This window comes from Acipenser ruthenus, unplaced genomic scaffold, assembly GCF_902713425.1.
Source record: "Acipenser ruthenus unplaced genomic scaffold, fAciRut3.2 maternal haplotype, whole genome shotgun sequence".
In the NCBI taxonomy this organism is placed as follows: Eukaryota; Metazoa; Chordata; class Actinopteri; order Acipenseriformes; family Acipenseridae; genus Acipenser; species Acipenser ruthenus.
Genome location: NW_026707770.1, coordinates 6,448 through 78,536, shown reverse-complemented (window position 1 = coordinate 78,536; position 72,089 = coordinate 6,448).

The following is a 72,089-nucleotide window of genomic DNA, read 5'->3' as shown; positions in this document are numbered from 1 at the left end:
TGGCTCTATTGTGGCTCTAAGTGTGGGCCGGTAATGCATTGATGTCTATGGAGCTCCAGAGCCAAAATGGCCGCTAATGGGCACCAGTTTCCTACCTTTCTCTAATCTCATCTGTGTTTTAATGTTATTATGAAACTGGCTCTACTGTGGCTCTAAGTCAGGGCCAGTAATGCATTGATGTCTATGGAGCTCCAGAGCCAATTTGGCCACCATTGGGCAGCAGTTTCTTACCTATCTCTAATTTGAGTGTTTTAATGTTGCTATGAAACTGGCTCCATTGTGGCTCTAAGTGTGGGCCTTTAATGCATTGATGTCTATGGAGCTCCAGAGCCAAAATGGCCGCCACTGGGCACCAGTTTCCTACCTTTCTCTGATCTCATCTATATGTTTTAATGTTATTATGAAACTGGCTCTATTGTGGCTCTAAGTCAGGGCCAGTAATGCATTGATGTCTATGGGGCTCCAGAGCCAATATGGCCGCCAATGGGCAGCAGTTTCTTACCTTTCTCTAATTTGAGTGTTTTAATGTTGCTATGAAACTGGCTCCATTGTGGCTCAAGTGTGGGCCTTTAATGCATTGATGTCTATGGAGCTCCAGAGCCAAAATGGCCGCCACTGGGCACCAGTTTCCTACCCTTCTCTAATCTCATCTATGTGTTTTAATGTTATTATGAAACTGGCTCTATTGTGGCTCTAAGTCAGGGCCAGTAATCTATTGATGTCTATGGGGATCCAGAGCCAATATGGCCTCCAATGGGCAGCAGTTTCTTACCTTTCTCTAATTTGAGTGTTTTAATGTTGCTATGAAACTGGCTCCATTGTGGCTCTAAGTGTGGGCTGGTAATGCATTGATGTCTATGGAGCTCAAGAGCCAAAATGGCCGCTAATGGGCACCAGTTTCCTACCTTTCTCTAATCTCATCTGTGTTTTAATGTTATTATGAAACTGGCTCTACTGTGGCTCTAAGTCAGGGCCAGTAATGCATTGATGTCTATGGGGCTCCAGAGCCAATCTGGCCACCATTGGGCAGCAGTTTCTTACCTTTCTCTAATTTGAGTGTTTTAATGTTGCTATGAAACTGGCTCCATTGTGGCTCTAAGTGTGGGCCTTTAATGCATTGATGTCTATGGAGCTCCAGAGCCAAAATGGCCACCACTGGGCACCAGTTTCCTACCTTTCTCTAATCTCATCTATGTGTTTTAATGTTATTATGAAACTGGCTCTATTGTGGCTCTAAGTGTGGGCCGGTAATGCATTGATGTCTATGGAGCTCCAGAGCCAAAATGGCCGCTAATGGGCACCAGTTTCCTACCTTTCTCTAATCTCATCTATGTGTTTTAATGTTATTATGAAACTGGCTCTACTGTGGCTCTAAGTCAGGGCCAGTAATGCATTGATGTCTATGGAGCTCCAGAGCCAATTTGGCCACCAATGGGCAGCAGTTTCTTACCTTTCTCTAAATTGAGTGTTTTAATGTTGCTGTGAAACTGGCTCCATTGTGGCTCTAAGTGTGGGCCGGTAATACATTGATGTCTATGGAGCTCCAGAGCCAAAATGGCCGCCACTGGGCACCAGTTTCCTACCCTTCTCTAATCTCATCTATGTGTTTTAATGTTATTATGAAACTGGCTCTATTGTGGCTCTAAGTGTCGGCTGGTAATGCATTGATGTCTATGGAGCTCCAGAGCTCTCATCTATGTGTTTTAATGTTATTATGAAACTGGCTCTATTGTGGCTCTAAGTGTGGGCCGGTAATGCATTGATGTCTATGGGGCTCCAGAGCCAATATGGCCGCCAATGGGCAGCAGTTTCTTACCTTTCTCTAATTTGAGTGTTTTAATGTTGCTATGAAACTGGCTCCATTGTGGCTCTATGTGTGGGCCGGTAATGCATTGATGTCTATGGAGCTCCAGAGCCAAAATGGCCACCACTGGGCACCAGTTTCCTACCTTTCTCTAATCTCATCTATGTGTTTTAATGTTATTATGAAAATGGCTCTATTGTGGCTCTAAGTCAGGGCCAGTAATGCATTGATGTCTATGGGGCTCCAGAGCCAATATGGCCGCCAATGGGCAGCAGTTTCTTACCCTTCTCTAATTTGAGTGTTTTAATGTTGCTATGAAACTGGCTCCATTGTGGCTCTAAGTGTGGGCTGGTAATGCATTGATGTCTATGGAGCTCCAGACCAAAATGGCCGCCAATGGGCACCAGTTTCCTACCTTTCTCTAATCTCATCTATGTGTTTTAATGTTGCTATGAAACTGGCTCTACTGTGGCTCTAAGTCAGGGCCAGTAATGCATTGATGTCTATGGGGCTCCAGAGCCAATATGGTCGCCAATGGGTAACAGTTTCCTACCTTTCTCTAATCCCATCTGTGTTTTAATGTTATTATGAAACTGGCTCCCTTGTGGCTCTAAGTGTGGTCCGGTAATGCATTGATGTCTATGGGGCTCCAGAGCCAATATGGCCGCCAATGGGCAGCAGTTTCTTACCTTTCTCTAATTTGAGTGTTTTAATGTTGCTCTGAAACTGGCTCCATTGTGGCTCTAAGTGTGGGCCAGTAATGCATTGATGTCTATGGAGCTCCAGAGCAAAAATGACCGCCACTGGGCACCAGTTTCCTACCTTAATCTAATCTCATCTATGTGTTTTAATGTTATTATGAATCTGGCTCTATTGTGGCTCTAAGTGTGGGCCGGTAATGCATTGATGTCTATGGAGCTCCAGAGCCAAAATGGCCGCCACTGGGCACCAGTTTCCTACCTTTCTCTAATCTCATCTATGTGTTTTAATGTTATTATGAAACTGGCTCTACTGTGGCTCTAAGTCAGGGCCAGTAATGCATTGATGTCTATGGAGCTCCAGAGCCAATTTGGCTACCAATGGGCAGCAGTTTCTTACCTTTCTCTAATTTGAGTGTTTTAATGTTGCTATGAAACTGGCTCCATTGTGGCTCTAAGTGTGGGCCGGTAATGCATTGATGTCTATGGAGCTCCAGAGCCAAAATCGCCGCCACTGGGCACCAGTTTCCTACCCTTCTCTAATCTCATCTATGTGTTTTAATGTTATTATGAAACTGGCTCTATTGTGGCTCTAAGTGTCGGCCGGTAATGCATTGATGTCTATGGAGCTCCAGAGCTCTCATCTATGTGTTTTAATGTTATTATGAAACTGGCTCTATTGTGGCTCTAAGTCAGGGCCAGTAATGCATTGATGTCTAAGGGGCTCCAGAGCCAATATGGCCGCCAATGGGCAGCAGTTTCTTACCTTTCTCTAATTTGAGTGTTTTAATGTTGCTATGAAACTGGCTCCATTGTGGCTCTAAGTGTGGGCCGGTAATGCATTGATGTCTATGGAGCTCCAGAGCCAAAATGGCCGCCAATGGGTAACAGTTTCCTACCTTTCTCTAATCTCATCTATGTGTTTTAATGTTATTATGAAACTGGCTCCCTTGTGGCTCTAAGTGTGGGCCGGTAATGCATTGATGTCTATGGGGCTCCAGAGCCAATATGGCCGCCAATGGGCAGCAGTTTCTTACCTTTCTGTAATTTGAGTGTTTCAATGTTATTATGAAACTGGCTCTATTGTGGCTCTAAGTGTCGGCCGGTAATGCATTGATGTCTATGGAGCTCCAGAGCTCTCATCTATGTGTTTTAATGTTATTATGAAACTGGCTCTATTGTGGCTCTAAGTCAGGGCCAGTAATGCATTGATGTCTATGGGGCTCCAGAGCCAATATGGCCGCCAATGGGCAGCAGTTTCTTACCTTTCTCTAATTTGAGTGTTTTAATGTTGATATGAAACTGGCTCCATTGTGGCTCTAAGTGTGGGCCGGTAATGTATTGATGTCTATGGAGCTCCAGAGCCAAGATGGCCGCCAATGGGTAACAGTTTCCTACCTTTCTCTAATCTCATCTATGTGTTTTAATGTTGCTATGAAACTGGCTCCATTGTGGCTCTAAGTGTGGGCCGGTAATGTATTGATGTCTATGGAGCTCCAGAGCCAAGATGGCCGCCAATGGGTAACAGTTTCCTACCTTTCTCTAATCTCATCTATGTGTTTTAATGTTATTATGAAACTGGCTCTAAGTCAGGGCCAGTAATGCATTGATGTCTATGGGGATCTAGAGCCAAAATGGCCGCCAATGGGCACCAGTTTCCTACCTTTCTCTAATCTCATCTATGTGTTTTAATGTTATTATGAAACTGGCTCTACTGTGGCTCTAAGTCTGGGCTGGTAATGCATTGATGTCATTGGAGCTCCAGAGCCAAAATGGCCGCTAATGGGCACCAGTTTCCTACCTTTCTCTAATCTCATCTATGTGTTTTAATGTTATTATGAAACTGGCTCTACTGTGGCTCTAAGTCAGGGCCAGTAATGCATTGATGTCTATGGAGCTCCAGAGCAAATTTGGCTACCAATGGGCAGCAGTTTCTTACCTTTCTCTAATTTGAGTGTTTTAATGTTGCTATGAAACTGGCTCCATTGTGGCTCTAAGTGTGGGCCGGTAATGCATTGATGTCTATGGAGCTCCAGAGCCAAAATCGCCGCCACTGGGCACCAGTTTCCTACCCTTCTCTAATCTCATCTATGTGTTTTAATGTTATTATGAAACTGGCTCTATTGTGGCTCTAAGTGTCGGCAGGTAATGCATTGATGTCTATGGAGCTCCAGAGCTCTCATCTATGTGTTTTAATGTTATTATGAAACTGGCTCTATTGTGGCTCTAACTCAGGGCCAGTAATGCATTGATGTCTATGGGGCTCCAGAGCTAATATGGCCGCCAATGGGCAGCAGTTTCTTACCTTTCTCTAATTTGAGTGTTTTAATGTTGCTATGAAACTGGCTCCATTGTGGCTCTAAGTGTGGGCCGGTAATGTATTGATGTCTATGGAGCTCCAGAGCCAAGATGGCCGCCAATGGGTAACAGTTTCTTACCTTTCTGTAATTTGAGTGTTTTAATGTTATTATGAAACTGGCTCTATTGTGGCTCTAAGTGTCGGCCGGTAATGCATTGATGTCTATGGAGCTCCAGAGCCAAAATCGCCGCCACTGGGCACCAGTTTCCTACCCTTCTCTAATCTCATCTATGTGTTTTAATGTTATTATGAAACTGGCTCTATTGTGGCTCTAAGTGTCGGCCGGTAATGCATTGATGTCTATGGAGCTCCAGAGCTCTCATCTATGTGTTTTAATGTTATTATGAAACTGGCTCTATTGTGGCTCTAAGTCAGGGCCAGTAATGCATTGATGTCTATGGAGCTCCAGAGCCAAGATGGCCGCCAATGGGTAACAATTTCTTACCTTTCTGTAATTTGAGTGTTTTAATGTTATTATGAAACTGGCTCCATTGTGGCTCTAAGTGTGGGCCGGTAATGTATTGATGTCTATGGAGCTCAAGAGCCAAGATGGCCGCCAATGGGTAACAGTTTCCTACCTTTCTCTAATCTCATCTATGTGTTTTAATGTTATTATGAAACTGGCTCCCTTGTGGCTCTAAGTGTGGGCCGGTAATGCATTGATGTCTATGGAGCTGCAGAGCCAAAATGGCCGCCACTGGGCACCAGTTTCCTACCTTTCTCTAATCTCACCTATGTGTTTTAATGTTATTATGAAACTGGCTCCCTTGTGGCTCTAAGTGTGGGCCAGGAATGCATTGATGTCTATGGGGCTCCAGAGCCAATATGGCCGCCAATGGGCAGCAGTTTCTTACCTTTCTCTAATTTGAGTGTTTTAATGTTGCTATGAAACTGGCTCCATTGTGGCTCTAAGTGTGGGCCGGTAATGCATTGATGTCAATGGAGCTCCAGTGCCAAAATGGCCACCACTGGGCAGCAGTTTCCTACCTTTCTCTAATTTGAGTGTTTTAATGTTGCTATGAAACTGGCTCCATTGTGGCTCTAAGTGTGGGCTGGTAATTCATTGATGTCTATGGGGCTCCAGAGCCAATATGGCCGCCAATGGGCAGCAGTTTCTTACCTTTCTCTAATTTGAGTGTTTTAATGTTGCTATGAAACTGGCTCCATTGTGGCTCTAAGTGTGGGCCAATAATGCATTGATGTCTATGGAGCTCCAGAGCAAAAATGGCCGCCACTGGGCACCAGTTTCCTACCTTTCTCTAATCTCATCTATGTGTTTTAATGTTATTATGAATCGGGCTCTATTGTGGCTCTAAGTGTGGGCCGGTAATGCATTGATGTCTATGGAGCTCCAGAGCCAAAATGGCCGCTAATGGGCACCAGTTTCCTACCTTTCTCTAATCTCATCTATGTGTTTTAATGTTATTATGAAACTGGCTCTATTGTGGCTCTAAGTGTCGGCCGGTAATGCATTGATGTCTATGGAGCTCGAGAGCTCTCATCTATGTGTTTTAATGTTATTATGAAACTGGCTCTATTGTGGCTCTAAGTCAGGGCCAGTAATGCATTGATGTCTATGGGGCTCCAGAGCCAATATGGCCGCCAATGGGCAGCAGTTTCTTACCTTTCTCTAATTTGAGTGTTTTAATGTTGCTATGAAACTGGCTCCATTGTGGCTCTATGTGTGGGCCGGTAATGCATTGATGTCTATGGAGCTCCAGAGCCAGAATGGCCACCACTGGGCACCAGTTTCCTACCTTTCTCTAATCTCATCTATGTGTTTTAATGTTATTATGAAACTGGCTCTATTGTGGCTCTAAGTCAGGGCCAGTAATGCATTGATGTCTATGGGGCTCCAGAGCCAATATGGCCGCCAATGGGCAGCAGTTTCTTACCTTTCTCTAATTTGAGTGTTTTTATGTTGCTATGAAACTGGCTCCATTGTGGCTCTAAGTGTGGGCTGGTAATGCATTGATGTCTATGGAGCTCCAGAGCCAAAATGGCCGCCAATGGGCACCAGTTTCCTACCTTTCTCTAATCTCATCTATGTGTTTTAATGTTATTATGAAACTGGCTCTACTGTGGCTCTAAGTCAGGGCCAGTAATGCATTGATGTCTATGGGGCTCGAGAGCCAATTTTGCCGCCAATGGGCAGCAGTTTCCTACCTTTCTCTAATCTCATCTATGTGTTTTAATGTTATTATGAAACTGGCTCCCTTGTGGCTCTAAGTGTGGGCCAGGAATGCATTGATGTCTATGGGGCTCCAGAGCCAATATGGCCGCCAATGGGCAGCAGTTTCTTACCTTTCTCTAATTTGAGTGTTTTAATGTTGCTATGAAACTGGCTCCATTGTGGCTCTAAGTGTGGGCCGGTAATGCATTGATGTCAATGGAGCTCCAGTGCCAAAATGGCCACCACTGGGCAGCAGTTTCCTACCTTTCTCTAATTTGAGTGTTTTAATGTTGCTATGAAACTGGCTCCATTGTGGCTCTAAGTGTGGGCTGGTAATTCATTGATGTCTATGGGGCTCCAGAGCCAATATGGCCGCCAATGGGCAGCAGTTTCTTACCTTTCTCTAATTTGAGTGTTTTAATGTTGCTATGAAACTGGCTCCATTGTGGCTCTAAGTGTGGGCCAATAATGCATTGATGTCTATGGAGCTCCAGAGCAAAAATGGCCGCCACTGGGCACCAGTTTCCTACCTTTCTCTAATCTCATCTATGTGTTTTAATGTTATTATGAATCGGGCTCTATTGTGGCTCTAAGTGTGGGCCGGTAATGCATTGATGTCTATGGAGCTCCAGAGCCAAAATGGCCGCTAATGGGCACCAGTTTCCTACCTTTCTCTAATCTCATCTATGTGTTTTAATGTTATTATGAAACTGGCTCTATTGTGGCTCTAAGTGTCGGCCGGTAATGCATTGATGTCTATGGAGCTCGAGAGCTCTCATCTATGTGTTTTAATGTTATTATGAAACTGGCTCTATTGTGGCTCTAAGTCAGGGCCAGTAATGCATTGATGTCTATGGGGCTCCAGAGCCAATATGGCCGCCAATGGGCAGCAGTTTCTTACCTTTCTCTAATTTGAGTGTTTTAATGTTGCTATGAAACTGGCTCCATTGTGGCTCTATGTGTGGGCCGGTAATGCATTGATGTCTATGGAGCTCCAGAGCCAGAATGGCCACCACTGGGCACCAGTTTCCTACCTTTCTCTAATCTCATCTATGTGTTTTAATGTTATTATGAAACTGGCTCTATTGTGGCTCTAAGTCAGGGCCAGTAATGCATTGATGTCTATGGGGCTCCAGAGCCAATATGGCCGCCAATGGGCAGCAGTTTCTTACCTTTCTCTAATTTGAGTGTTTTTATGTTGCTATGAAACTGGCTCCATTGTGGCTCTAAGTGTGGGCTGGTAATGCATTGATGTCTATGGAGCTCCAGAGCCAAAATGGCCGCCAATGGGCACCAGTTTCCTACCTTTCTCTAATCTCATCTATGTGTTTTAATGTTATTATGAAACTGGCTCTACTGTGGCTCTAAGTCAGGGCCAGTAATGCATTGATGTCTATGGGGCTCGAGAGCCAATTTTGCCGCCAATGGGCAGCAGTTTCCTACCTTTCTCTAATCTCATCTATGTGTTTTAATGTTATTATGAAACTGGCTCTATTGTGGCTCTAAGTCAGGGCCAGTAATGCATTGATGTCTATGGGGCTCCAGAGCCAATATTGCCGCCAATGGGCAGCAGTTTCTTACCTTTCTCTAATTTGAGTGTTTTAATGTTGCTATGAAACTGGCTACATTGTGGCTCTATGTGTGGGCCAGTAATGCATTGATGTATATGGAGCTCCAGAGCCAGAATGGCCACCACTGGGCACCAGTTTCCTGCCTTTCTCTAATCTCATCTATGTGTTTTAATGTTATTATGAAACTAGCTCTATTGTGGCTCTAAGTCAGGGCCAGTAATGCATTGATGTCTATGGGGCTCCAGAGCCAATATGGCCACCAATGGGCAGCAGTTTCTTACCTTTCTCTAATTTGAGTGTTTTTATGTTGCTATGAAACTGGCTCCATTGTGGCTCTAAGTGTGGGCTGGTAATGCATTGATGTCTATGGAGCTCCAGAGCCAAAATGGCCGCCAATGGGCACCAGTTTCCTACCTTTCTCTAATCTCATCTATGTGTTTTAATGTTATTATGAAACTGGCTCTACTGTGGCTCTAAGTCAGGGCCAGTAATGCATTGATGTCTATGGGGCTCCAGAGCCAATTTGGCCGCCAATGGGCAGCAGTTTCCTACCTTTCTCTAATCTCATCTATGTGTTTTAATGTTATTATGAAACTGGCTCTATTGTGGCTCTAAGTCAGGGCCAATAATGCATTGATGTCTATGGGGCTCCAGAGCCAATATGGCCGCCAATGGGCAGCAGTTTCTTACCTTTCTCTAATTTGAGTGTTTTAATGTTGCTATGAAACTGGCTCCATTGTGGCTCTAAGTGTGGGCCGGTAATGCATTGATGTCTATGGAGCTCCAGAGCCAAAATGGCCGCCACTGGGCACCAGTTTCCTACCTTTCTCTAATCTCATCTATATGTTTTAATGTTATTATGAAACTGGCTCTATTGTGGCTCTAAGTCAGGGCCAGTAATGCATTGATGTCTATGGGGCTCCAGAGCCAGTATGGCCGCCAATGGGCAGCAGTTTCTTACCTTTCTCTAATTTGAGTGTTTTAATGTTGCTATGAAACTGGCTCCATTGTGGCTCTAAGTGTGGGCTGGTAATGCATTGATGTCTATGGAGCTCCAGAGCCAAAATGGCCGCTAATGGGCACCAGTTACCTACCTTTCTCTAATCTCATCTATGTGTTTTAATGTTATTATGAAACTGGCTCTATTGTGGCTCTAAGTGTCGGCCGGTAATGCATTGATGTCTATGGAGCTCCAGAGCTCTCATCTATGTGTTTTAATGTTATTATGAAACTGGCTCTATTGTGGCTCTAAGTCAGGGCCAGTAATGCATTGATGTCTATGGGGCTCCAGAGCCAATATGGCCGCCAATGGGCAGCAGTTTCTTACCTTTCTCTAATTTGAGTGTTTTAATGTTGCTATGAAACTGGCTCCATTGTGGCTCTAAGTGTGGGCTGGTAATGCATTGATGTCTATGGAGCTCCAGAGCCAAAATCGCCGCCACTGGGCACCAGTTTCCTACCCTTCTCTAATCTCATCTATGTGTTTTAATGTTATTATGAAACTGGCTCTATTGTGGCTCTAAGTGTCGGCCGGTAATGCATTGATGTCTATGGAGCTCCAGAGCTCTCATCTATGTGTTTTAATGTTATTATGAAACTGGCTCTATTGTGGCTCTAAGTCAGGGCCAGTAATGCATTGATGTCTATGGGGCTCCAGAGCCAAGATGGCCGCCAATGGGTAACAGTTTCTTACCTTTCTTTAATTTGAGTGTTTTAATGTTATTATGAAACTGGCTCTATTGTGGCTCTAAGTGTCGGCCGGTAATGCATTGATGTCTATGGAGCTCCAGAGCCAAAATCGCCGCCACTGGGCACCAGTTTCCTACCCTTCTCTAATCTCATCTATGTGTTTTAATGTTATTATGAAACTGGCTCTATTGTGGCTCTAAGTGTCGGCCGGTAATGCGTTGATGTCTATGGAGCTCCAGAGCTCTCATCTATGGGTTTTAATGTTATTATGAAACTGGCTCTATTGTGGCTCTAAGTCAGGGCCAGTAATGCATTGATGTCTATGGAGCTCCAGAGCCAAGATGGCCGCCAATGGGTAACAGTTTCTTACCTTTCTGTAATTTGAGTGTTTTAATGTTATTATGAAACTGGCTCCCTTGTGGCTCTAAGTGTGGGCCGGTAATTCATTGATGTCTATGGAGCTCCAGAGCCAAAATAGCCGCCACTGGGCACCGGTTTCCTACCTTTCTCTAATCTCATCTATGTGTTTTAATGTTATTATGAAACTGGCTCTACTGTGGCTCTAAGTCAGGGCCAGTAATGCATTGATGTCTATGGAGCTCCAGAGCCAATTTGGCTACCAATGGGCAGCAGTTTCTTACCTTTCTCTAATTTGAGTGTTTTAATGTTGCTATGAAACTGGCTCCATTGTGGCTCTAAGTGTGGGCCAGTAATGCATTGATGTCTATGGGGCTCCAGAGCCAATATGGCCGCCAATGGGCAGCAGTTTCTTACCTTTCTCTAATTTGAGTGTTTTAATGTTGCTATGAAACTGGCTCCATTGTGGCTCTAAGTGTGGGCCAGTAATGCATTGATGTCTATGGGGCTCCAGAGCCAATATGGCCGCCAATGGGCAGCAGTTTCTTACCTTTCTCTAATTTGAGTGTTTTAATGTTGCTATGAAACTGGCTCAATTGTGGCTCTAAGTGTGGGCCAGTAATGCATTGATGTCTATGGGGCTCCAGAGCCAATATGGCCGCCAATGGGCAGCAGTTTCTTACCTTTCTCTAATTTGAGTGTTTTTATGTTGCTATGAAACTGGCTCCATTGTGGCTCTAAGTGTGGGCCGGTAATGCATTGATGTCTATGGAGCTCCAGAGCCAAAATGGCCGCCAATGGGCACCAGTTTCCTACCTTTCTCTAATCTCATCTATGTGTTTTAATGTTATTATTAAACTGGCTCTACTGTGGCTCTAAGTCAGGGCCAGTAATGCATTGATGTCTATGGGGCTCCAGAGCCAATTTGGCCGCCAATGGGCAGCAGTTTCCTACCTTTCTCTAATCTCATCTATGTGTTTTAATGTTATTATGAAACTGGCTCTATTGTGGCTCTAAGTCACGGCCAGTAATGCATTGATGTCTATGGAGCTCCAGAGCCAAAATGGCCGCTAATGGGCACCAGTTTCCTACCTTTCTCTAATCTCATCTATGTGTTTTAATGTTATTATGAAACTGGCTCTACTGTGGCTCTAAGTCACGGCCAGTAATGCATTGATGTCTATGGAGCTCCAGAGCCAAAATGGCCGCTAATGGGCACCAGTTTCCTACCTTTCTCTAATCTCATCTATGTGTTTTAATGTTATTATGAAACTGGCTCTATTGTGGCTCTAAGTGTCGGCCGGTAATGCATTGATGTCTATGGAGCTCCAGAGCTCTCATCTATGTGTTTTAATGTTATTATGAAACTGGCTCTATTGTGGCTCTAAGTCAGGGCCAGTAATGCATTGATGTCTATGGGGCTCCAGAGCCAATATGGCCACCAATGGGCAGCAGTTTCTTACCCTTCTCTAATTTGAGTGTTTTAATGTTGCTATGAAACTGGCTCCATTGTGGCTCTAAGTGTGGGCCGGTAATGCATTGATGTCTATGGAGCTCCAGAGCCAAGATGGCCGCCAATGGGTAACAGTTTCCTACCTTTCTCTAATCTCAACTATGTGTTTTAATGTTATTATGAAACTGGCTCCCTTGTGGCTCTAAGTGTGGGCCGGTAATGCATTGATGTCTATGGAGCTCCAGAGCCAGAATGGCCACCACTGGGCACCAGTTTCCTACCTTTCTCTAATCTCATCCATGTGTTTTAATGTTATTATGAAACTGGCTCTATTGTGGCTCTAAGTCAGGGCCAGTAATGCATTGATGTCTATGGGGCTCCAGAGCCAATATGGCCGCCAATGGGCAGCAGTTTCTTACCTTTCTCTAATTTGAGTGTTTTTATGTTGCTATGAAACTGGCTCCATTGTGGCTCTAAGTGTGGGCTGGTAATGCATTGATGTCTATGGAGCTCCAGAGCCAAAATGGCCGCCAATGGGCACCAGTTTCCTACCTTTCTCTAATCTCATCTATGTGTTTTAATGTTATTATGAAACTGGCTCTACTGTTGCTCTAAGTCAGGGCCAGTAATGCATTGATGTCTATGGGGCTCCAGAGCCAATATGGCCGCCAATGGGCAGCAGTTTCCTACCTTTCTCTAATCTCATCTATGTGTTTTAATGTTATTATGAAACTGGCTCTATTGTGGCTCTAAGTCAGGGCCAGTAATGCATTGATGTCTATGGGGATCCAGAGCCAGTATGGCCGCCAATGGGCAGCAGTTTCTTACCTTTCTCTAATTTGAGTGTTTTAATGTTGCTATGAAACTGGCTCCATTGTGGCTCTAAGTCTGGGCTGGTAATGCATTGATGTCTATGGAGCTCCAGAGCCAAAATGGCCGCTAATGGGCACCAGTTTCCTTCCTTTCTCTAATATCATCTATGTGTTTTAATGTTATTATGAAACGAGTTCTACTGTGGCTCTAAGTCAGGGCCAGTAATGCATTGATGTCTATGGAGCTCCAGAGCCAATTTGGCTACCAATGGGCAGCAGTTTCTTACCTTTCTCTAATTTGAGTGTTTTAATGTTGCTATGAAACTGGCTCCATTGTGGCTCTAAGTGTGGGCCGGTAATGCATTGATCTCTATGGAGCTCCAGAGCCAAAATCGCCGCCACTGGGCACCAGTTTCCTACCCTTCTCTAATCTCATCTATGTGTTTTAATGTTATTATGAAACTGGCTCTATTGTGGCTCTAAGTGTCGGCCGGTAATGCATTGATGTCTATGGAGCTCCAGAGCTCTCATCTATGTGTTTTAATGTTTTTATGAAACTGGCTCTATTGTGACTCTAAGTCAGAGCCAGTAATGCATTGATGTCTATGGGGCTCCAGAGCTAATATGGCCGCCAATGGGCAGCAGTTTCTTACCTTTCTCTAATTTGAGTGTTTTAATGTTGCTATGAAACTGGCTCCATTGTGGCTCTAAGTGTGGGCCGGTAATGTATTGATGTCTATGGAGCTCCAGAGCCAAGATGGCCGCCAATGGGTAACAGTTTCCTACCTTTCTCTAATCTCATCTATGTGTTTTAATGTTATTATGAAACTGGCTCCCTTGTGGCTCTAAGTGTCGGCCGGTAATGCATTGATGTCTATGGAGCTCCAGAGCTCTCATCTATGTGTTTTAATGTTATTATGAAACTGGCTCTATTGTGGCTCTAAGTCAGGGCCAGTAATGCATTGATGTCTATGGGGATCCAGAGCCAATGTGGCCGCCAATGGGCAGCAGTTTCTTACCCTTCTCTAATTTGAGTGTTTTAATGTTGCTATGAAACTGGCTCCATTGTGGCTCTAAGTGTGGGCTGGTAATGCATTCATGTCTATGGAGCTCCAGAGCCAAGATGGCCGCCACTGGGCACCAGTTTCCTACCTTAATCTAATCTCATCTATGTGTTTTAATGTTATTATGAAACGGGCTCTATTGTGGCTCTAAGTGTGGGCCGGTAATGCATTGATGTCTATGGAGCTCCAGAGCCAATATGGCCGCCACTGGGCACCAGTTTCATACCTTTCTCTAATCTCATCTATATGTTTTAATGTTATTATGAAACTGGCTCTATTGTGGCTCTAAGTCAGGGCCAGTAATGCATTGATGTCTATGGGGATCCAGAGCCAGTATGGCCGCCAATGGGCAGCAGTTTCTTACCTTTCTGTAATTTGAGTGTTTTAATGTTATTATGAAACTGGCTCTATTGTGGCTCTAAGTGTCGGCCGGTAATGCATTGATGTCTATGGAGCTCAAGAGCCAGAATGGCCACCACTGGGCACCAGTTTCCTACCTTTCTCTAATCTCATCTATGTGTTTTAATGTTATTATGAAACTGGCTCTATTGTGGCTCTAAGTCAGGGCCAGTAATGCATTGATGTCTATGGGGCTCCAGAGCCAATATGGCCGCCAATGGGCAGCAGTTTCTTACCCTTCTCTAATTTGAGTGTTTTTATGTTGCTATGAAACTGGCTCCATTGTGGCTCTAAGTGTGGGCTGGTAATGCATTTATGTCTATGGAGCTCAAGAGCCAAAATGGCCGCCAATGGGCACCAGTTTCCTACCTTTCTTAATCTCATCTATGTGTTTTAATGTTATTATGAAACTGGCTCTACTGTGGCTCTAAGTCAGGGCCAGTAATGCATTTATGTCTATAGGGCTCCAGTGCCAACATGGCTAAAAATGGGCAGCAGTTTCTTACCTTTCTCTAATTTGAGTGTTTTAATGTTGCTATGAAACTGGCTCCATTGTGGCTCTAAGTGTGGGCCGGTAATGCATTGATGTCTATGGAGCTCCAGAGCCAAGATGGCCGCCAATGGGTAACAGTTTCCTACCTTTCTCTAATCTCATCTATGTGTTTTAATGTTATCATGAAACTGGCTCCATTGTGGGTCTAAGTGTGGGCCGGTAATGCATTGATGTCTATGGAGCTCCAGAGCCAAAATGGCCGCCACTGGGCACCAGTTTCCTACCTTTCTCTAATCTCATCTATGTGTTTTAATGTTATTATGAAACTGGCTCTACTGTGGCTCTAAGTCAGGGCCAGTAATGCATTGATGTCTATGGAGCTCCAGAGCCAATTTGGCTACCAATGGGCAGCAGTTTCTTACCTTTCTCTAATTTGAGTGTTTTAATGTTGCTATGAAACTGGCTCCATTGTGGCTCTAAGTGTGGGCCGGTAATGCATTGATGTCTATGGAGCTCCAGAGCCAAAATCGCCGCCACTGGGCACCAGTTTCCTACCCTTCTCTAATCTCATCTATGTGTTTTAATGTTATTATGAAACTGGCTCTATTGTGGCTCTAAGTGTCGGCCGGTAATGCATTGATGTCTATGGAGCTCCAGAGCTCTCATCTATATGTTTTAATGTTATTATGAAACTGGCTCTATTGTGGCTCTAAGTCAGGGCCAGTAATGCATTGATGTCTATGGGGCTCCAGAGCCAATATGGCCGCCAATGAGCAACAGTTTCCTACCTTTCTCCAATCTCATCTATGTGTTTTAATGTTATTATGAAACTGGCTCTATTGTGGCTCTAAGTGTGGGCCGGTAATGCATTGATGTCTATGGAGCTCCAGAGCTCTCATCTATGTGTTTTAATGTTATTATGAAACTGGCTCTACTGTGGCTCTAAGTCAGGGCCAGTAATGCATTGATGTCTATGGAGCTGCAGAGCCAATTTGGCCACCATTGGGCAGCAGTTTCTTACCTTTCTCTAATTTGAGTGTTTTAATGTTGCTATGAAACTGGCTCCATTGTGGCTCTAAGTGTGGGCCTTTAATGCATTGATGTCTATGGAGCTCCAGAGCCAAAATGGCCGCCAATGGGCACCAGTTTCCTACCTTTCTCTAATCTCATCTATATGTTTTAATGTTATTATGAAACTGGCTCTATTGTGGCTCTAAGTCAGGGCCAGTAATGCATTGATGTCTATGGGGCTCCAGAGCCAATATGGCCGCCAATGGGCAGCAGTTTCTTACCTTTCTCTAATTTGAGTGTTTTAATGTTGCTATGAAACTGGCTCCATTGTGGCTCAAGTGTGGGCCTTTAATGCATTGATGTCTATGGAGCTCCAGAGCCAAAATGGCCGCCAATGAGCAACAGTTTCCTACCTTTCTCCAATCTCATCTATGTGTTTTAATGTTATTATGAAACTGGCTCTATTGTGGCTCTAAGTGTGGGCCGGTAATGCATTGATGTCTATGGAGCTCCAGAGCCAAAATGGCCGCTAATGGGCACCAGTTTCCTACCTTTCTCTAATCTCATCTATGTGTTTTAATGTTATTATGAAACTGGCTCTACTGTGGCTCTAAGTCAGGGCCAGTAATGCATTGATGTCTATGGAGCTCCAGAGCCAATTTGGCCACCAATGGGCAGCAGTTTCTTACCTTTCTCTAAATTGAGTGTTTTAATGTTGCTGTGAAACTGGCTCCATTGTGGCTCTAAGTGTGGGCCGGTAATACATTGATGTCTATGGAGCTCCAGAGCCAAAATGGCCGCCACTGGGCACCAGTTTCCTACCTTTCTCTAATCTCATCTATATGTTTTAATGTTATTATGAAACTGGCTCTATTGTGGCTCTAAGTGTCGGCCGGTAATGCATTGATGTCTATGGAGCTCAAGAGCCAGAATGGCCACCACTGGGCACCAGTTTCCTACCTTTCTCTAATCTCATCTATGTGTTTTAATGTTATTATGAAACTGGCTCTATTGTGGCTCTAAGTCAGGGCCAGTAATGCATTGATGTCTATGGGGCTCCAGAGCCAATATGGCCGCCAATGGGCAGCAGTTTCTTACCCTTCTCTAATTTGAGTGTTTTTATGTTGCTATGAAACTGGCTCCATTGTGGCTCTAAGTGTGGGCTGGTAATGCATTTATGTCTATGGAGCTCAAGAGCCAAAATGGCCGCCAATGGGCACCAGTTTCCTACCTTTCTTAATCTCATCTATGTGTTTTAATGTTATTATGAAACTGGCTCTACTGTGGCTCTAAGTCAGGGCCAGTAATGCATTTATGTCTATAGGGCTCCAGTGCCAACATGGCTAAAAATGGGCAGCAGTTTCTTACCTTTCTCTAATTTGAGTGTTTTAATGTTGCTATGAAACTGGCTCCAATGTGGCTCTAAGTGTGGGCCGGTAATGCATTGATGTCTATGGAGCTCCAGAGCCAAGATGGCCGCCAATGGGTAACAGTTTCCTACCTTTCTCTAATCTCATCTATGTGTTTTAATGTTATCATGAAACTGGCTCCATTGTGGGTCTAAGTGTGGGCCGGTAATGCATTGATGTCTATGGAGCTCCAGAGCCAAAATGGCCGCCAATGGGCACCAGTTTCCTACCTTAATCTAATCTCATCTATGTGTTTTAATGTTATTATGAATCTGGCTCTATTGTGGCTCTAAGTGTGGGCCGGTAATGCATTGATGTCTATGGAGCTCCAGAGCCAAAATGGCCGCCACTGGGCACCAGTTTCCTACCTTTCTCTAATCTCATCTATGTGTTTTAATGTTATTATGAAACTGGCTCTATTGTGGCTCTAAGTGTCGGCCGGTAATGCATTGATGTCTATGGAGCTCCAGAGCTCTCATCTATGTGTTTTAATGTTATTATGAAACTGGCTCTATTGTGGCTCTAAGTCAGGGCCAGTAATGCATTGATGTCTATGGGGCTCCAGAGCCAATATGGCCGCCAATGAGCAACAGTTTCCTACCTTTCTCCAATCTCATCTATGTGTTTTAATGTTATTATGAAACTGGCTCTATTGTGGCTCTAAGTGTGGGCCGGTAATGCATTGATGTCTATGGAGCTCCAGAGCTCTCATCTATGTGTTTTAATGTTATTATGAAACTGGCTCTACTGTGGCTCTAAGTCAGGGCCAGTAATGCATTGATGTCTATGGAGCTGCAGAGCCAATTTGGCCACCATTGGGCAGCAGTTTCTTACCTTTCTCTAATTTGAGTGTTTTAATGTTGCTATGAAACTGGCTCCATTGTGGCTCTAAGTGTGGGCCTTTAATGCATTGATGTCTATGGAGCTCCAGAGCCAAAATGGCCGCCAATGGGCACCAGTTTCCTACCTTTCTCTAATCTCATCTATATGTTTTAATGTTATTATGAAACTGGCTCTATTGTGGCTCTAAGTCAGGGCCAGTAATGCATTGATGTCTATGGGGCTCCAGAGCCAATATGGCCGCCAATGGGCAGCAGTTTCTTACCTTTCTCTAATTTGAGTGTTTTAATGTTGCTATGAAACTGGCTCCATTGTGGCTCAAGTGTGGGCCTTTAATGCATTGATGTCTATGGAGCTCCAGAGCCAAAATGGCCGCCAATGAGCAACAGTTTCCTACCTTTCTCCAATCTCATCTATGTGTTTTAATGTTATTATGAAACTGGCTCTATTGTGGCTCTAAGTGTGGGCCGGTAATGCATTGATGTCTATGGAGCTCCAGAGCCAAAATGGCCGCTAATGGGCACCAGTTTCCTACCTTTCTCTAATCTCATCTATGTGTTTTAAAGTTATTATGAAACTGGCTCTACTGTGGCTCTAAGTCAGGGCCAGTAATGCATTGATGTCTATGGAGCTCCAGAGCCAATTTGGCCACCAATGGGCAGCAGTTTCTTACCTTTCTCTAAATTGAGTGTTTTAATGTTGCTGTGAAACTGGCTCCATTGTGGCTCTAAGTGTGGGCCGGTAATACATTGATGTCTATGGAGCTCCAGAGCCAAAATGGCCGCCACTGGGCACCAGTTTCCTACCTTTCTCTAATCTCATCTATATGTTTTAATGTTATTATGAAACTGGCTCTATTGTGGCTCTAAGTGTCGGCCGGTAATGCATTGATGTCTATGGAGCTCCAGAGCTCTCATCTATGTGATTTAATGTTATTATGAAACTGGCTCTATTGTGGCTCTAAGTCAGGGCCAGTAATGCATTGATGTCTATGGAGCTCCAGAGCCAATTTGGCCACCATTGGGCAGCAGTTTCTTACCTTTCTCTAATTTGAGTGTTTTAATGTTGCTATGAAACTGGCTCCATTGTGGCTCTAAGTGTGGGCCGGTAATGCATTGATGTCTATGGAGCTCCAGAGCCAAAATGGCCGCCACTGGGCACCAGTTTCCTACCCTTCTCCAATCTCATCTATGTGTTTTAATGTTATTATGAAACTGGCTCCATTGTGGCTCTAAGTGTGGGCCAGTAATGCATTGATGTCTATGGAGCTCCAGAGCCAAAATGGCCACCAATGGGCAGCAGTTTCTTACCTTTCTCTAATTTGAGTGTTTTAATGTTGCTATGAAACTGGCTCCATTGTGGCTCTAAGTGTGGGCTGATAATGCATTGATGTCTATGGAGCTCCAGAGCCAAAATGGCCGCCACTGGGCACCAGTTTCCAACCCTTCTCTAATCTCATCTATGTGTTTTAATGTTATTATGAAACTGGCTCTATTGTGGCTCTAAGTGTCGGCCGGTAATGCATTGATGTCTATGGAGCTCCAGAGCTCTCATCTATGTGTTTTAATGTTATTATGAAACTGGCTCTATTGTGGCTCTAAGTCAGGGCCAGTAATCCATTGATGTCTATGGGGCTCCAGAGCCAATATGGCCGCCAATGGGCAGCAGTTTCTTACCTTTCTCTAATTTGAGTGTTTTAATGTTGCTATGAAACTGGCTCCATTGTGGCTCTAAGTCTGGGCCGGTAATGCATTGATGTCTATGGAACTCCAGAGCCAAAATGGCTGCCACTGGGCACCAGTTTCCTACCTTAATCTAATCCCATCTGTGTTTTAATGTTATTATGAAACTGGCTCTATTGTGGGTCTAAGTGTCGGCCGGTAATGCATTGATGTCTATGGAGCTCCAGAGCTCTCATTTTTGTGTTTTAATGTTATTATGAAACTGGCTCTATTGTGGCTCTAAGTCAGGGCCAGTAATGCATTGATGTCTATGGAGCTCCAGAGCCAATTTGGCCACCAATGGGCAGCAGTTTCTTACCTTTCTCTAAATTGAGTGTTTTAATGTTGCTATGAAACTGGCTCCATTGTGGCTCTATGTGTGGGCCGGTAATGCATTGATGTCTATGGAGCTCCAGAGCCAAAATGGCCACCACTGGGCAGCAGTTTCCTACCCTTCTCTAATCTCATCTATGTGTTTTAATGATATTATGAAACTGGCTCTACTGTGGCTCTAAGTCAGGGCCAGTAATGCATTGATGTCTATGGGGCTCCAGAGCCAATATGGCCGCCAATGGGCTGCAGTTTCTTACCTTTCTCTAATTTGAGTGTTTTAATGTTGCTATGAAACTGGCTCCATTGTGGCTCTAAGTGTGGGCCTTTAATGCATTGATGTCTATGGAGCTCCAGAGCCAAAATGGCCGCCAATGGGCAACAGTTTCCTACCTTTCTCTAATCCCATCTGTGTTTTAATGTTATTATGAAACTGGCTCTATTGTGGCTCTAAGTGTGGGCCGGTAATGCATTGATGTCTATGGAGCTCCAGAGCCAAAATGGCCGCCACTGGGCACCATTTTTCTACCTTTCTCTAATCTCATCTATATGTTTTAATGTTATTATGAAACTGGCTCTATTGTGGCTCTAAGTCAGGGCCAGTAATGCATTGATGTCTATGGGTCTCCAGAGCCAATATGGCCGCCAATGGGCAGCAGTTTCTTACCTTTCTCTAATTTGAGTGTTTTAATGTTGCTATGAAACTGGCTCCATTGTGGCTCTAAGTGTGGGCCGGTAATGCATTGATGTCTATGGAGCTCCAGAGCCAAAATGGCCGCCACTGGGCACCAGTTTCCTACCTTTCTCTAATCTCATTTATATGTTTTAATGTTATTATGAAACTGGCTCTATTGTGGCTCTAAGTCAGGGCCAGTAATGCATTGATGTCTATGGAGCTCCAGAGCCAATTTGGCCACCAATGGGCAGCAGTTTCTTACCTTTCTCTAAATTGAGTGTTTTAATGTTGCTGTGAAACTGGCTCCATTGTGGCTCTAAGTGTGGGCCGGTAATGCATTGATGTCTATGGAGCTCCAGAGCCAAAATGGCCGCCACTGGGCACCAGTTTCCTACCCTTCTCTAATCTCATCTATGTGTTTTAATGTTATTATGAAACTGGCTCTATTGTGGCTCTAAGTGTCGGCCGGTAATGCATTAATGTCTATGGAGCTCCAGAGCTCTCATCTATGTGTTTTAATGTTATTATGAAACTGGCTCTATTGTGGCTCTAAGTGTGGGCCGGTAATGCATTGATGTCTATGGAGCTCCAGAGCCAAAATGGCCGCTAATGGGCACCAGTTTCCTACCTTTCTCTAATCTCATCTGTGTTTTAATGTTATTATGAAACTGGCTCTACTGTGGCTCTAAGTCAGGGCCAGTAATGCATTGATGTCTATGGAGCTCCAGAGCCAATTTGGCCACCATTGGGCAGCAGTTTCTTACCTTTCTCTAATTTGAGTGTTTTAATGTTGCTATGAAACTGGCTCCATTGTGGCTCTAAGTGTGGGCCTTTAATGCATTGATGTCTATGGAGCTCCAGAGCCAAAATGGCCGCTACTGGGCACCAGTTTCCTACCTTTCTCTGATCTCATCTATATGTTTTAATGTTATTATGAAACTGGCTCTACTGTGGCTCTAAGTCAGGGCCAGTAATGCATTGATGTCTATGGGGCTCCAGAGCCAATATGGCCGCCAATGGGCAGCAGTTTCTTACCTTTCTCTAATTTGAGTGTTTTAATGTTGCTATGAAACTGGCTCCATTGTGGCTCAAGTGTGGGCCTTTAATGCATTGATGTCTATGGAGCTCCAGAGCCAAAATGGCCGCCAATGAGCAACAGTTTCCTACCTTTCTCCAATCTCATCTATGTGTTTTAATGTTATTATGAAACTGGCTCTATTGTGGCTCTAAGTGTGGGCAGGTAATACATTGATGTCTATGGAGCTCCAGAGCCACAATGGCCGCCACTGGGCACCAGTTTCCTCCCTTTCTCTAATCTCATCTATATGTGTTAATGTTATTATGAAACTGGCTCTATTGTGGCTCTAAGTCAGGGCCAGTAATCTATTGATGTCTATGGGGATCCAGAGCCAATATGGCCTCCAATGGGCAGCAGTTTCTTACCTTTCTCTAATTTGAGTGTTTTAATGTTGCTATGAAACTGGCTCCATTGTGGCTCTAAGTGTGGGCTGGTAATGCATTGATGTCTATGGAGCTCAAGAGCCAAAATGGCCGCTAATGGGCACCAGTTTCCTACCTTTCTCTAATCTCATCTGTGTTTTAATGTTATTATGAAACTGGCTCTACTGTGGCTCTAAGTCAGGGCCAGTAATGCATTGATGTCTATGGAGCTCCAGAGCCAATCTGGCCACCATTGGGCAGCAGTTTCTTACCTTTCTCTAATTTGAGTGTTTTAATGTTGCTATGAAACTGGCTCCATTGTGGCTCTAAGTGTGGGCCTTTAATGCATTGATGTCTATAAAGCTCCAGAGCCAAAATGGCCACCACTGGGCACCAGTTTCCTACCTTTCTCTAATCTCATCTATGTGTATTAATGTTATTATGAAACTGGCTCTATTGTGGCTCTAAGTCAGGGCCAGTAATGCATTGATGTCTATGGAGCTCCAGAGCCAATTTGGCCACCATTGGGCAGCAGTTTCTTACCTTTCTCTAATTTGAGTGTTTTAATGTTGCTATGAAACTGGCTCCATTGTGGCTCTAAGTGTGGGCCGGTAATGCATTGATATCTATGGAGCTCCAGAGCCAAAATGGCCGCCACTGGGCACCAGTTTCCTACCCTTCTCTAATCTCATCTATGTGTTTTAATGTTATTATGAAACTGGCTCTATTGTGGCTCTAAGTCAGGGCCAGTAATGCATTGATGTCTATGGAGCTCCAGAGCCAAAATGGCCGCTAATGGGCACCAGTTTCCTAACTTTCTCTAATCTCATCTATGTGTTTTAATGTTATTATGAAACTGGCTCTATTGTGGCTCTAAGTGTGGGCCAGTAATGCATTGATGTCTATGGAGCTCCAGAGCCAAAATGGCCGCCAATGAGCAACAGTTTCCTACCTTTCTCCAATCTCATCTATGTGTTTTAATGTTATTATGAAACTGGCTCCATTGTGGCTCTAAGTGTGGGCCAGTAATGCATTGATGTCTATGGAGCTCCAGAGCCAAAATGGCCACCAATGGGCAGCAGTTTCTTACCTTTCTCTAATTTGAGTGTTTTAATGTTGCTATGAAACTGGCTCCATTGTGGCTCTAAGTGTGGGCTGATAATGCATTGATGTCTATGGAGCTCCAGAGCCAAAATGGCCGCCACTGGGCACCAGTTTCCAACCCTTCTCTAATCTCATCTATGTGTTTTAATGTTATTATGAAACTGGCTCTATTGTGGCTCTAAGTGTCGGCCGGTAATGCATTGATGTCTATGGAGCTCCAGAGCTCTCATCTATGTGTTTTAATGTTATTATGAAACTGGCTCTATTGTGGCTCTAAGTCAGGGCCAGTAATCCATTGATGTCTATGGGGCTCCAGAGCCAATATGGCCGCCAATGGGCAGCAGTTTCTTACCTTTCTCTAATTTGAGTGTTTTAATGTTGCTATGAAACTGGCTCCATTGTGGCTCTAAGTGTGGGCTGGTAATGCATTGATGTCTATGGAACTCCAGAGCCAAAATGGCTGCCACTGGGCACCAGTTTCCTACCTTAATCTAATCCCATCTGTGTTTTAATGTTATTATGAAACTGGCTCTATTGTGGGTCTAAGTGTCGGCCGGTAATGCATTGATGTCTATGGAGCTCCAGAGCTCTCATTTTTGTGTTTTAATGTTATTATGAAACTGGCTCTATTGTGGCTCTAAGTCAGGGCCAGTAATGCATTGATGTCTATGGAGCTCCAGAGCCAATTTGGCCACCAATGGGCAGCAATTTCTTACCTTTCTCTAAATTGAGTGTTTTAATGTTGCTATGAAACTGGCTCCATTGTGGCTCTATGTGTGGGCCGGTAATGCATTGATGTCTATGGAGCTCCAGAGCCAAAATGGCCACCACTGGGCAGCAGTTTCCTACCCTTCTCTAATCTCATCTATGTGTTTTAATGATATTATGAAACTGGCTCTACTGTGGCTCTAAGTCAGGGCCAGTAATGCATTGATGTCTATGGGGCTCCAGAGCCAATATGGCCGCCAATGGGCTGCAGTTTCTTACCTTTCTCTAATTTGAGTGTTTTAATGTTGCTATGAAACTGGCTCCATTGTGGCTCTAAGTGTGGGCCTTTAATGCATTGATGTCTATGGAGCTCCAGAGCCAAAATGGCCGCCAATGGGCAACAGTTTCCTACCTTTCTCTAATCCCATCTGTGTTTTAATGTTATTATGAAACTGGCTCTATTGTGGCTCTAAGTGTGGGCCGGTAATGCATTGATGTCTATGGAGCTCCAGAGCCAAAATGGCCGCCACTGGGCACCAGTTTCCTACCTTTCTCTGATCTCATCTATATGTTTTAATGTTATTATGAAACTGGCTCTATTGTGGCTCTAAGTCAGGGCCAGTAATGCATTGATGTCTATGGGTCTCCAGAGCCAATATGGCCGCCAATGGGCAGCAGTTTCTTACCTTTCTCTAATTTGAGTGTTTTAATGTTGCTATGAAACTGGCTCCATTGTGGCTCTAAGTGTGGGCCGGTAATGCATTGATGTCTATGGAGCTCCAGAGCCAAAATGGCCGCCACTGGGCACCAGTTTCCTACCTTTCTCTAATCTCATTTATATGTTTTAATGTTATTATGAAACTGGCTCTATTGTGGCTCTAAGTCAGGGCCAGTAATGCATTGATGTCTATGGAGCTCCAGAGCCAATTTGGCCACCAATGGGCAGCAGTTTCTTACCTTTCTCTAAATTGAGTGTTTTAATGTTGCTGTGAAACTGGCTCCATTGTGGCTCTAAGTGTGGGCCGGTAATGCATTGATGTCTATGGAGCTCCAGAGCCAAAATGGCCGCCACTGGGCACCAGTTTCCTACCCTTCTCTAATCTCATCTATGTGTTTTAATGTTATTATGAAACTGGCTCTATTGTGGCTCTAACTGTCGGCCGGTAATGCATTGATGTCTATGGAGCTCCAGAGCTCTCATCTATGTGTTTTAATGTTATTATGAAACTGGCTCTATTGTGGCTCTAAGTGTGGGCAGGTAATACATTGATGTCTATGGAGCTCCAGAGCCAAAATGGCCGCCACTGGGCACCAGTTTCCTACCTTTCTCTAATCTCATCTATATGTGTTAATGTTATTATGAAACTGGCTCTATTGTGGCTCTAAGTCAGGGCCAGTAATCTATTGATGTCTATGGGGATCCAGAGCCAATATGGCCTCCAATGGGCAGCAGTTTCTTACCTTTCTCTAATTTGAGTGTTTTAATGTTGCTATGAAACTGGCTCCATTGTGGCTCTAAGTGTGGGCTGGTAATGCATTGATGTCTATGGAGCTCAAGAGCCAAAATGGCCGCTAATGGGCACCAGTTTCCTACCTTTCTCTAATCTCATCTGTGTTTTAATGTTATTATGAAACTGGCTCTACTGTGGCTCTAAGTCAGGGCCAGTAATGCATTGATGTCTATGGAGCTCCAGAGCCAATCTGGCCACCATTGGGCAGCAGTTTCTTACCTTTCTCTAATTTGAGTGTTTTAATGTTGCTATGAAACTGGCTCCATTGTGGCTCTAAGTGTGGGCCTTTAATGCATTGATGTCTATGGAGCTCCAGAGCCAAAATGGCCACCACTGGGCACCAGTTTCCTACCTTTCTCTAATCTCATCTATGTGTTTTAATGTTATTATGAAACTGGCTCTATTGTGGCTCTAAGTGTGGGCCGGTAATGCATTGATGTCTATGGAGCTCCAGAGCCAAAATGGCCGCTAATGGGCACCAGTTTCCTACCTTTCTCTAATCTCATCTATGTGTTTTAATGTTATTATGAAACTGGCTCTACTGTGGCTCTAAGTCAGGGCCAGTAATGCATTGATGTCTATGGAGCTCCAGAGCCAATTTGGCCACCAATGGGCAGCAGTTTCATACCTTTCTCTAAATTGAGTGTTTTAATGTTGCTGTGAAACTGGCTCCATTGTGGCTCTAAGTGTGGGCCGGTAATACATTGATGTCTATGGAGCTCCAGAGCCAAAATGGCCGCCACTGGGCACCAGTTTCCTACCCTTCTCTAATCTCATCTATGTGTTTTAATGTTATTATGAAACTGGCTCTATTGTGGCTCTAAGTGTCGGCTGGTAATGCATTGATGTCTATGGAGCTCCAGAGCTCTCATCTATGTGTTTTAATGTTATTATGAAACTGGCTCTATTGTGGCTCTAAGTGTGGGCCGGTAATGCATTGATGTCTATGGGGCTCCAGAGCCAATATGGCCACCAATGGGCAGCAGTTTCTTACCTTTCTCTAATTTGAGTGTTTTAATGTTGCTATGAAACTGGCTCCATTGTGGCTCTATGTGTGGGCTGGTAATGCATTGATGTCTATGGAGCTCCAGAGCCAAAATGGCCACCACTGGGCACCAGTTTCCTACCTTTCTCTAATCTCATCTATGTGTTTTAAAGTTATTATGAAACTGGCTCTATTGTGGCTCTAAGTCAGGGCCAGTAATGCATTGATGTCTATGGGGCTCCAGAGCCAATATGGCCGCCAATGGGCAGCAGTTTCTTACCCTTCTCTAATTTGAGTGTTTTAATGTTGCTATGAAACTGGCTCCATTGTGGCTCTAAGTGTGGGCTGGTAATGCATTGATGTCTATGGAGCTCCAGAGCCAAAATGGCCGCCAATGGGCACCAGTTTCCTACCTTTCTCTAATCTCATCTATGTGTTTTAATGTTATTATGAAACTGGCTCTATTGTGGCTCTAAGTGTGGGCCGGTAATGCATTGATGTCTATGGAGCTCCAGAGCCAAAATGGCCGCCACTGGGCACCATTTTTCTACCTTTCTCTAATCTCATCTATATGATTTAATGTTATTATGAAACTGGCTCTATTGTGGCTCTAAGTCAGGGCCAGTAATGCATTGATGTCTATGGGTCTCCAGAGCCAATATGGCCGCCAATGGGCAGCAGTTTCTTACCTTTCTCTAATTTGAGTGTTTTAATGTTGCTATGAAACTGGCTCCATTGTGGCTCTAAGTGTGGGCCGGTAATGCATTGATGTCTATGGAGCTCCAGAGCCAAAATGGCCGCCACTGGGCACCAGTTTCCTACCTTTCTCTAATCTCATCTGTGTTTTAATGTTATTATGAAACTGGCTCTACTGTGGCTCTAAGTCAGGGCCAGTAATGCATTGATGTCTATGGAGCTCCAGAGCCAATTTGGCCACCATTGGGCAGCAGTTTCTTACCTTTCTCTAATTTGAGTGTTTTAATGTTGCTATGAAACTGGCTCCATTGTGGCTCTAAGTGTGGGCCTTTAATGCATTGATGTCTATGGAGCTCCAGAGCCAAAATGGCCGCCACTGGGCACCAGTTTCCTACCTTTCTCTGATCTCATCTATATGTTTTAATGTTATTATGAAACTGGCTCTATTGTGGCTCTAAGTCAGGGCCAGTAATGCATTGATGTCTATGGGGCTCCAGAGCCAATATGGCCGCCAATGGGCAGCAGTTTCTTACCTTTCTCTAATTTGAGTGTTTTAATGTTGCTATGAAACTGGCTCCATTGTGGCTCAAGTGTGGGCCTTTAATGCATTGATGTCTATGGAGCTCCAGAGCCAAAATGGCCGCCAATGAGCAACAGTTTCCTACCTTTCTCCAATCTCATCTATGTGTTTTAATGTTATTATGAAACTGGCTCTATTGTGGCTCTAAGTCAGGGCCAGTAATCTATTGATGTCTATGGGGATCCAGAGCCAATATGGCCTCCAATGGGCAGCAGTTTCTTACCTTTCTCTAATTTGAGTGTTTTAATGTTGCTATGAAACTGGCTCCATTGTGGCTCTAAGTGTGGGCTGGTAATGCATTGATGTCTATGGAGCTCAAGAGCCAAAATGGCCGCTAATGGGCACCAGTTTCCTACCTTTCTCTAATCTCATCTGTGTTTTAATGTTATTATGAAACTGGCTCTACTGTGGCTCTAAGTCAGGGCCAGTAATGCATTGATGTCTATGGAGCTCCAGAGCCAATCTGGCCACCATTGGGCAGCAGTTTCTTACCTTTCTCTAATTTGAGTGTTTTAATGTTGCTATGAAACTGGCTCCATTGTGGCTCTAAGTGTGGGCCTTTAATGCATTGATGTCTATGGAGCTCCAGAGCCAATCTGGCCACCATTGGGCAGCAGTTTCTTACCTTTCTCTAATTTGAGTGTTTTAATGTTGCTATGAAACTGGCTCCATTGTGGCTCTAAGTGTGGGCCTTTAATGCATTGATGTCTATGGAGCTCCAGAGCCAAAATGGCCACCACTGGGCACCAGTTTCCTACCTTTCTCTAATCTCATCTATGTGTTTTAATGTTATTATGAAACTGGCTCTATTGTGGCTCTAAGTGTGGGCCGGTAATGCATTGATGTCTATGGAGCTCCAGAGCCAAAATGGCCGCTAATGGGCACCAGTTTCCTACCTTTCTCTAATCTCATCTATGTGTTTTAATGTTGCTATGAAACTGGCTCTACTGTGGCTCTAAGTCAGGGCCAGTAATGCATTGATGTCTATGGGGATCCAGAGCCCATATGGTCGCCAATGGGCAGCAGTTTCTTACCCTTCTCTAATTTGAGTGTTTTAATGTTGCTATGAAACTGGCTCCATTGTGGCTCTAAGTGTGGGCTGGTAATGCATTGATGTCTATGGAGCTCCAGACCAAAATGGCCGCCAATGGGCACCAGTTTCCTACCTTTCTCTAATCTCATCTATGTGTTTTAATGTTGCTATGAAACTGGCTCTACTGTGGCTCTAAGTCAGGGCCAGTAATGCATTGATGTCTATGGGGATCCAGAGCCCATATGGTCGCCAATGGGTAACAGTTTCCTACCTTTCTCTAATCCCATCTGTGTTTTAATGTTATTATGAAACTGGCTCCCTTGTGGCTCTAAGTGTGGGCCGGTAATGCATTGATGTCTATGGGGTTCCAGAGCCAATATGGCCGCCAATGGGCAGCAGTTTCTTACCTTTCTCTAATTTGAGTGTTTTAATGTTGCTCTGAAACTGGCTCCATTGTGGCTCTAAGTGTGGGCCAGTAATGCATTGATGTCTATGGAGCTCCAGAGCAAAAATGACCGCCACTGGGCACCAGTTTCCTACCTTAATCTAATCTTATCTATGTGTTTTAATGTTATTATGAATCTGGCTCTATTGTGGCTCTAAGTGTGGGCCGGTAATGCATTGATGTCTATGGAGCTCCAGAGCCAAAATGGCCGCCACTGGGCACCAGTTTCCTACCTTTCTCTAATCTCATCTATGTGTTTTAATGTTATTATGAAACTGGCTCTACTGTGGCTCTAAGTCAGGGCCAGTAATGCATTGATGTCTATGGAGCTCCAGAGCCAATTTGGCTACCAATGGGCAGCAGTTTCTTACCTTTCTCTAATTTGAGTGTTTTAATGTTGCTATGAAACTGGCTCCATTGTGGCTCTAAGTGTGGGCCGGTAATGCATTGATGTCTATGGAGCTCCAGAGCCAAAATGGCCGCCACTGGGCACCAGTTTCCTACCCTTCTCTAATCTCATCTATGTGTTTTAATGTTATTATGAAACTGGCTCTATTGTGGCTCTAAGTGTCGGCCGGTAATGCATTGATGTCTATGGAGCTCCAGAGCTCTCATCTATGTGTTTTAATGTTATTATGAAACTGGCTCTATTGTGGCTCTAAGTCAGGGCCAGTAATGCATTGATGTCTAAGGGGCTCCAGAGCCAATATGGCCGCCAATGGGCAGCAGTTTCTTACCTTTCTCTAATTTGAGTGTTTTAATGTTGCTATGAAACTGGCTCCATTGTGGCTCTAAGTGTGGGCCGGTAATGCATTGATGTCTATGGAGCTCCAGAGCCAAAATGGCCGCCACTGGGCACCAGTTTCCTACCCTTCTCTAATCTCATCTATGTGTTTTAATGTTATTATGAAACTGGCTCCCTTGTGGCTCTAAGTGTGGGCCGGTAATGCATTGATGTCTATGGGGCTCCAGAGCCAATATGGCCGCCAATGGGCAGCAGTTTCTTACCTTTCTGTAATTTGAGTGTTTTAATGTTATTATGAAACTGGCTCTATTGTGGCTCTAAGTGTCGGCCGGTAATGCATTGATGTCTATGGAGCTCCAGAGCTCTCATCTATGTGTTTTAATGTTATTATGAAACTGGCTCTATTGTGGCTCTAAGTCAGGGCCAGTAATGCATTGATGTCTATGGAGCTCCAGAGCCAAGATGGCCGCCAATGGGTAACAATTTCTTACCTTTCTGTAATTTGAGTGTTTTAATGTTATTATGAAACTGGCTCCATTGTGGCTCTAAGTGTGGGCCGGTAATGTATTGATGTCTATAGAGCTCAAGAGCCAAGATGGCCGCCAATGGGTAACAGTTTCCTACCTTTCTCTAATCTCATCTATGTGTTTTAATGTTATTATGAAACTGGCTCCCTTGTGGCTCTAAGTGTGGGCCGGTAATGCATTGATGTCTATAGAGCTCAAGAGCCAAAATGGCCGCCACTGGGCACCAGTTTCCTACCTTTCTCTAATCTCACCTATGTGTTTTAATGTTATTATGAAACTTGCTCCCTTGTGGCTCTAAGTGTGGGCCAGGAATGCATTGATGTCTATGGGGCTCCAGAGCCAATATGGCCGCCAATGGGCAGCAGTTTCTTACCTTTCTCTAATTTGAGTGTTTTAATGTTGCTATGAAACTGGCTCCATTGTGGCTCTAAGTGTGGGCCGGTAATGCATTGATGTCAATGGAGCTCCAGTGCCAAAATGGCCACCACTGGGCAGCAGTTTCCTACCTTTCTCTAATTTGAGTGTTTTAATGTTGCTATGAAACTGGCTCCATTGTGGCTCTAAGTGTGGGCTGGTAATTCATTGATGTCTATGGGGCTCCAGAGCCAATATGGCCGCCAATGGGCAGCAGTTTCTTACCTTTCTCTAATTTGAGTGTTTTAATGTTGCTATGAAACTGGCTCCATTGTGGCTCTAAGTGTGGGCCAATAATTCATTGATGTCTATGGAGCTCCAGAGCAAAAATGGCCGCCACTGGGCACCAGTTTCCTACCTTTCTCTAATCTCATCTATGTGTTTTAATGTTATTATGAATCGGGCTCTATTGTGGCTCTAAGTGTGGGCCGGTAATGCATTGATGTCTATGGAGCTCCAGAGCCAAAATGGCCGCTAATGGGCACCAGTTTCCTACCTTTCTCTAATCTCATCTATGTGTTTTAATGTTATTATGAAACTGGCTCTATTGTGGCTCTAAGTGTCGGCCGGTAATGCATTGATGTCTATGGAGCTCGAGAGCTCTCATCTATGTGTTTTAATGTTATTATGAAACTGGCTCTATTGTGGCTCTAAGTCAGGGCCAGTAATGCATTGATGTCTATGGGGCTCCAGAGCCAATATGGCCGCCAATGGGCAGCAGTTTCTTACCTTTCTCTAATTTGAGTGTTTTAATGTTGCTATGAAACTGGCTCCATTGTGGCTCTATGTGTGGGCCGGTAATGCATTGATGTCTATGGAGCTCCAGAGCCAGAATGGCCACCACTGGGCACCAGTTTCCTACCTTTCTCTAATCTCATCTATGTGTTTTAATGTTATTATGAAACTGGCTCTATTGTGGCTCTAAGTCAGGGCCAGTAATGCATTGATGTCTATGGGGCTCCAGAGCCAATATGGCCGCCAATGGGCAGCAGTTTCTTACCTTTCTCTAATTTGAGTGTTTTTATGTTGCTATGAAACTGGCTCCATTGTGGCTCTAAGTGTGGGCTGGTAATGCATTGATGTCTATGGAGCTCCAGAGCCAAAATGGCCGCCAATGGGCACCAGTTTCCTACCTTTCTCTAATCTCATCTATGTGTTTTAATGTTATTATGAAACTGGCTCTACTGTGGCTCTAAGTCAGGGCCAGTAATGCATTGATGTCTATGGGGCTCGAGAGCCAATTTGGCCGCCAATGGGCAGCAGTTTCCTACCTTTCTCTAATCTCATCTATTTGTTTTAATGTTATTATGAAACTGGCTCTATTGTGGCTCTAAGTCAGGGCCAGTAATGCATTGATGTCTATGGGGCTCCAGAGCCAATATTGCCGCCAATGGGCAGCAGTTTCTTACCTTTCTCTAATTTGAGTGTTTTAATGTTGCTATGAAACTGGCTACATTGTGGCTCTATGTGTGGGCCAGTAATGCATTGATGTATATGGAGCTCCAGAGCCAGAATGGCCACCACTGGGCACCAGTTTCCTGCCTTTCTCTAATCTCATCTATGTGTTTTAATGTTATTATGAAACTAGCTCTATTGTGGCTCTAAGTCAGGGCCAGTAATGCATTGATGTCTATGGGGCTCCAGAGCCAATATGGCCACCAATGGGCAGCAGTTTCTTACCTTTCTCTAATTTGAGTGTTTTTATGTTGCTATGAAACTGGCTCCATTGTGGCTCTAAGTGTGGGCTGGTAATGCATTGATGTCTATGGAGCTCCAGAGCCAAAATGGCCGCCAATGGGCACCAGTTTCCTACCTTTCTCTAATCTCATCTATGTGTTTTAATGTTATTATGAAACTGGCTCTACTGTGGCTCTAAGTCAGGGCCAGTAATGCATTGATGTCTATGGGGCTCCAGAGCCAATTTGGCCGCCAATGGGCAGCAGTTTCCTACCTTTCTCTAATCTCATCTATGTGTTTTAATGTTATTATGAAACTGGCTCTATTGTGGCTCTAAGTCAGGGCCAATAATGCATTGATGTCTATGGGGCTCCAGAGCCAATATGGCCGCCAATGGGCAGCAGTTTCTTACCTTTCTCTAATTTGAGTGTTTTAATGTTGCTATGAAACTGGCTCCATTGTGGCTCTAAGTGTGGGCCGGTAATGCATTGATGTCTATGGAGCTCCAGAGCCAAAATGGCCGCCACTAGGCACCAGTTTCCTACCTTTCTCTAATCTCATCTATATGTTTTAATGTTATTATGAAACTGGCTCTATTGTGGCTCTAAGTCAGGGCCAGTAATGCATTGATGTCTATGGGGCTCCAGAGCCAGTATGGCCGCCAATGGGCAGCAGTTTCTTACCTTTCTCTAATTTGAGTGTTTTAATGTTGCTATGAAACTGGCTCCATTGTGGCTCTAAGTGTGGGCTGGTAATGCATTGATGTCTATGGAGCTCCAGAGCCAAAATGGCCGCTAATGGGCACCAGTTACCTACCTTTCTCTAATCTCATCTATGTGTTTTAATGTTATTATGAAACTGGCTCATTGTGGCTCTAAGTGTCGGCCGGTAATGCATTGATGTCTATGGAGCTCCAGAGCTCTCATCTATGTGTTTTAATGTTATTATGAAACTGGCTCTATTGTGGCTCTAAGTCAGGGCCAGTAATGCATTGATGTCTATGGGGCTCCAGAGCCAATATGGCCGCCAATGGGCAGCAGTTTCTTACCTTTCTCTAATTTGAGTGTTTTAATGTTGCTATGAAACTGGCTCCATTGTGGCTCTAAGTGTGGGCTGGTAATGCATTGATGTCTATGGAGCTCCAGAGCCAAAATCGCCGCCACTGGGCACCAGTTTCCTACCCTTCTCTAATCTCATCTATGTGTTTTAATGTTATTATGAAACTGGCTCTATTGTGGCTCTAAGTGTCGGCCGGTAATGCATTGATGTCTATGGAGCTCCAGAGCTCTCATCTATGTGTTTTAATGTTATTATGAAACTGGCTCTATTGTGGCTCTAAGTCAGGGCCAGTAATGCATTGATGTCTATGGGGCTCCAGAGCCAATATGGCCGCCAATGGGCAGCAGTTTCTTACCTTTCTCTAATGTGAGTGTTTTAATGTTGCTATGAAACTGGCTCCATTGTGGCTCTAAGTGAGGGCCGGTAATGTATTGATGTCTATGGAGCTCCAGAGCCAAGATGGCCGCCAATGGGTAACAGTTTCCTACCTTTCTCTAATCTCAACTATGTGTTTTAATGTTATTATGAAACTGGCTCCCTTGTGGCTCTAAGTGTGGGCCGGTAATGCATTGATGTCTATGGAGCTCCAGAGCCAGAATGGCCACCACTGGGCACCAGTTTCCTACCTTTCTCTAATCTCATCCATGTGTTTTAATGTTATTATGAAACTGGCTCTATTGTGGCTCTAAGTCAGGGCCAGTAATGCATTGATGTCTATGGGGCTCCAGAGCCAATATGGCCGCCAATGGGCAGCAGTTTCTTACATTTCTCTAATTTGAGTGTTTTTATGTTGCTATGAAACTGGCTCCATTGTGGCTCTAAGTGTGGGCTGGTAATGCATTGATGTCTATGGAGCTCCAGAGCCAAAATGGCCGCCAATGGGCACCAGTTTCCTACCTTTCTCTAATCTCATCTATGTGTTTTAATGTTATTATGAAACTGGCTCTACTGTTGCTCTAAGTCAGGGCCAGTAATGCATTGATGTCTATGGGGCTCCAGAGCCAATATGGCCGCCAATGGGCAGCAGTTTCCTACCTTTCTCTAATCTCATCTATGTGTTTTAATGTTATTATGAAACTGGCTCTATTGTGGCTCTAAGTCAGGGCCAGTAATGCATTGATGTCTATGGGGATCCAGAGCCAGTATGGCCGCCAATGGGCAGCAGTTTCTTACCTTTCTCTAATTTGAGTGTTTTAATGTTGCTATGAAACTGGCTCCATTGTGGCTCTAAGTCTGGGCTGGTAATGCATTGATGTCTATGGAGCTCCAGAGCCAAAATGGCCGCTAATGGGCACCAGTTTCCTTCCTTTCTCTAATATCATCTATGTGTTTTAATGTTATTATGAAACTGGCTCTACTGTGGCTCTAAGTCAGGGCCAGTAATGCATTGATTTCTATGGAGCTCCAGAGCCAATTTGGCTACCAATGGGCAGCAGTTTCTTACCTTTCTATAATTTGAGTGTTTTAATGTTGCTATGAAACTGGCTCCATTGTGGCTCTAAGTGTGGGCCGGTAATGCATTGATCTCTATGGAGCTCCAGAGCCAAAATCGCCGCCACTGGGCACCAGTTTCCTACCCTTCTCTAATCTCATCTATGTGTTTTAATGTTATTATGAAACTGGCTCTATTGTGGCTCTAAGTGTCGGCCGGTAATGCATTGATGTCTATGGAGCTCCAGAGCTCTCATCTATGTGTTTTAATGTTTTTATGAAACTGGCTCTATTGTGGCTCTAAGTCAGAGCCAGTAATGCATTGATGTCTATGGGGCTCCAGAGCTAATATGGCCGCCAATGGGCAGCAGTTTCTTACCTTTCTCGAATTTGAGTGTTTTAATGTTGCTATGAAACTGGCTCCATTGTGGCTCTAAGTGTGGGCCGGTAATGTATTGATGTCTATGGAGCTCCAGAGCCAAGATGGCCGCCAATGGGTAACAGTTTCCTACCTTTCTCTAATCTCATCTATGTGTTTTAATGTTATTATGAAACTGGCTCCCTTGTGGCTCTAAGTGTGGGCCGGTAATGCATTGATGTCTATGGGGCTCCAGAGCCAATATGGCCGCCAATGGGCAGCAGTTTCTTACCTTTCTGTAATTTGAGTGTTTTAATGTTATTATGAAACTGGCTCTATTGTGGCTCTAAGTGTCGGCCGGTAATGCATTGATGTCTATGGAGCTCCAGAGCTCTCATCTATGTGTTTTAATGTTATTATGAAACTGGCTCTATTGTGGCTCTAAGTCAGGGCCAGTAATGCATTGATGTCTATGGGGCTCCAGAGCCAATATGGCCGCCAATGGGCAGCAGTTTCTTACCCTTCTCTAATTTGAGTGTTTTAATGTTGCTATGAAACTGGCTCCATTGTGGCTCTAAGTGTGGGCCGGTAATGCATTGATGTCTATGGAGCTCCAGAGCCAAAATGGCCGCCACTGGGCACCAGTTTCATACCTTTCTCTAATCTCATCTATATGTTTTAATGTTATTATGAAACTGGCTCTATTGTGGCTCTAAGTCAGGGCCAGTAATGCATTGATGTCTATTGGGATCCAGAGCCAGTATAGCCGCCAATGGGCAGCAGTTTCTTACCTTTCTGTAATTTGAGTGTTTTAATGTTATTATGAAACTGGCTCTATTGTGGCTCTAAGTGTCGGCCGGTAATGCATTGATGTCTATGGAGCTCAAGAGCCAGAATGGCCACCACTGGGCACCAGTTTCCTACCTTTCTCTAATCTCATCTATGTGTTTTAATGTTATTATGAAACTGGCTCTATTGTGGCTCTAAGTCAGGGCCAGTAATGCATTGATGTCTATGGGGCTCCAGAGCCAATATGGCCGCCAATGGGCAGCAGTTTCTTACCCTTCTCTAATTTGAGTGTTTTTATGTTGCTATGAAACTGGCTCCATTGTGGCTCTAAGTATGGGCTGGTAATGCATTTATGTCTATGGAGCTCAAGAGCCAAAATGGCCGCCAATGGGCACCAGTTTCCTACCTTTCTCTAATCTCATCTATGTGTTTTAATGTTATTATGAAACTGGCTCTACTGTGGCTCTAAGTCAGGGCCAGTAATGCATTTATGTCTATGGGGCTCCAGTGCCAACATGGCTAAAAATGGGCAGCAGTTTCTTACCTTTCTCTAATTTGTGTGTTTTAATGTTGCTATGAAACTGGCTCCATTGTGGCTCTAAGTGTGGGCCGGTAATGCATTGATGTCTATGGAGCTCCAGAGCCAAGATGGCCGCCAATGGGTAACAGTTTCCTACCTTTCTCTAATCTCATCTATGTGTTTTAATGTTATCATGAAACTGGCTCCCTTGTGGCTCTACGTGTGGGCCGGTAATGCATTGATGTCTATGGAGCTCCAGAGCCAAAATGGCCGTTACTGGGCAACAGTTTCCTACCTTTCTCTAATCTCATCTATATGTTTTAATGTTATTATGAAACTGGCTCCCTTGTGGCTCTAAGTGTGGGCCAGTAATGCATTGATGTCTATGGGGCTCCAGAGCCAATATGGCCGCCAATGGGCTGCAGTTTCTTACCTTTCTCTAATTTGAGTGTTTTAACCCTTTGCGGTCCATTTATTAATCGCGCGTCAGGCACGCCAGGAATAATTAATTTTCACACGCGCAGTTAATTTTATACGCGCTGTTTAAAAGTATTTTTTTTCACAGTCAAACGGGTTTAAATGGCCCTGCATATCAACAAAGCACACACTAGGCATCTCCAGCCCCTCCCCAGCCTTTTGTTTGCTATAGCGTTCAGCTGTGTAAGAAATAAATAATAATAATAATAATAGTCGTACATACCGATCGATCATCTCCAGATCACTCGTTTTATCACCAAACTCCTCAATAATGCGATCAAAGTCATTATTTTATTACTATAACATCTGAAAAAAGCTCTGCAAATGTCCATGATAGTCTCAGTGCGCTGACGCACTTAGCCAGCTTGTTTATTATGGACGCCCATTATCTGATACCTGATACCATGTATGACTATTCATGAAATACGCCTTTTTTTTTTTTTTTTTTTTTTTCCGACTTGTCTCGGCTCCTGTCGCTACCACTCGGCAATTGAATGGTTTTCTCGGCTTTTTCCGGAGAAAAAACGACTAAACACCCGTTTATTGCGTTGCTATAATGATGTCGGACCCAGTCCGACAAAGGACCTGTGAGGAATAATTGCAATGTCGGACCCAGTCCGACAATGGACCGCAAAGGGTTAATGTTGCTATGAAACTGGCTCCATTGTGGCTCTATGTGTGGGCCGGTAATGCATTGATGTCTATGGAGCTCCAGAGCCAAAATGACCGCCACTGTTTCTCTAATCTCATCTATATGTTTTAATGTTATTATGAAACTGGCTCCCTTGTGGCTCTAAGTGTGGGCTGGTAATGCATTGATGTCTATTGGGCTCCAGAGCCAAAATGGCCGCCAATGGGCAGCAGTTTCTTACCTTTCTCTAATTTGAGTGTTTTAATGTTGCTATGAAACTGGCTCCATTGTGGCTCTAAGTGTGGGCCGTTAATGCATTGATGTCTAAGGAGCTCCAGAGCCAAAATGGCCGCTAATGGGCACCAGTTTCCTACCTTTCTCTAATCTCATCTATGTGTTTTAATGTTATTATGAAACTGGCTCTACTGTGGCTCTAAGTCAGGGCCAGTAATGCATTGATGTCTATGGAGCTCCAGAGCCAATTTGGCTACCAATGGGCAGCAGTTTCTTACCTTTCTCTAATTTGAGTGTTTTAATGTTGCTATGAAACTGGCTCCATTGTGGCTCTAAGTGTGGGCCGGTAATGCATTGATGTCTATGGAGCTCCAGAGCTCTCATCTATGTGTTTTAATGTTATTATGAAACTGGCTCTATTGTGGCTCTAAGTCAGGGCCAGTAATGCATTGATGTCTATGGGGCTCCAGAGCCAATATGGCCGCCAATGGGCAGCAGTTTCTTACCTTTCTGTAATTTGAGTGTTTTAATGTTGCTATGAAACTGGCTCCATTGTGGCTCTAAGTCAGGGCCAGTAATGCATTGATGTCTATGGGGATCCAGAGCCAGTATGGCCGCCAATGGGCAGCAGTTTCTTACCTTTCTCTAATTTGAGTGTTTTAATGTTGCTATGAAACTGGCTCCATTGTGGCTCTAAGTCTGGGCTGGTAATGCATTGATGTCTATGGAGCTCCAGAGCCAAAATGGCCGCTAATGGGCACCAGTTTCCTACCTTTCTCTAATCTCATCTATGTGTTTTAATGTTATTATGAAACTGGCTCTACTGTGGCTCTAAGTCAGGGCCAGTAATGCATTGATGTCTATGGAGCTCCAGAGCCAATTTGGCTACCAATGGGCAGCAGTTTCTTACCCTTCTCTAATTTGAGTGTTTTAATGTTGCTATGAAACTGGCTCCATTGTGGCTCTAAGTGTGGGCCGGTAATGTATTGATGTCTATGGAGCTCCAGAGCCAAGATGGCCGCCAATGGGTAACAGTTTCCTACCTTTCTCTAATCTCAACTATGTGTTTTAATGTTATTATGAAACTGGCTCCCTTGTGGCTCGAAGTGTGGGCCGGTAATGTATTGATGTCTATGGAGCTCCAGAGCCAAAATGGCCGCCACTGGGCACCAGTTTCCTACCCTTCTCTAATCTCATCTATGTGTTTTAATGTTGCTATGAAACTGGCTCTATTGTGGCTCTAAGTGTCGGCCGGTAATGCATTGATGTCTATGGAGCTCCAGAGCTCTCATCTATGTGTTTTAATGTTATTATGAAACTGGCTCTATTGTGGCTCTAAATCAGGGCCAGTAATGCATTGATGTCTATGGGGCTCCAGAGCCAATATGGCCGCCAATGGGCAGCAGTTTCTTACCTTTCTCTAATTTGAGTGTTTTAATGTTGCTATGAAACTGGCTCCATTGTGGATCTAAGTGTGGGCCGGTAATGTATTGATGTCTATGGAGCTCCAGAGCCATGATGGCCGCCAATGGGTAACAGTTTCCTACCTTTCTCTAATCTCATCTATGTGTTTTAATGTTATTATGAAACTGGCTCCCTTGTGGCTCTAAGTGTGGGCCGGTAATACATTGATGTCTATGGGGCTCCAGAGCCAATATGGCCGCCAATGGGCAGCAGTTTCTTACCCTTCTCTAATTTGAGTGTTTTAATGTTGCTATGAAACTGGCTCCATTGTGGCTCTAAGTGTGGGCTGGTAATGCATTGATGTCTATGGGGCTCCAGAGCCAATATGGCCGCCAATGGGCAGCAGTTTCTTACCTTTATCTAATTTGAGTGTTTTAATGTTGCTATGAAACTGGCTCCATTGTGGCTCTAAGTGTGGGCCGTTAATGTATTGATGTCTATGGAGCTCCAGAGCAAAAATGGCTGCCACTGGGCACCAGTTTCCTACCTTTCTCTAATCTCATCTATGTGTTTTAATGTTATTATGAAACTGGCTCTATTGTGGCTCTAAGTCGGGCCAGTAATGCATTGATGTCTATGGAGCTCCAGAGCCAAAATGGCCGCTAATGGGCACCAGTTTCCTACCTTTCTCTAATCTCATCTATGTGTTTTAATGTTATTATGAAACTGGCTCTATTGTGGCTCTAAGTCAGGGCCAGTAATGCATTGATGTCTATGGGGCTCCAGAGCCAATATGGCCGCCAATGGGCAGCAGTTTCTTACCTTTCTCTAATTTGAGTGTTTTAATGTTGCTATGAAACTGGCTCCATTGTGGCTCTATGTGTGGGCCGGTAATGCATTGATGTCTATGGAGCTCCAGAGTCAGAATGGCCACCACTGGGCACCAGTTTCCTACCTTTCTCTAATGTCATCTATGTGTTTTAAAGTTATTATGAAACTGGCTCTATTGTGGCTCTAAGTCAGGGCCAGTAATGCATTGATGTCTATGGGGCTCCAGAGCCAATATGGCCGCCAATGGGCAGCAGTTTCTTACCCTTCTCTAATTTGAGTGTTTTTATGTTGCTATGAAACTGGCTCCATTGTGGCTCTAAGTGTGGGCTGGTAATGCATTTATGTCTATGGAGCTCCAGAGCCAAAATGGCCGCCAATGGGCACCAGTTTCCTACCTTTCTCTAATCTCATCTATGTGTTTTAATGTTATTATGAAACTGGCTCTACTGTGGCTCTAAGTCAGGGCCAGTAATGCATTGATGTCTGTGGGGCTCCAGAGCCAATATGGCCGCCAATGGGCAGCAGTTTCTTGCCTTTCTCTAATTTGAGTGTTTTAATGTTGCTATGAAACTGGCTCCATTGTGGCTCTAAGTGTGGGCCGGTAATGCATTGATGTCTATGGAGCTCCAGAGCCAAGATGGCCGCCAATGGGTAACAGTTTCCTACCTTTCTCTAATCTCATCTATATGTTTTAATGTTATTATGAAACTGGCTCCCTTGTGGCTCTAAGTCAGGGCCAGTAATGCATCGATGTCTATGGGGATCCAGAGCCAGTATGGCCGCCAATGGGAAGCAGTTTCTTACCTTTCTCTAATTTGAGTGTTTTAATGTTGCTATGAAACTGGCTCCATTGTGGCTCTAAGTCTGGGCTGGTAATGCATTGATGTCTATGGAGCTCCAGAGCCAAAATGGCCGCTAATGGGCACCAGTTTCCTACCTTTCTCTAATCTCATCTATGTGTTTTAATGTTATTATGAAACTGGCTCTATTGTGGCTCTAAGTCAGGGCCAGTAATGCATTGATGTCTATGGGGCTCCAGAGCCAGTATGGCCGCCAATGGGCAGCAGTTTCTTACCTTTCTCTAATTTGAGTGTTTTAATGTTGCTATGAAACTGGCTCCATTGTGCCTCTAAGTCTGGGCTGGTAATGCATTGATGTCTATGGAGCTCCAGAGCCAAAATGGCCGCTAATGGGCACCAGTTTCCTACCTTTCTCTAATCTCATCTATGTGTTTTAATGTTATTATGAAACTGGCTCTACTGTGGCTCTAAGTCAGGGCCAGTAATGCATTGATGTCTATGGAGCTCCAGAGCCAATTTGGCTACCAATGGGCAGCAGTTTCTTACCTTTCTCTAATTTGAGTGTTTTAATGTTGCTATGCAACTGGCTCCATTGTGGCTCTAAGTGTGGGCCGGTAATGCATTGATGTCTATGGAGCTCCAGAGCCAAAATCGCCGCCACTGGGCACCAGTTTCCTACCCTTCTCTAATCTCATCTATGTGTTTTAATGTTATTATGAAACTGGCTCTATTGTGGCTCTAAGTGTCGGCCGGTAATGCATTGATGTCTATGGAGCTCCAGAGCTCTCATCTATGTGTTTTAATGTTATTATGAAACTGGCTCTATTGTGGCTCTAAGTCAGGGCCAGTAATGCATTGATGTCTATGGGGCTCCAGAGCCAATATGGCCGCCAATGGGCAGCAGTTTCTTACCCTTCTCTAATTTGAGTGTTTTAATGTTGCTATGAAACTGGCTCCATTGTGGCTCTAAGTGTGGGCCGGTAATGTATTGATGTCTATGGAGCTCCAGAGCCAAGATGGCCGCCAATGGGTAACAGTTTCCTACCTTTCTCTAATCTCATCTATGTGTTTTAATGTTATTATGAAACTGGCTCCCTTGTGGCTCTAAGTGTGGGCCGGTAATGCATTGATGTCTATGGGGCTCCAGAGCCAATATGGCCGCCAATGGGCAGCAGTTTCTTACCTTTCTCTAATTTGAGTGTTTTAATGTTGCTATGAAACTGGCTCCATTGTGGCTCTAAGTGTGGTCCAGTAATGCATTGATGTCTATGGAGCTCCAGAGCCACAATGGCCGCCACTGGGCAGCAGTTTCTTACCTTTCTCTAATTTGAGTGTTTTAATGTTGATATGAAACTGGCTCCATTGTGGCTCTAAGTGTGGGCTGGTAATGCATTGATGTCTATGGGGCTCCAGAGCCAATATGGCCGCCAATGGGCAGCAGTTTCTTACCTTTCTCTAATTTGAGTGTTTTAATGTTGCTATGAAACTGGCTCCATTGTGGCTCTAAGTCTGGGCTGGTAATGCATTGATGTCTATGGAGCTCCAGAGCCAAAATGGCCGCTAATGGGCACCAGTTTCCTACCTTTCTCTAATCTCATCTATGTGTTTTAATGTTATTATGAAACTGGCTCTATTGTGGCTCTAAGTGTCGGCCGGTAATGCATTGATGTCTATGGAGCTCCAGAGCTCTCATCTATGTGTTTTAATGTTATTATGAAACTGGCTCTATTGTGGCTCTAAGTCAGGGCCAGTAATGCATTGATGTCTATGGGGCTCCAGAGCCAATATGGCCGCCAATGGGCAGCAGTTTCTTACCTTTCTCTAATTTGAGTGTTTTAATGTTGCTATGAAACTGGCTCCATTGTGGCTCAAAGTCTGGGCTGGTAATGCATTGATGTCTATGGAGCTCCAGAGCCAAAATCGCCGCCACTGGGCACCAGTTTCCTACCCTTCTCTAATCTCATCTATGTGTTTTAATGTTATTATGAAACTGGCTCTATTGTGGCTCTAAGTGTCGGCCGGTAATGCATTGATGTCTATGGAGCTCCAGAGCTCTCATCTATGTGTTTTAATGTTATTATGAAACTGGCTCTATTGTGGCTCTAAGTCAGGGCCAGTAATGCATTGATGTCTATGGGGCTCCAGAGCCAGTATGGCCGCCAATGGGCAGCAGTTTCTTACCTTTCTCTAATTTGAGTGTTTTAATGTTGCTATGAAACTGGCTCCATTATGGCTCTAAGTCTGGGCTGGTAATGCATTGATGTCTATGGAGCTCCAGAGCCAAAATGGCCGCTAATGGGCACCAGTTTCCTACCTTTCTCTAATCTCATCTATGTGTTTTAATGTTATTATGAAACTGGCTCTACTGTGGCTCTAAGTCAGGGCCAGTAATGCATTGATGTCTATGGAGCTCCAGAGCCAATTTGGCTACCAATGGGCAGCAGTTTCTTACCTTTCTCTAATTTGAGTGTTTTAATGTTGCTATGCAACTGGCTCCATTGTGGCTCTACGTGTGGGCCGGTAATGCATTGATGTCTATCGAGCACCAGAGCCAAAATCGCCGCCACTGGGCACCAGTTTCCTTCCCTTCTCTAATCTCATCTATGTGTTTTAGTGTTATTATGAAACTGGCTCTATTGTGGCTCTAAGTCAGGGCCAGTAATGCATTGATGTCTATGGGGCTCCAGAGCCAATATGGCCGCCAATGGGCAGCAGTTTCTTACCCTTCTCTAATTTGAGTGTTTTAATGTTGCTATGAAACTGGCTCCATTGTGGCTCTAAGTGTGGGCCGGTAATGTATTGATGTCTATGGAGCTCCAGAGCCAAGATGGCCGCCAATGGGTAACAGTTTCCTACCTTTCTCTAATCTCATCTATGTGTTTTAATGTTATTATGAAACTGGCTCCCTTGTGGCTCTAAGTGTGGGCCGGTAATGCATTGATGTCTATGGAGCTCCAGAGCCAAAATGGCCGCCACTGGGCACCAGTTTCCTACCTTTCTCTAATTTTAGTGTTTTAATGTTGCTATGAAACTGGCTCCATTGTGGCTCTAAGTTTGGGCCAGTAACGCATTGATGTCTATGGGGCTCCAGAGCCAATATGGCCGCCAATGGGCAGCAGTTTCTTACCTTTCTCTAATTTGAGTGTTTTAATGTTGCTATGAAACTGGCTCCATTGTGGCTCTAAGTGTGGGCCAGTAATGCATTGATGTCTATGGAGCTCCAGAGCCAAAATGGCCACCACTGGGCAGCAGTTTCTTACCTTTCTCTAATTTGAGTGTTTTAATGTTGATATGAAACTGGCTCCATTGTGGCTCTAAGTGTGGGCTGGTAATGCATTGATGTCTATGGGGCTCCAGAGCCAATATGGCCGCCAATGGGCAGCAGTTTCTTACCTTTCTCTAATTTGAGTGTTTTAATGTTGCTATGAAACTGGCTCCATTGTGGCTCTAAGTGTGGGCCAGTAATTCATTGATGTCTATGGAGCTCCAGAGCAAAAATGGCCGCCACTGGGCAACAGTTTCCTACCTTTCTCTAATCTCATCTATGTGTTTTAATGTTATTATGAATCGGGCTCTATTGTGGCTCTAAGTGTGGGCCGGTAATGCATTGATGTCTATGGAGCTCCAGAGCCAAAATGGCCGCCACTGGGCACCAGTTTCCTACCTTTCTCTAATCTCATCTATGTGTTTTAATGTTATTATGAAACTGGCTCTACTGTGGCTCTAATTCAGGGCCAGTAATGCATTGATGTCTATGGAGCTCCAGAGCCAATTTGGCTACCAATGGGCAGCAGTTTCTTACCTTTCTCTAATTTGAGTGTTTTAATGTTGCGATGAAACTGGCTCCATTGTGGCTCTAAGTGTGGGCCGGTAATGCATTGATATCTATGGAGCTCCAGAGCCAAAATCGCCGCCACTGGGCACCAGTTTCCTACCCTTCTCTAATCTCATCTATGTGTTTTAATGTTATTATGAAACTGGCTCTATTGTGGCTCTACGTGTCGGCCGGTAATGCATTGATGTCTATGGAGCTCCAGAGCTCTCATCTATGTGTTTTAATGTTATTATGAAACTGGCTCTATTGTGGCTCTAAGTGTGGGCCGGTAATGCAATGATGTCTATGGGGCTCCAGAGCTAATATGGCCGCCAATGGGCAGCAGTTTCTTACTTTTCTGTAATTTGAGTGTTTTAATGTTGCTATGAAACTGGCTCCATTGTGGCTCTAAGTGTGGGCCGGTAATGCATTGATGTCTATGGAGCTCCAGAGCCAAAATGGCCACCACTGGGCACCAGTTTCCTACCTTTCTCTAATCTCATCTATGTGTTTTAATGTTATTATGAAACTGGCTCTATTGTGGCTCTAAGTCAGGGCCAGTAATGCATTGATGTCTATGGGGCTCCAGAGCCAATATGGCCGCCAATGGGCAGCAGTTTCTTACCCTTCTCTAATTTGAGTGTTTTTATGTTGCTATGAAACTGGCTCCATTGTGGCTCTAAGTGTGGGCCGGTAATGCATTGATGTCTGTGGAGCTCCAGAGCCAAGATGGCCGCCAATGGGTAACAGTTTCCTACCTTTCTCTAATCTCATCTATGTGTTTTAATGTTATTATGAAACTGGCTCCCTTGTGGCTCTAAGTGTGGGCCAGTAATGCATTGATGTCTATGGGGCTCCAGAGCCAATATGGCCGCCAATGGGCAGCAGTTTCTAGCCTTTCTCTAATTTGAGTGTTTTAATGTTGCTATGAAACTGGCTCCATTGTGGCTCTAAGTGTGGGCCGGTAATGCATTGATGTCTATGGAGCTCCAGAGCCAAAATCGCCGCCACTGGGCACCAGTTTCCTACCCTTCTCTAATCTCATCTATGTGTTTTAATGTTATTATGAAACTGGCTCTTTTGTGGCTCTACGTGTCGGCCGGTAATGCATTGATGTCTATGGAGCTCCAGAGCTCTCATCTATGTGTTTTAATGTTATTATGAAACTGGCTCTATTGTGGCTCTAAGTGTGGGCCGGTAATGCAATGATGTCTATGGGGCTCCAGAGCTAATATGGCCGCCAATGGGCAGCAGTTTCTTACTTTTCTGTAATTTGAGTGTTTTAATGTTGCTATGAAACTGGCTCCATTGTGGCTCTAAGTGTGGGCCGGTAATGCATTGATGTCTATGGAGCTCCAGAGCCAAAATGGCCACCACTGGGCACCAGTTTCCTACCTTTCTCTAATCTCATCTATGTGTTTTAATGTTATTATGAAACCGGCTCTATTGTGGCTCTAAGTCAGGGCCAGTAATGCATTGATGTCTATGGGGCTCCAGAGCCAATATGGCCGCCAATGGGCAGCAGTTTCTTACCTTTCTCTAATTTGAGTGTTTTAATGTTGCTATGAAACTGGCTCCATTGTGGCTCTAAGTGTGGGCTGGTAATGCATTGATGTCTATGGAGCTCCAGAGCCAAAATGGCCGCCAATGGGCACCAGTTTCCTACCTTTCTCTAATCTCATCTATGTGTTTTAATGTTATTATGAAACTGGCTCTACTGTGGCTCTTTGTCAGGGCCAGTAATGCATTGATGTCTATGGAGCTCCAGAGCCAATTTGGCCGCCAATGGGCAGCAGTTTCTTACCTTTCTCTAATTTGAGTGTTTTAATGTTGCTATGAAACTGGCTCCATTGTGGCTCTAAGTGTGGGCCGGTAATGCATTGATGTCTATGGAGCTCCAGAGCCAAAATGGCCGCCACTGGGCACCAGTTTCCTACCCTTCTCTAATCTCATCTATGTGTTTTAATGTTATTATGAAACTGGCTCTATTGTGGCTCTAAGTGTCGGCCGGTAATGCATTGATGTCTATGGAGCTCCAGAGCTCTCATCTATGTGTTTTAATGTTATTATGAAACTGGCTCTATTGTGGCTCTAAGTCAGGGCCAGTAATGCATTGATGTCTATGGGGCTCCAGAGCCAATATGGCCGCCATTGGGCAGCAGTTTCTTACCCTTCTCTAATTTGAGTGTTTTAATGTTGCTATGAAACTGGCTCCATTGTGGCTCTAAGTGTGGGCCGGTAATGCATTGATGTCTGTGGAGCTCCAGAGCCAAGATGGCCGCCAATGGGTAACAGTTTCCTACCTTTCTCTAATCTCATCTATGTGTTTTAATGTTATTATGAAACTGGCTCCCTTGTGGCTCTAAGTGTGGGCCAGTAATGCATTGATGTCTATTATTTTTATTATTATTATTATTTATTTCTTAGCAGACGCCCTTATCCAGGGCGACTTACAATCGCAAGCAAATACAAATACATTCAAGTGTTACAATATAAGTCATACAATAAGAACAAGAAATACAATAATTCTCAAGTGTGACAAACCACAATTCAATAATACAGCAGATAATAGTGAAAGTTACATCAGGATATGATTAAGTAGTGATAGTTACATCGGGATATGATTAAGTACAAAATACTACAGATTAAACACTTGGGAGATTACAATATTCTGAGGTACAGGATTAAATGCCACAAATGCAACATTAAATAGATGTCTATGGGGCTCCAGAGCCAATATGGCCGCCAATGGGCAGCAGTTTCTAGCCTTTCCCTAATTTGAGTGTTTTAATGTTGCTATGAAACTGGCTCCATTGTGGCTCTAAGTGTGGGCCAATAATGCATTGATGTCTATGGAGCTCCAGAGCCAAAATGGCCGCCACTGGGCAGCAGTTTCTTACCTTTCCCTAATTTGAGTGTTTTAATGTTGCTATGAAACTGGCTCCATTGTGGCTCTAAGTGTGGGCTGGTAATGCATTGATGTCTATGGGGCTCCAGAGCCAATATGGCCGCCAATGGGCAGCAGTTTCTTACCTTTCTCTAATTTGAGTGTTTTAATGTTGCTATGAAACTGGCTCCATTGTGGCTCTAAGTGTGGGCCAGTAATACATTGATGTCTATGGAGCTCCAGAGCAAAAATGGCCGCCACTGGGCAACAGTTTCCTACCTTTCTCTAATCTCATCTATGTGTTTTAATGTTATTATGAATCGGGCTCTATTGTGGCTCTAAGTGTGGGCCGGTAATGCATTGATGTCTATGGAGCTCCAGAGCCAAAATGGCCGCCACTGGGCACCAGTTTCCTACCTTTCTCTAATCTCATCTATATGTTTTAATGTTATTATGAAACTGGCTCTATTGTGGCTCTAAGTCAGGGCCAGTAATGCATTGATGTCTATGGGGTTCCAGAGCCAGTATGGCCGCCAATGGGCAGCAGTTTCTTACCTTTCTCTAATTTGAGTGTTTTAATGTTGCTATGAAACTGGCTCCATTGTGGCTCTAAGTGTGGGCTTGTAATGCATTGATGTCTATGGAGCTCCAGAGCCAAAATGGCCGCTAATGGGCACCAGTTTCCTACCTTTCTCTAATCTCATCTATGTGTTTTAATGTTATTATGAAACTGGCTCTACTGTGGCTCAAATTCATTGCCAGTAATGCATTGATGTCTATGGGGCTCCAGAGCCAATTTGGCTACCAATGGGCAGCAGTTTCTTACCTTTCTCTAATTTGAGTGTTTTAATGTTGCTATGAAACTGGCTCCATTGTGGCTCTAAGTGTGGGCCGGTAATGCATTGATGTCTATGGAGCTCCAGAGCCAAAATGGCCGCCACTGGGCACCAGTTTCCTACCCTTCTCTATTCTCATCTATGTGTTTTAATGTTATTATGAAACTGGCTCTGTTGTGGCTCTAAGTGTCGGCCGGTAATGCATTGATGTCTATGGAGCTCCAGAGCTCTCATCTATGTGTTTAATGTTATTATGAAACTGGCTCTATTGTGGCTCTAAGTGTGGGCCGGTAATGCATTGATGTCTATGGGGCTCCAGAGCCAATATGGCCGCCAATGGGCAGCAGTTTCTTACTTTTCTCTAATTTGAGTGTTTTAATGTTGCTATGAAACTGGCTCCATTGTGGCTCTAAGTGTGGGCCGGTAATGCATTGATGTCTATGGAGCTCCAGAGCCAAAATGGCCACCACTGTGCACCAGTTTCCTACCTTTCTCTAATCTCATCTATGTGTTTTAATGTTATTATGAAACTGGCTATATTGTGGCTCTAAGTCAGGGCCAGTAATGCATTGATGTATATGGGGCTCCAGAGCCAATATGGCCGCCAATGGGCAGCAGTTTCTTACCTTTCTCTAATTTGAGTGTTTTAATGTTGCTATGAAACTGGCTCCATTGTGGCTCTAAGTGTGGGCTGGTAATGCATTGATGTCTATGGAGCTCCAGAGCCAAAATGGCCGCCAATGGGCACCAGTTTCCTACCTTTCTCTCGTCTCATCTATGTGTTTTAATGTTATTATGAAACTGGCTCTACTGTGGCTCTAAGTCAGGGCCAGTAATGCATTGATTTCTATGGAGCTCCAGAGCCAATTTGGCCGCCAATGGGCAGCAGTTTCTTACCTTTCTCTAATTTGAGTCTTTTAATGTTGCTATGAAACTGGCTCCATTGTGGCTCTAAGTGTGGGCCGGTAATGCATTGATGTCTATGGAGATCCAGAGCAAAAATGGCCGCCACTGGGCACCAGTTTCCTACCTTTCTCTAATCTCATCTATGTGTTTTAATGTTATTATGAAACTGGCTCTACTGTGGCTCTAAGTCAGGGCCAGTAATGCATTGATGTCTATGGAGCTCCAGAGCCAAAATGGCCGCCAATGGGCAACAGTTTCCTACCTTTCTCTAATCTCATCTATGTGTTTTAATGTTATTATGAAACTGGCTCTATTGTGGCTCTAAGTCAGGGCCAGTAATCTATTGATGTCTATGGGGATCCAGAGCCAATATGGCCGCCAATGGGCAGCAGTTTCTTACCTTTCTCTAATTTGAGTGTTTTAATGTTGCTATGAAACTGGCTCCATTGTGGCTCTAAGTGTGGGCCGGTAATGCATTGATGTCTATGGAGCTCCAGAGCCAAAATGGCCACCACTGGGCACCCGTTTCCTACCCTTCTCTAATCTCATCTATGTGTTTTAATGTTATTATGAAACTGGCTCTATTGTGGCTGTAAGTGTTGGCTGGTAATGCATTGATGTCTATGGAGCTCCAGAGGCAATATTATTATTATTATTTATTTCTTAGCAGACGCCCTTATCCAGGGCGACTTACAATCGTAAGCAAATACATTTCAAGTGTTACAATACAAGTAATACAATAAGAGCAAGAAATACAATAACTTTTGTTCAAGTAAAGTACAAGTTTGACAAACCACAATTCAATACAGCAGGTAATAGTGATAGTTATATCAGGATATGATTAAATAGTGATAGTTACATCAGGATGTGATTAAATACAAAGTACTACAGGTTAAAAATTTGGCAGATTACAGTATTCTGAAGTACAGGATTAAATGCAGTAAAATAGGGGCTGATAAGAGCAAAATAAAGCACATTTACATGAAGGGTGATAGTGTCCCAGGATACAAACAGAGGAGTTCTACAGGTGCTCTTTGAAGAGGTGAGTCTTAAGGAGGCGCCGGAATGTGGTCAGGGACTGGGCAGTTCTGACATCTGTAGGAAGGTCATTCCACCACTGCGGAGCAAGGGTGGAGAAGGAGCGGGCTTTGGAGGCAGGGGAGCGTAGCGGTGGTAGAGCTAGTCTTCTAGTGCAGGCGGAGCGGAGAGGTCGAGTGGGGGTGTAGGGAGAGATGAGGGTCTGGAGGTAGCTGGGTGCAAACTGGTCAAGGCATCTGTAGGCTAGTACAAGTGTCTTGAACTGGATGCGAGCGGTGATCGGGAGCCAGTGGAGCGAGCGGAGTAGTGGAGTAGCATAGGCGAAGCGAGGCAGAGAGAACACCAGGCGGGCAGCAGAGTTCTGGATGAGCTGGAGCGGACGGGTGGCAGACGCAGGGAGGCCAGCCAGGAGAGAGTTGCAGTAGTCTAGGCGGGAGAGTACCAGGGCCTGGACCAGGAGCTGGGTAGCATAGTTGGTGAGGAAGGGTCGGATTCTTCGGATGTTGCTCAGGAAGAATCGGCAAGTGCGTGCCAGAGTGGAGATGTGCTGGGAATAAGAGAGGCAGGGGTCCAGGGTGACTCCAAGGTTCTTAGCTGAGGAAGACGGAGAGAGTGTGGTAGATTCCAGAGGAACAGAGATGGAGAGATCAGAGGAGGGGGAGGAGGAGGGAAAGAAAAGGAGGTCAGATTTAGAGAGGTTGAGTTTGAGGTGATGCGAGTGCATCCAGGAGGAAATAGCAGACAGACAGGTAGAGATACGGGAGGAGATGGTGGAGTCAGAGGTGGGGAAGGAGAGGAAAATCTGAGCATCATCAGCATAGAAATGGTATGAGAAACCATAGGATGCGATGAGTGGGCCCAGGGAGCGGGTGTACAGAGAGAACAGGAGAGGACCCAAGACTGACCCTTGGGGGACTCCAGTTAAGAGAGGGTGAGGTGTGGAGGTTGCTCCACGCCAGGTTACCTGGTAAGTGCGGTTGGAGAGGTAGGAGGAGAACCAGGCCAGAGCAGTGCCAGAGATCCCCAGGTCAGCAAGAGATGATAGTAGAATAGAGTGATCAACAGTGTCAAAGGCAGCAGAGAGGTCGAGGAGAATTAGGACAGAGGAGAGAGAGGCAGCTCGGGCACATTTAAGTGAGTTGGTGACAGACAGGAGGGCGGTTTCAGTAGAGTGAGCAGAGCGGAAGCCAGATTGGAGAGGGTCAAGCAGAGAGTGGTTGGACAGGAAAGCAGAGAGCTGGCGGTGTACAGTCCGCTCAAGGGTTTTGGAGAGGAAGGGTAGGAGGGAGACAGGACGGTAGCTCTGGAGGGAGGTGGGGTCGAGGGTAGGTTTTTTGAGGAGGGGAGTGATCGAGGCTTTTTTGAAGGCAGAGGGGAAGATACCAGAAAGTAGAGAGGTGTTGAGGAGGGAGGAGATGAAGGGGAGTAGAGCAGGAGCAGCAGCTTGAAAGAGGTGAGTGGGGAGGGGGTCCAAGGCACACGTGGTGGGTTTGTGACCCTGGAGCAGGGAGGAGAGGTCAGAGTCTGAGAGGGGCCGCCAATGGGCAGCAGTTTCTTACCTTTCTCTAATTTGAGTGTTTTAATCTTGCTCTGGAACTGGCTCCATTGTGGCTCTAAGTGTGGGCTGGTAATGCATTGATGTCTATGGAGCTCCAGAGCCAAAATGGCCGCCAATGGGCACCAGTTTCCTACCTTTCTCTAATCTCATCTATGTGTTTTAATGTTATTATGAAACTGGCTCTACTGTGGCTCTAAGTCAGGGACAGTAATGCATTGATGTCTATGGAGCTCCAGAGCCAATTTGGCCGCCAATGGGCAGCAGTTTCTTACCTTTCTCTAATTTGAGTGTTTTAATGTTGCTATGAAACTGACTCCATTGTGGCTCTAAGTGTGGGCCGTTAATGCATTGATGTCTATGGAGCTCCAGAGCCAAAATGGCCGCCACTGGGCACCAGTTTCCTACCCTTCTCTAATCTCATCTATGTGGTTTAATGTTATTATGAAACTGGCTCTATTGTGGCTCCACGTCGGGCCAGTAATGCATTGATGTCTATGGGGCTCCAGAGCCAATATGGCCGCCAATGGGCAGCAGTTTCTTACCTTTCTCTAATTTGAGTGTTTTAATGTTGCTATGAAACTGGCTCTATTGTGGCTCTAAGTCAGGGCCAGTAATGCATTGATGTCTATGGAGCTCCAGAGCCAAAATGGCCGCCAATGGGCAACAGTTTCCTACCTTTCTCTAATCTCATCTATGTGTTTTAATGTTATTATGAAACTGGCTCCATTGTGGCTCTAAGTGTGGGCCGGTAATGCATTGATGTCTATGAGGCTCCAGAGAAAAATGGCCGCCACTGGGCACCAGTTTCCTACCTTTCTCTAATCTCATCTATATGTTTTAATGTTATTATGAAACTGGCTCTATTGTGGCTCTAAGTCAGGGCCAGTAATGCATTGATGTCTATGGGGCTCCAGAGCCAATATGGCCACCAATGGGCAGCAGTTTCTTACCTTTCTCTAATTTGAGTGTTTTAATGTTGCTATGAAACTGGCTCCATTGTGGCTCTAAGTGTGGGCCGGTAATGCATTGATGTCTATGGAGCTCCAGAGCCAAAATGGCCACCACTGGGCACCAGTTTCCTACCTTTCTCTAATCTCATCTATGTGTTTTAATGTTATTATGAAACTGGCTCTATTGTGGCTCTAAGTCAGGGCCAGTAATGCATTGAGGTCTATGGAGCTCCAGAGCCAAAATGGCCGCCAATGGGCAGCAGTTTCTTACTTTTCTCTAATATGAGTGTTTTAATGTTGCTATGAAACTGGCTCCATTGTGGCTCTAAGTGTGGGCAAGTAATGCATTGATGTCTATGGAGCTCCAGAGCCAATTTGGCCACCAATGGGCAGCAGTTTCTTACCTTTCTCTAATTTGAGTGTTTTAATGTTGCTATGAAACTGGCTCCATTGTGGCTCTAAGTGTGGGCCGGTAATGCATTGATGTCTATGGAGCTCCAGAGCCAAAATGGCCGCCACTGGGCACCAGTTTCCTACCCTTCTCTAATCTCATCTATGTGTTTTAATGTTATTATGAAACTGGCTCTATTGTGGCTCTAAGTGTCGGCCGGTAATGCATTGATGTCTATGGAGCTCCAGAGCCAATATGGCCGCCAATGGGCAGCAGTTTCTTACCTTTCTCTAATTTGAGTGATTTAATGTTGCTATGAAACTGGCTCCATTGTGGCTCTAAGTGTAGGCCTTTAATGCATTGATGTCTATGGAGCTCCAGAGCCAAAATGGCCGCCAATGGGCAACAGTTTCCTACCTTTCTGCAATCTCATCTATGTGTTTTAATGTTATTATGAAACTGGCTCTATTGTGGCTCTAAGTCAGGGCCAGTAATACATTGATGTCTATGGGGATCCAGAGCCAATATGGCCGCCAATGGGCAGCAGTTTCTTACCTTTCTCCAATTTGAGTGTTTTAATGTTGCTATGAAACTGGCTCCATTGTGGCTCTAAGTGTGGGCCTTTAATGCATTGATGTCTATGGAGCTCCAGAGCCAAAATGACCGCCAATGGGCAACAGTTTCCTACCTTTCTCTGATCCCATCTGTGTTTTAATGTTATTATGAAACGGGCTCTATTGTGGCTCTAAGTGTGGGCCGGTAATGCATTGATGTCAATGGAGCTCCAGAGCCAAAATGGCCGCCACTGGGCAACAGTTTCCTACCTTTCTCTAATCTCATTTATATGTTTTAATGTTATTATGAAACTGGCTCTATTGTGGCTCTAAGTCAGGGCCAGTAATGCATTGATGTCTATGGGGCTCCAGAGCCAATATGGCCGCCAATGGGCAGCAGTTTCTTACCTTTCTCTAATTTGAGTGTTTTAATGTTGCTATGAAACTGGCTCCATTGAGGCTCTAAGTGTGGGCTGGTAATGTATTGATGTCTATGGAGCTCCAGAGCCAAAATGGCCGCCAATGGGCAACAGTTTCCTACCTTTCTCTAATCCCATCTGTGTTTTAATGTTGCTATGAAACTGGCTCCATTGTGGCTCTAAGTGTGGGCCGGTAATGCATTGATGTCTATGGAGCTCCATAGCCAAAATGGCCGCGAATGGGCACCAGTTTCCTACCTTTCTCTAATCTCATCTATGTGTTTTAATGTTATTATGAAACTGGCTCCACTGTGGCTCTAAGTCAGGGCCAGTAATGCATTGATGTCTATGGGGCTCCAGAGCCAATATGGCCGCCAATGGGCAGCAGTTTCTTACCTTTCTCTAATCCCATCTGTGTTTTAATGTTATTATGAAACTGGCTCTATTGTGGCTCTAAGTGTGGGCCGGTAATGCATTGATGTCTATGGAGCTCCAGAGCCAAAATAGCCGCCACTGGGCACCAGTTTCCTACCCTTCTCTAATCTCATCTATGTGTTTTAATGTCATTATGAAACTGACTATTGTGGCTCTAAGTCGGGCCAGTAATGCATTGATGTCTATGGGGCTCCAGAGCCAATATGGCCGCCAATGGGCAGCAGTTTCTTACCTTTCTCTAATTTGAGTGTTTTAATGTTGCTATGAAACTGGCTCCATTGTGGCTCTAAGTGTGGGCTGGTAATGCATTGATGTCTATGAAGCTCCACAGCCAAAATGGCCACTAATGGGCACCAGTTTCCTACCCTTCTCTAATCTCATCTATGTGTTTTAATGTTATTATGAAACTGGCTCTATTGTGGCTCTAAGTGTCGGCCGGTAATGCATTGATGTCTATGGAGCTCCAGAGCTCTCATCTATGTGTTTTAATGTTATTATGAAACTGGCTCTATTGTGGCTCTAAGTCAGGGCCAGTAATGCATTGATGTCTATGGGGCTCCAGAGCCAATATGGCCGCCAATGGGCAGCAGTTTCTTACCTTTCTCTAATTTGAGTGTTTTAATGTTGCTATGAAACTGGCTCCATTGTGGCTCTAAGTGTGGGCCGGTAATGCATTGATGTCTATGGAGCTCCAGAGCCAAGATGGCCGCCAATGGGTAACAGTTTCCTACCTTTCTCTAATCTCATCTATGTGTTTTAATGTTATTGTGAAACTGGCACCCTTGTGGCTCTAAGTGTGAGCCGGTAATGCATTGATGTCTATGGGGCTCTAGAGCCAATATGGCCGCCAATGGGCAGCAGTTTCTTACCTTTCTCTAATTTGAGTGTTTTAATGTTGCTATGAAACTGGCTCCATTGTGGCTCTATGTGTGGGCCGGTAATGCATTGATGTCTATGGAGCTCCAGAGCCAAGATGGCCGCCAATGGACAACAGTTTCATACCTTTCTCTAATCCCATCTGTGTTTTAATGTTATTATGAAACTGGCTCTATTGTGGCTCTAAGTGTGGGCTGGTAATGCATTGATGTCTATGGAGCTCCAGAGCCAAAATGGCCGCGAATGGGCACCAGTTTCCTACCTTTCTCTAATCTCATCTATGTGTTTTAATGTTATTATGAAACTGGCTCCACTGTGGCTCTAAGTCAGGGCCAGTAATGCATTGATGTCTATGGGGCTCCAGAGCCAATATGGCCGCCAATGGGCAGTAGTTTCTTACCTTTCTCTAATTTGAGTGTTTTGATGTTATTATGAAACTGGCTCTATTGTGGCTCTAAGTGTGGGCCGGTAATGCATTGATGTCTATGGAGCTCCAGAGCCAAAATGGCCGCCACTGGGCACCAGTTTCCTACCCTTCTCTAATCTCATCTATGTGTTTTAATGTTATTATGAAACTGGCTCTATTGTGGCTCTAAGTGTGGGCTGGTAATGCATTGATGTCTATGGGGCTCCAGAGCCAATATGGCCGCCAATGGGCAGCAGTTTCTTACCTTTCTCTAATTTGAGTGTTTTAATGTTGCTATGAAACGGGCTCCATTGTGGTTCTAAGTGTGGGCCGGTAATGCATTGATGTCTATGGAGTTCCAGAGCCAAAATGGCCGCCACTGGGCACCAGTTTCCTACCTTTCTCTAATCTCATCTATGTGTTTTAATGTTATTATGAAACTGGCTCTATTGTGGCTCTAAGTCGGGCCAGTAATGCATTGATGTCTATGGGGCTCCATAGCCAATATGGCCGCCAATGGGCAGCAGTTTCTTACCTTTCTCTAATTTGAGTGTTTTAATGTTGCTATGAAACTGGCTCCATTGTGGCTCTAAGTGTGGGCCAGTAATGCATTGATGTCTATGGAGCTCCAGAGTCAAAATGGCCGCCAATGGGCAACAGTTTCCTACATTTCTCTAATCCCATCTGTGTTTTAATGTTATTATGAAACTGGCTCTATTGTGGCTCTAAGTCGGGCCAGTAATGCATTGATGTCTATGGGGCTCCATAGCCAATATGGCCGCCAATGGGCAGCAGTTTCTTACCTTTCCCTAATTTGAGTGTTTTAATGTTGCTATGAAACTGGCTCCATTGTGGCTCTAAGTGTGGGCCTTTAATGCATTGATGTCTATGGAGCTCCAGAGTCAAAATGGCCGCCAATGGGCAACAGTTTCCTACCTTTCTCTAATCCCATCTGTGTTTTAATGTTATTATGAAACTGGCTCTATTGTGGCTCTAAGTCTGGCCAGTAATGCATTGATGTCTATGGGGCTCCAGAGCCAATATGGCCGCCAATGGGCAGCAGTTTCTTACCTTTCTCTAATTTTAGTGTTTTAATGTTGCTATGAAACTGGCTCCATTGTGGCTCTAAGTGTGGGCTGGTAATGCATTGATGTCTATGGAGCTCCAGAGCCAAAATGGCCGCCAATGGGCACCAGTTTCCTACCCTTCTCTAATCTCATCTATGTGTTTTAATGTCATTATGAAACTGACTCTATTGTGGCTCTAAGTCGGGCCAGTAATGCATTGATGTCTATGGAGCTGCAGAGCCAAAATGGCCGCCAATGGGCACCAGTTTCCTACCCTTCTCTGATCTCATCTATGTGTTTTAATGTTATTATGAAACTGGCTCTATTGTGGCTCTAAGTGTGGGCTGGTAATGCATTGATGTCTATGGGGCTCCAGAGCCAATATGGCCGCCAATGGGCAGCAGTTTCTTACCTTTCTCTAATTTTAGTGTTTTAATGTTGCTATGAAACTGGCTCCATTGTGGCTCTAAGTGTGGGCCGGTAATGCATTGATGTCTATGGAGCTCCAGAGACAAAATGGCCACCAATGGGCAACAGATTCCTACCTTTCTCTAATCTCATCTATGTGTTTTAATGTTATTATGAAACTGGCTCTATTGTGGCTCTAAGTGTGGGCTGGTAATGCATTGATGTCTATGGAGCTCCAGAGCCAAAATGGCCTCCACTGGGCACCAGCTTCCTACCCTTCTCTAATCTCATCTATGTGTTTTAAAGTTATTATGAAACTGGCTCTATTGTGGCTCTAAGTGTGGGCTGGTAATGCATTGATGTCTATGGAGCTCCAGAGCCAAAATGGCCTCCACTGGGCACCAGTTTCCTACCTTTCTCTAATCCCATCTGTGTTTTAATGTTATTATGAAACTGGCTCTACTGTGGCTCTAAGTCAGGGCCAGTAATGCATTGATGTCTATGGGGCTCCAGAGCCAATATGGCCGCCAATGGGCAGCAGTTTCTTACCTTTCTCTAATTTGAGTGTTTTAATGTTGCTATGAAACTGGCTCCATTGTGGCTCTAAGTGTGGGCCCGTAATGCATTGATGTCTATGGAGCTCCAGAGCCAAAATGGCCACCACTGGGCACCAGTTTCCTACCTTTCTCTAATCTCATCTATGTGTTTTAATGTTATTATGAAACTGGCTCTATTGTGGCTCTAAGTCAGGGCCAGTAATGCATTGATGTCTATGGGGCTCCAGAGCCAAAATGGCCGCCAATGGGCAGCAGTTTCTTACCTTTCTCTAATTTGAGTGTTTTAATGTTGCTATGAAACTGGCTCCATTGTGGCTCTAAGTGTGGGCCTTTAATGCATTGATGTCTATAGAGCTCCAGAGCCAAAATGGCCGCTAATGGGCACCAGTTTCCTACATTTCTCTAATTTGAGTGTTTTAATGTTATTATGAAATTGGCTCCATTGTGGCTCTAAGTGTGGGCTGGTAATGCATTGATGTCTATGGAGCTCCAGAGCCAATTTGGCCACCAATGGGCAGCAGTTTCTTACCTTTCTCTAATTTGAGTGTTTTAATGTTATTATGAAATTGGCTCCATTGTGGCTCTAAGTGTGGGCTGGTAATGCATTGATGTCTATGGAGCTCCAGAGCCAATATGGCCGCCAATGGGCAGCAGTTTCTTACCTTTCTCCAATTTGAGTGTTTTAATGTTATTATGAAATTGGCTCCATTGTGGCTCTAAGTGTGGGCTGGTAATGCATTGATGTCTATGGAGCTCCAGAGCCAAAATGGCCGCCAATGGGCAACAGTTTCCTACCTTTCTGCAATCTCATCTATGTGTTTTAATGTTATTATGAAACTGGCTCTATTGTGGCTCTAAGTCAGGGCCAGTAATACATTGATGTCTATGGGGATCCAGAGCCAATATGGCCGCCAATGGGCAGCAGTTTCTTACCTTTCTCCAATTTGAGTGTTTTAATGTTGCTATGAAACTGGCTCCATTGTGGCTCTAAGTGTGGGCCTTTAATGCATTGATGTCTATGGAGCTCCAGAGCCAAAATGACCGCCAATGGGCAACAGTTTCCTACCTTTCTCTGATCCCATCTGTGTTTTAATGTTATTATGAAACTGGCTCTATTGTGGCTCTAAGTGTGGGCCGGTAATGCATTGATGTCAATGGAGCTCCAGAGCCAAAATGGCCGCCACTGGGCAACAGTTTCCTACCTTTCTCTAATCTCATTTATATGTTTTAATGTTATTATGAAACTGGCTCTATTGTGGCTCTAAGTGTGGGCCGGTAATGCATTGATGTCTATGGAGCTCCATAGCCAAAATGGCCGCGAATGGGCACCAGTTTCCTACCTTTCTCTAATCTCATCTATGTGTTTTAATGTTATTATGAAACTGGCTCCACTGTGGCTCTAAGTGTGGGCCGGTAATGTATTGATGTCTATGGAGCTCCAGAGCCAAAATGGCCGCCAATGGGCAACAGTTTCCTACCTTTCACTAATCCCATCTGTGTTTTAATGTTGCTATGAAACTGGCCCCATTGTGGCTCTAAGTGTGGGCCGGTAATGCATTGATGTCTATGGAGCTCCATAGCCAAAATGGCCGCGAATGGGCACCAGTTTCCTACCTTTCTCTAATCTCATCTATGTGTTTTAATGTTATTATGAAACTGGCTCCACTGTGGCTCTAAGTCAGGGCCAGTAATGCATTGATGTCTATGGGGCTCCAGAGCCAATATGGCCGCCAATGGGCAGCAGTTTCTTACCTTTCTCTAATTTGAGTGTTTTAATGTTGCTATGAAACTGGCTCCATTGTGGCTCTAAGTGTGGGCTGGTAATGCATTGATGTCTATGAAGCTCCACAGCCAAAATGGCCACTAATGGGCACCAGTTTCCTACCCTTCTCTAATCTCATCTATGTGTTTTAATGTTATTATGAAACTGGCTCTATTGTGGCTCTAAGTGTCGGCCGGTAATGCATTGATGTCTATGGAGCTCCAGAGCTCTCATCTATGTGTTTTAATGTTATTATGAAACTGGCTCTATTGTGGCTCTAAGTCAGGGCCAGTAATGCATTGATGTCTATGGGGCTCCAGAGCCAATATGGCCGCCAATGGGCAGCAGTTTCTTACCTTTCTCTAATTTGAGTGTTTTAATGTTGCTATGAAACTGGCTCCATTGTGGCTCTAAGTGTGGGCCGGTAATGCATTGATGTCTATGGAGCTCCAGAGCCAAGATGGCCGCCAATGGGTAACAGTTTCCTACCTTTCTCTAATCTCATCTATGTGTTTTAATGTTATTGTGAAACTGGCACCCTTGTGGCTCTAAGTGTGAGCCGGTAATGCATTGATGTCTATGGGGCTCTAGAGCCAATATGGCCGCCAATGGGCAGCAGTTTCTTACCTTTCTCTAATTTGAGTGTTTTAATGTTGCTATGAAACTGGCTCCATTGTGGCTCTATGTGTGGGCCGGTAATGCATTGATGTCTATGGAGCTCCAGAGCCAAGATGGCCGCCAATGGACAACAGTTTCATACCTTTCTCTAATCCCATCTGTGTTTTAATGTTATTATGAAACTGGCTCTATTGTGGCTCTAAGTGTGGGCTGGTAATGCATTGATGTCTATGGAGCTCCAGAGCCAAAATGGCCGCGAATGGGCACCAGTTTCCTACCTTTCTCTAATCTCATCTATGTGTTTTAATGTTATTATGAAACTGGCTCCACTGTGGCTCTAAGTCAGGGCCAGTAATGCATTGATGTCTATGGGGCTCCAGAGCCAATATGGCCGCCAATGGGCAGCAGTTTCTTACCTTTCTCTAATTTGAGTGTTTTGATGTTATTATGAAACTGGCTCTATTGTGGCTCTAAGTGTGGGCCGGTAATGCATTGATGTCTATGGAGCTCCAGAGCCAAAATGGCCGCCACTGGGCACCAGTTTCCTACCCTTCTCTAATCTCATCTATGTGTTTTAATGTTATTATGAAACTGGCTCTATTGTGGCTCTAAGTGTGGGCTGGTAATGCATTGATGTCTATGGAGCTCCAGAGCCAATATGGCCGCCAACGGGCAGCAGTTTCTTACCTTTCTCTAATTTGAGTGTTTTAATGTTGCTATGAAACGGGCTCCATTGTGGTTCTAAGTGTGGGCCGGTAATGCATTGATGTCTATGGAGTTCCAGAGCCAAAATGGCCGCCACTGGGCACCAGTTTCCTACCTTTCTCTAATCTCATCTATGTGTTTTAATGTTATTATGAAACTGGCTCTATTGTGGCTCTAAGTCGGGCCAGTAATGCATTGATGTCTATGGGGCTCCATAGCCAATATGGCCGCCAATGGGCAGCAGTTTCTTACCTTTCTCTAATTTGAGTGTTTTAATGTTGCTATGAAACTGGCTCCATTGTGGCTCTAAGTGTGGGCCAGTAATGCATTGATGTCTATGGAGCTCCAGAGTCAAATTGGCCGCCAATGGGCAACAGTTTCCTACATTTCTCTAATCCCATCTGTGTTTTAATGTTATTATGAAACTGGCTCTATTGTGGCTCTAAGTCGGGCCAGTAATGCATTGATGTCTATGGGGCTCCATAGCCAATATGGCCGCCAATGGGCAGCAGTTTCTTACCTTTCCCTAATTTGAGTGTTTTAATGTTGCTATGAAACTGGCTCCATTGTGGCTCTAAGTGTGGGCCTTTAATGCATTGATGTCTATGGAGCTCCAGAGTCAAAATGGCCGCCAATGGGCAACAGTTTCCTACCTTTCTCTAATCCCATCTGTGTTTTAATGTTATTATGAAACTGGCTCTATTGTGGCTCTAAGTCTGGCCAGTAATGCATTGATGTCTATGGGGCTCCAGAGCCAATATGGCCGCCAATGGGCAGCAGTTTCTTACCTTTCTCTAATTTTAGTGTTTTAATGTTGCTATGAAACTGGCTCCATTGTGGCTCTAAGTGTGGGCTGGTAATGCATTGATGTCTATGGAGCTCCAGAGCCAAAATGGCCGCCAATGGGCACCAGTTTCCTACCCTTCTCTAATCTCATCTATGTGTTTTAATGTCATTATGATACTGACTCTATTGTGGCTCTAAGTCGGGCCAGTAATGCATTGATGTCTATGGAGCTGCAGAGCCAAAATGGCCGCCAATGGGCACCAGTTTCCTACCCTTCTCTAATCTCATCTATGTGTTTTAATGTTATTATGAAACTGGCTCTATTGTGGCTCTAAGTGTGGGCTGGTAATGCATTGATGTCTATGGGGCTCCAGAGCCAATATGGCCGCCAATGGGCAGCAGTTTCTTACCTTTCTCTAATTTGAGTGTTTTAATGTTGCTATGAAACTGGCTCCATTGTGGCTCTAAGTGTGGGCCTTTAATGCATTGATGTCTATGGAGCTCCAGAGCCAAAATGGCCAATAATGGGCAACAGATTCCTACCTTTCTCTAATCTCATCTATGTGTTTTAATGTTATTATGAAACTGGCTCTATTGTGGCTCTAAGTGTGGGCCGGTAATGCATTGATGTCTATGGAGCTCCAGAGCTCTCATCTATGTGTTTTAATGTTATTATGAAACTGGCTCTATTGTGGCTCTAAGTGTGGGCCGGTAATGCATTGATGTCTATGGAGCTCCAGAGCCAATATGGCCGCCAATGGGTAGCAGTTTCTTACCTTTCTCTAATTTGAGTGTTTTAATGTTGCTATGAAACTGGCTCCATTGTGGCTCTAAGTGTGGGCCGGTAATGCATTGATGTCTATGGATCTCCAGTGCCAAAATGGCCGCCACTGGGCACCAGTTTCCTACCCTTCTCTAATCTCATCTATGTGTTTTAATGTTATTATGAAACTGGCTCTATTGTGGCTCTAAGTGTGGGCCGGTAATGCATTGATGTCTATGGAGCTCCATAGCTCTGATCTATGTGTTTTAATGTTATTATGAAACTGGCTCTACTGTGGCTCTAAGTCAGGGCCAGTAATGCATTGATGTCTATGGAGCTCCAGAGCCAATTTGGCCGCCAAAGGGCAGCAGTTTCTTACCTTTCTCTAATTTGAGTGTTTTAAAGGTGCTATGAAACTGGCTCCATTGTGGCTCTAAGTGTGGCCCGGTAATGCATTGATGTCTATGGAGCTCCAGAGCTAAGATGGCCTCCACTGGGCACCAGTTTCCTGCCCTTCTCTAATCTCATCTATGTGTTTTATTGTTATTATGAAACTGGCTCTATTGTGGCTCTAAGTGTGGGCTGGTAATGCATTGATGTCTATGGGGCTCCAGAGCCAATATGGCCGCCAATGGGCAGCAGTTTCTTACCTTTCTCTAATTTTAGTGTTTTAATTTTGCTATGAAACTGGCTCTATTGTGGCTCTAAGTGTGGGCCGGTAATGCATTGATGTCTATGGAGCTCCAGAGACAAAATGGCCTCCACTGGGCACCAGCTTCCTACCCTTCTCTAATCTCATCTATGTGTTTTAATGTTATTATGAAACTGGCTCTATTGTGGCTCTAAGTGTGGGCTGGTAATGCATTGATGTCTATGGAGCTCCAGAGCCAAAATGGCCTCCACTGGGCACCAGCTTCCTACCCTTCTCTAATCTCATCTATGTGTTTTAAAGTTATTATGAAACTGGCTCTATTGTGGCTCTAAGTGTGGGCTGGTAATGCATTGATGTCTATGGAGCTCCAGAGCCAAAATGGCCTCCACTGGGCACCAGTTTCCTACCTTTCTCTAATCCCATCTGTGTTTTAATGTTATTATGAAACTGGCTCTACTGTGGCTCTAAGTCAGGGCCAGTAATGCATTGATGTCTATGGGGCTCCAGAGCCAATATGGCCGCCAATGGGCAGCAGTTTCTTACCTTTCTCTAATTTGAGTGTTTTAATGTTGCTATGAAACTGGCTCCATTGTGGCTCTAAGTGTGGGCCCGTAATGCATTGATGTCTATGGAGCTCCAGAGCCAATTTGGCCACCAATGGGCAGCAGTTTCTTACCTTTCTCTAATTTGAGTGTTTTAATGTTATTATGAAATTGGCTCCATTGTGGCTCTAAGTGTGGGCTGGTAATGCATTGATGTCTATGGAGCTCCAGAGCCAAAATGGCCGCCAATGGGCAACAGTTTCCTACCTTTCTCCAATCTCATCTATGTGTTTTAATGTTATTATGAAACTGGCTCCATTGTGGCTCTAAGTGTGGGCTGGTAATGCATTGATGTCTATGGAGCTCCAGAGCCAAAATGGCCGCTAATGGGCACCAGTTTCCTTCCTTTCTCTAATCTCATCTATGTGTTTTAATGTTATTATGAAACTGGCTCTACTGTGGCTCTAAGTCAGGGCCAGTAATGCATTGATGTCTATGGAGCTCCAGAGCCAATTTGGCCACCAATGGGCAGCAGTTTCTTACCTTTCTCTAATTTGAGTGTTTTAATGTTGCTATGAAACTGGCTCCATTGTGGCTCTAAGTGTGGGCTGGTAATGCATTGATGTCTATGGAGCTCCAGAGCCAAAATGGCCGCTAATGGGCACCAGTTTCCTTCCTTTCTCTAATCTCATCTATGTGTTTTAATGTTATTATGAAACTGGCTCTATTGTGGCTCTAAGTCAGGGCCAGTAATGCATTGATGTCTATGGGGCTCCAGAGCCAAAATGGCCGCCAATGGGCAGCAGTTTCTTACTTTTCTCTAATTTGAGTGTTTTAATGTTGCTATGAAACTGGCTCCATTGTGGCTCTAAGTGTGGGCCGGTAATGCATTGATGTCTATGGAGCTCCAGAGCCAAAATGGCCTCCTCTGGGCAACAGTTTCCTACCTTTCTCTAATCACATCTGTGTTTTAATGTTATTATGAAACTGGCTCTAAGTGTGGGCCGGTAATGCATTGATGTCTATGGAGCTCCAGAGCCAATTTGGCCGCCAATGGGCAGCAGTTTCTTACCTTTCTCTAATTTGACTGTTTTAAAGTTGCTATGAAACTGGCTCCATTGTGGCTCTAAGTGTGGGCCGGTAATGCATTGATGTCTATGGAGCTCCAGAGCCAAAATGGCCTCCACTGGGCACCAGCTTCCTACCCTTCTCTAATCTCATCTATGTGTTTTAATGTTATTATGAAACTGGCTCTATTGTGGCTCTAAGTGTGGGCTGGTAATGCATTATTGTCTATAGAGCTCCAGAGCCAAAATGGCCTCCACTGGGCACCAGCTTCCTACCCTTCTCTAATCTCATCTATGTGTTTTAATGTTATTATGAAACTGGCTCTACTGTGGCTCTAAGTCAGGGCCAGTAATGCATTGATGTCTATGGGGCTCCAGAGCCAATATGGCCACCAATGGGCAGCAGTTTCTTACCTTTCTCTAATTTGAGTGTTTTAATGTTGCTATGAAACTGGCTCCATTGTGGCTCTAAGTGTGGGCCGTTAATGCATTGATGTCTATGGAGCTCCAGAGCCAAGATGGCCGCCAATGGGTAACAGTTTCCTACCTTTCTCTAATCCCATCTGTGTTTTAATGTTATTATGAAACTGGCTCCATTGTGGCTCTAGGTGTGGGCCGGTAATGCATTGATGTCTATGGAGCTCCAGAGCTCTCATCTATGTGTTTTAATGTTATTATGAAAGTGGCTCTACTGTGGCTCTAAGTCAGGGCCAGTAATGCATTGATGTCTATGGAGCTCCAGAGCCAATTTGGCCACCAATGGGCAGCAGTTTCTTACCTTTCTCTAATTTGAGTGTTTTAATGTTGCTATGAAACTGGCTCCATTGTGGCTCTAAGTGTGGGCCGGTAATGCATTGATGTCTATGGAGCTCCAGAGCCAAAATGGCCACCACTGGGCACCAGTTTCCTACCTTTCTCTAATCTCATCTATGTGTTTTAATGTTATTATGAAACTGGCTCTATTGTGGCTCTAAGTCAGGGCCAGTAATGCATTGATGTCTATGGAGCTCCAGAGCCAATTTGGCCACCAATGGGCAGCAGTTTCTTACCTTTCTCTGATTTGAGTGTTTTAATGTTGCTATGAAACTGGCTCCATTGTGGCTCTAAGTGTGGGCCTTTAATGCATTGATGTCTATGGAGCTCCAGAGCCAAAATGGCCGCCAATGGGCACCAGTTTCCTACCTTTCTCTAATCTCATCTATGTGTTTTAATGTTATTATGAAACTGTCTCTACTGTGGCTCTAAGTCAGGGCCAGTAATGCATTGATGTCTATGGAGCTCCAGAGCCAATTTGGCCGCCAATGGGCAGCAGTTTCTTACCTTTCTCTAATTTGAGTGTTTTAATGTTGCTATGAAACTGGCTCCATTGTGGCTCTAAGTGTGGTCTGGTAATGCATTGATGTCTATGGAGCTCCAGAACCAAAATGGCCGCTAATGGGCACCAGTTTCCTACATTTCTCTAATCTCATCTATGTGTTTTAATGTTATTATGAAACTGGCTCTATTGTGGCTCTATGTTGGGCCAGTAATGCATTGATGTCTATGGAGCTCCAGAGCCAATTTGGCCACCAATGGGCAGCAGTTTCTTACCTTTCTCTAATTTGAGTGTTTTAATGTTGCTATGAAACTGGCTCCATTGTGGCTCTAAGTGTGGGCTGGTAATGCATTGATGTCTATGGAGCTCCAGAGCCAAAATGGCCGCCAATGGGCAACAGTTTCCTACCTTTCTCCAATCTCATCTATGTGTTTTAATGTTATTATGAAACTGGCTCTATTGTGGCTCTATGTGTGGGCCGGTAATGCATTGATGTCTATGGAGCTCCAGAGCCAAAATGGCCGCCACTGGGCACCAGTTTCCTACCTTTTTCTAATCTCATCTATATGTTTTAATGTTATTATGAAACTGGCTCTATTGTGGCTCTAAGTCGGGGCCAGTAATGCATTGATGTCTATGGGGATCCAGAGCCAATATGGCCGCCAATGGGCAGCAGTTTCTTACCTTTCTCTAATTTGAGTGTTTTAATGTTGCTATGAAACTGGCTCCATTGTGGCTCTAAGTGTGGGCTGGTAATGCATTGATGTCTATGGAGCTCCACAGCCAAAATGGCCGCTAATGGGCACCAGTTTCCTACCTTTCTCTAATCTCATCTATGTGTTTTAATGTTATTATGAAACTGGCTCTACTGTGGCTCTAAGTCAGGGCCAGTAATGCATTGATGTCTATGGAGCTCCAGAGCCAATTTGGCCACCAATGGGCAGCAGTTTCTTACCTTTCTCTAATTTGAGTGTTTTAATGTTATTATGAAACTGGCTCTATTGTGGCTCTACGTGTGGGCCGGTAATGCATTGATGTCTATGGAGCTCCAGAGCCAAAATGGCCACCACTGGGCACCAGTTTCCTACCTTTCTCTAATCTCATCTATGTGTTTTAATGTTATTATGAAACTGGCTCTATTGTGGCTCTAAGTCAGGGCCAGTAATGCATTGATGTCTATGGGGCTCCAGAGCCAATATTGCCGCCAATGGGCAGCAGTTTCTTACCTTTCTCTAATTTGAGTGTTTTAATGTTGCTATGAAACTGGCTCCATTGTGGCTCTAAGTGTGGGCCAGTAATGCATTGATGTCTATGGAGCTCCAGAGCCAAAATGGCCGTCACTGGGCACCAGTTTCCTACCTTTCTCTAATCTCATCTATGTGTTTTAATGTTATTATGAAACTGGCTCTATTGTGGCTCGAAGTCGGGCCAGTAATGCATTGATGTCTATGGGGCTCCAGAGCCAATATGGCCGCCAATGGGCAGCAGTTTCTTACCTTTCTCTAATTTGAGTGTTTTAATGTTGCTATGAAACTGGCTGCATTGTGGCTCTAAGTGTGGGCCTTTAATGCATTGATGTCTATGGAGCTCCAGAGCCAAAATGGCCGCCAATGGGCAACAGTTTCCTACCTTTCTCCAATCTCATCTGTGTTTTAATGTTATTATGAAACTGGCTCCATTGTGGCTCTAAGTGTGGGCTGGTATTGCATTGATGTCTATGGAGCTCCAGAGCCAAAATGGCCGCCAATGGGCACCAGTTTCCTACCTTTCTCTAATCTCATCTATGTGTTTTAATGTTATTATGAAACTGGCTCTATTGTGGCTCTAAATCAGGGCCGGTAATGCATTGATGTCTATGGGGATCCAGAGCCAATATGGCCGCCAATGGGCAGCAGTTTCTTACCTTTCTCTAATTTGAGTGTTTTAATGTTGCTATGAAACTGGCTCCATTGTGGCTCTAAGTGTGGGCTGGTAATGCATTGATGTCTATGGAGCTCCAGAGCCAAAATGGCCGCCAATGGGCAACAGTTTCCTACCTTTCTCTAATCCCATCTGTGTTTTAATGTTATTATGAAACTGGCTCTATTGTGGCTCTAAGTGTGGGCCGGTAATGCATTGATGTCTATGGAGCGCCACAGCCAAAATGGCCGCCACTGGGCACCAGTTTCCTACCTTTCTCTAATCTCATCTATGTGTTTTAATGTTATTATGAAACTGGCTCTATTGTGGCTCTAAGTCAGGGCCAGTAATGCATTGATGTCTATGGGGCTCCAGAGCCAATATGGCCGCCAATGGGTAGCAGTTTCTTACCTTTCTCTAATTTGAGTGTTTTAATGTTATTATGAAACTGGATCTATTGTGGCTCTAAGTGTGGGCCGGTAATGCATTGATGTCTATTGAGCTCCAGAGCCAAAATGGCCGCCACTGGGCACCAGTTTCCTGCCTTTCTCTAATCTCATCTATATGTTTTAATGTTATTATGAAACTGGCTCTATTGTGGCTCTAAGTCAGGGCCAGTAATGCATTGATGTCTATGGGGCTCCAGAGCCAATATGGCCGCCAATGGGCAGCAGTTTCTTACCTTTCTCTAATTTTAGTGTTTTAATGTTGCTATGAAACTGGCTCCATTGTGGCTCTAAATGTGGGCAGGTAATGCATTGATGTCTATGGAGCTCCAGAGCCAAAATGGCCGCCACTGGGCACCAGTTTCCTACCCTTCTCTAATCTCATCTATGTGTTTTAATGTTATTATGAAACTGGCTCTATTGTGGCTCTAAGTGTGGGCCGGTAATGCATTGATGTCTATGGGGCTCCAGAGCCAATATGGCCGCCAATGGGCAGCAGTTTCTTACCTTTCTCTAATTTGAGTGTTTTAATGTTGCTATGAAACTGGCTCCATTGTGGCTCTAAGTGTGGGCCAGTAATGCATTGATGTCTATGGAGCTCCAGAGCAAAAATGGCCGCCACTGGGCACCAGTTTCCTACCTTTCTCTAATCTCATCTATGTGCTTTAATGTTATTATGAAACTGGCTCTATTGTGGCTCTAAGTCAGGGCCAGTAATGCATTGATGTCTATGGGGCTCCAGAGCCAATATGGCCGCCAATGGGCAGCAGTTTCTTACCTTTCTCTAATTTGAGTGTTTTAATGTTGCTATGAAACTGGCTCCATTGTGGCTCTAAGTGTGGGCTGGTAATGCATTGATGTCTAGGGAGCTCCAGAGCCAAGATGGCCGCCAATGGGTAACAGTTTCCTACCTTTCTCTAATCCCATCTGTGTTTTAATGTTATTATGAAACTGGCTCTATTGTGGCTCTAAGTCAGGGCCAGTAATGCATTGATGTCTATGGGGCTCCAGAGCCAATATGGCCGCCAATGGGCAGCAGTTTCTTACCTTTCTCTAATTTGAGTGTTTTAATGTTGCTATGAAACTGGCTCCATTGTGGCTCTAAGTGTGGGCCGGTAATGCATTGATGTCTATGGAGCTCCAGAGCCAAAATGGCCACCACTGGGCACCAGTTTCCTACCTTTCTCTAATCTCATCTATGTGTTTTAATGTTATTATGAAACTGGCTCTACTGTGGCTCTAAGTCAGGGCCAGTAATGCATTGATGTCTATGGGGCTCCAGAGCCAAAATGGCTGCCAATGGGCATCAGTTTCTTACCTTTCTCTAATTTGAGTGTTTTAATGTTGCTATGAAACTGGTTCCATTGTGGCTCTAAGTGTGGGCCGGTAATGCATTGATGTCTATGGAGCTCCAGAGCCAAAATGGCCACCACTGGGCACCAGTTTCCTACCTTTCTCTAATCTCATCTATGTGTTTTAATGTTATTATGAAACTGGCTCTATTGTGGCTCTAAGTCAGGGCCAGTAATGCATTGATGTCTATGGAGCTCCAGAGCCAAAATGGCCGCCAATGGGCGCCACTTTCCTACCTTTCTCTAATCTCATCTATGTGTTTTAATGTTATTATGAAACTGGCTCTACTGTGGCTCTGAGTCAGGGCCAGTAATGTATTGATGTCTATGGAGCTCCAGAGCCAATTTGGCCGCCAATGGGCAGCAGTTTCTTACCTTTCTCTAATTTGAGTGTTTTAATGTTGCTATGAAAGTGGCACCATTGTGGCTCTAAGTGTGGGCCGGTAATGCATTGATGTCTATGGAGCTCCAGAGCCAAAATGGCCGCCACTGGGCACCAGTTTCCTACCCTTCTCTAATCTCATCTATGTGTTTTAATGTTATTATGAAACTGGCTCTATTGTGCTCTAAGTGTGGGCTGGTAATGCATTGATGTCTATGGGGCTCCAGAGCCAATATGGCCACCAATGGGCAGCAGTTTCTTACCTTTCTCTAATTTGAGTGTTTTAATGTTGCTATGAAACTGGCACCATTGTGGCTCTAAGTGTGGGCCGGTAATGCATTGATGTCTATGGAGCTCCAGAGCCAAAATGGCCGCCAAAGGGCAACAGTTTCCTACCTTTCTCCAATCTCATCTATGTGTTTTAATGTTATTATGAAACTGGCTCTATTGTGGCTCTAAGTGTCGGCCGGAAATGCATTGATGTCTATGGAGCTCCAGATCTCTCATCTATGTGTTTTAATGTTATTATGAAACTGGCTCTATTGTGGGTCTAAGTCAGGGCCAGTAATGCATTGATGTCTATGGGGCTCCAGAGCCAATATGGCCGCCAATGGGCAGCAGTTTCTTACCTTTCTCTAATTTGAGTGTTTTAATGTTGCTATGAAACTGGCTCCATTGTGGCTCTAAGTGTGGGACGGTAATGCATTGATGTCTATGGAGCTCCAGAGCCAAAATGGCCACCACTGGGCACCAGTTTCCTACCTTTCTCTAATCTCATCTGTGTTTTAATGTTATTATGAAACTGGCTCTATTGTGGCTCTAAGTCAGGGCCAGTAATGCATTGATGTCTATGGGGCTCCAGAGCCAATATGGCTGCCAATGGGCATCAGTTTCTTACCTTTCTCTAATTTGAGTGTTTTATTGTTGCTATGAAACTGGCTCCATTGTGGCTCTAAGTGTGGGCAGGTAATGCATTGATGTCTATGGAGCTCCAGAGCTCTCATCTATGTGTTTTAATGTTATTATGAAACTGGCTCTACTGTGGATCTAAGTCAGGGCCAGTAATGCATTAATGTCTTTGGAGCTCCAGAGCCAAGTTGGCCGCCAATGGGCAGCAGTTTCTTACCTTTCTCTAATTTGAGTGTTTTAATGTTGCTATGAAACTGGCTCTATTGTGGCTCTAAGTGTGGGCCTTTAATGCATTGATGTCTATGGAGCTCCAGAGCCAAAATGGCCGCCAATGGGCAACAGTTTCCTACCTTTCTCTAATCCCATCTGTGTTTTAATGTTATAATGAAACTGGCTCTATTGTGGCTCTAAGTGTGGGCCGGTAATGCATTGATGTCTATGGAGATCCAAAGCCAAAATGGCCGCCACTGGGCACCAGTTTCCTACCTTTCTCTAATCTCATCTATATGTTTTAATGTTATTATGAAACTG